At 38.3% G+C, this 64,905-nt stretch overlaps 2 protein-coding genes across 2 annotated transcripts; one reads left to right on the top strand and one right to left on the bottom strand.

The window, feature by feature from the left end:
* Positions 1-34,945: 34,945 nt before the first annotated feature.
* Positions 34,946-40,117, bottom strand: LOC138879452 (uncharacterized). Its single transcript, XM_070159062.1, has 11 exons — positions 40,098-40,117; positions 39,154-39,268; positions 39,003-39,044; positions 38,339-38,955; positions 37,419-38,016; positions 36,959-37,169; positions 36,744-36,892; positions 36,248-36,542; positions 35,883-36,191; positions 35,071-35,738; positions 34,946-35,014 (listed from the first exon to the last, which is right to left on the bottom strand). The coding sequence occupies exons 1-11, from the start codon at positions 40,115-40,117 to the stop codon at positions 34,946-34,948; spliced, it is 3,093 nt and encodes a 1,030-aa protein (XP_070015163.1).
* A 6,503-nt stretch (positions 40,118-46,620) lies between these two features.
* On the top strand, positions 46,621-47,070 carry LOC104248258 (uncharacterized). Its single transcript, XM_009804486.1, has one exon. The coding sequence runs from the start codon at positions 46,621-46,623 to the stop codon at positions 47,068-47,070; it is 450 nt and encodes a 149-aa protein (XP_009802788.1).
* Positions 47,071-64,905: the final 17,835 nt, after the last annotated feature.

Below are 64,905 nucleotides of genomic sequence, written 5' to 3'. Positions count from 1 at the left end.
AAGCCTTCGAAGAAATTAGTAAGGAGTTAATTTACTTCGAAGAAAAACCCAAACCCAACCTGAATGACACAGAAGCCATCAATTTAGGGGACACAGACAATGTCCTAGAAACTAAAATAAGTGTCCACCCCGAGCCAAAAATCCGGGAGGAGTTAATCAAAACACTCATCGAGTACAAAGATTTTTTTGCGTGGTCATATGACGACATGCCGGGTTTAAGCACTGATTTAGTGGTCCACAAATTGCCCACTGATCCAACATTCCCTCCCATCAAACAAAAGTTGAGGAAATTCAAAACTGATATGAGTTTGAAGATTAAAGAAGAAGTTACTAAGCAGTTGGATGCAAAGGTTATTCGGGTCACTCGATATCCTGTTTGGTTGGCTAATGTCGTGCATGTACTGAAGAAGGATGGCAAGATTAGAGTATGCGTCGATTACCACAATCTCAACAAAGCAAGTCCAAAAGATAACTTCCCACTATCCAATATCCACATTTTGATTGATAATTGTGCCAAGCGTGAGATTGGAACTTTTGTGGATTGTTATGCCGGGTATCATCAGATTTTAATGGATGAAGAAGATGCAGAAAAGACGGCATTCATCACACCCTAGGGAACTTATTGCTACCAGGTAATGCCATTTGGTTTGAAGAATGCTGGGGCAACTTATATGAGGGCAATGACTACTATGTTTCACGATATGATACACAAGGTGATTGAGGTATACGTAGATGATGTGATCATAAAATCAAAGCATCAGGCCGACCACGTCGAAGATTTGAGGAAATTCTTCCAGAGTCTTCGCAGGTACAACCTCAAGATTAACCCCGCCAAGTGTGCATTTGGTGTTCCATCCGGAAAACTATTGGGATTCATAGTCAGTCGGCAAGGCATCGAATTGGACCATTGATGATCAAAGCCATACAAGAATTTCCCCCTCCGAGGAACAAGACTGAAGTGATGAGTCTGTTAGGAAGGTTGAACTGTATCAGCAGATTTATTGCTCAGCTCATGACAACTTGTAAGCCTATTTTCAAGTTGCTGAATAAGTACGCTGCGATCAAGTGGACTGATGAGTGTCAACAATCATTCAATGAGATAAAGGGATACTTGTCTAACCCGCCTGTGCTGGTACCTCCAGAACCAGGGAGACCTTTGATTCTTTACTTGACTGTCCTAGAAAATTCATTTGGCTGTGTACTGGGGCAGCATAACGTCACCGGCAGGAAAGAACAGGCCATCTACTATCTTAGCAAGAAGCTCACGACTTATGAGGTTAAGTACACTCACCTGGAAAGGACATGTTGCGCCCTAACTTGGGTGGCATAGAAATTGAAACATTATTTGTCATCCTACACTACTTACCTCATTTCGCGTTTGGATCCATTGAAGTATATCTTTCAGAAGCCTATGCCGACAGGGAGACTTGCGAAATGGCAGATATTGCTCACAGAGTTTGACATCATCTATGTGACTCGGACCGCGATGAAAGCCCAAGCATTAGCTGATCATTTGGCCGAAAACTCGGTCGATGAAGATTACGAGCCATTGAGAACTTATTTTCCCATAGAAGAAGTAATGCATGTCGATGAACTAGAACAGGCCAAAAAACCAGGTTGGAAACTTTTCTTTGATGGGGCTGCTAACATGAAAGGAGTGGGGATAGGAGCCGTGCTTATTTCTGAAGCAGGGCATCACTATCCTGTTACAGCTCAACTTCATTTCTATTGTACCAACAATATGGCTGAGTACGAAGCACGTATTTTGGGTTTAAGTCTAGCTACAGACATGGATGTCTAGGAAGTCTTGGTCTTAGGAGACTCGGATCTTCTAGTACACCAAATTCAAGGAGAATGGGAAACACAAGATTTGAAGCTCATACCGTACCGACAATGTTTACATGATCTTTGTCAATGGTTTTGATCAGTGGAGTTTAGGAATATTTCGAGGGTCCATAATGAGGTCGCCGATGCTTTGGCTACCCTGGCGTCAATGTTGCACCATCCGGACAAAGCTTATGTCGATCCTCTGCTTTATTTAAGTACGAGATCAGCATGCTTACTGCAACATGATTGAAGAAGAACTTGATGGTGAACCGTGGTTTCATGATATCTAGGAGTACATCAGAATGGGGATATATCCAGTGCAAGCCACGGGGGATTAGAAGAGAACAATTCGATGGCTGGCAAGTGGATTCTTCTTAAGTGGAGGAGTTTTATATAAAAGAACACCAAAACTTGGATTGTTAAAATGCATAGATGCTAGACAAGCTATGGCTGTCATGTCCGAAGTACATTCAGGAGTTTGCGGACCACATATGAGCGGGTATGTGCTGGCAAAGAAAATTCTCCGAGCAGGTTATTATCTGCTCACCATGGAGCGAGATTGTATCAGTTTTGTGCGCAAATGTCATCAATGCCAGATACACGGAGATTTGATTCATTCTTCACCATCGAAATTGCACACGATGTCGGCACCATGGCCCTTCGTTGCTTGGGGCATGAATATCATTGGACCAATTGAGCCAGCAGCATCCAACGGGCATAGATTCATTCTGGTAGCCATTGATTATTTCACCAAGTGGGTTGAGGCCAAAACTTTCAAATCAGTGACCAAGAAAGCAATGGTCGATTTTGTCCACTCAAATATCATCTGTCGATTCGGCATCCCAAAGGTGATCATCACGGATAATGGTGTTAATCTTAATAGTAAATTTATGGAAGAGGTATGCCAACAGTTTAAAATTACACATCGCAATTCTACCCCATATCGTCCCAAGGCGAATGGAGCAGTTGAGGCTGCCAACAAAAACATAAAGAAGATACTTCGGAAAATGGTAGAAAGTTCCAGGCAATGGCATGAAAATTACTGTTTGCGTTGTTGGGATATCGCACTACTGTCCGTACTTCAGTAGGTGTGACTCCTTATTTGTTGGTATATGGAACTGAAGCAGTGATACCTGCGGAAGTTGAAATCCCGTCCCTTCGGATTGTCGCTGAGGCTGAAATCGATGATAATGAGTGGGTCAAGACCCGTTTGGAGCAGTTGAATTTGATTGATGAAAAAAGATTAGAAGCAGTGTGTCATGGCCAGTTGTATCAAAAGAGAATGGCAAGAGCATACAACAAAAAGGTACGTCCCAGGAAGTTTGAAGTGGGCCAGCAGGTGCTGAAACGTATTCTTCCACATCAGGTTGAAGCAAAAGGCAAGTTCGCCCCAAATTGGCAAGGGCCATTCATTGTGACCAGAGTATTATCCAATGGCACTCTATGTTTAACAGATATCGAAGGAAAATGCATAGACATGGATATCAATTCTCATGCAGTAAAAAGATATTATGTATGATTTCTTTGTTATAACTGTTGATTGTTTGTATTTGGCATTATTTCAAAGATTGGAATGACGAAGGCAATTTGTTCTACTATCTAAACACTTCACCCTTTGTTCCCCCTTTTTGAGCCTTATTTATTTATTTCATACCCCTCTTTTGGAATCAATAACGACAAAGAGAGAAAAAGAAAGAAAAGAAAAAGAGAAGAGAAAAGAAGTGAAAAGTATAACAACAAGGAAATTCACGTGTGAACTACGTTTGACCTGATTCCTGTTAAGGATACGTAGGCAGCTTCCCGGCTCGGTCATAGTAAAATAAAATATCCAAAGATCCCCAAGCAAGAAACTGGGGCAGAAGTTGTACTTGTAATAAAAAATGTGATTCCAAGAGTTGTAATTTTAAACCCGTGTCGAAATTGCTTTGAGCCTTTGATACCCTTTCTTTCTAACCCCATCCAAAAGCCCACATTACAGTTCAAAGAAAGACCTTTCGATCAGTCTCTGAGAGATGCCAAGTCGAGCAATGTACAGAGAATTCATATCAGGGGCAAAACTCCAGTTTAAGTAAGAAAATCAAAAAATGAGAGAGTCTTATTGGTGAAAACCCTCATGGGCACCATGAGGCGACGAAAGCTAAAGAAAATAAAAATGAGAGAGTCTTATTGGTGAAAACCTTCACGGGCACCATCAGGCGACAAGTAATTGAGGAATCAACAAATGAGAGAGGTTTGTCAGTGAAAACTCTTTAGGGCACTGCAAGTCGAACGAGGTCCGTAAGTTGGCAGAAAGTAAAATTGGGTTGTGGAAATCTTGTAGAACAAAGTAAAACAATTGGAAAGGAGATTGGTTAAATAGACTGGGCTGATTAATCCAAATGCATACCATGATCATTGGTGTCGGTGATTCCGCTCAAATAAGTCCCTTTTCCTATCTCCAACAGTCATCCAAATTTGGATTCTTTTCTTTATTCTCAAAATCCTTGCATTTCATTGCTGTTAACTTTACTTCTCTAAAGTTCTACCAAGTTTAGCCTTGTAAGAAAAAATTTCAAAGCTTACTACCAGTTTCGGAATTGCACAAAGCAAAATGCAGCTAGAACATGCCAAAGATGATATGATGAAAAATGGGACCTATGGCATAAGCAAAAGTTAAAACTGAGGAATGGTTCAGTAATGTCGTGGGAGATGTACGGTTTCAAGAAGAAAGGTCAGGAGGGGAAAATAGCAGTTGGGGATCTTGCAGTTAAGGATCAGTCAGAAGGTCAAAACAATCTTTTCGATCAGTTCAAGGCAGTTGGACGAAGCAAAGAATGGCAAAGAGAAAACCACCTCCAGTAAGAATGCCACGATGAACCACCACGTTTTAAACTGACGAAATTTTCTTTGATTTGAAACAGGGGCAAAAATGGCATTTGTTTTGGGAAATCATCCGTAGGAAGAGTAAGTACCAGGCAGAATTGATCGTGGAAATTCTCAGGACCCTCCTGGAAAATAGGACTTAGTTTAAAATTCAAAATAATCATGAGTAGCGGAATTTGGCATGAGTGCACCCTAGAAGATTATAAGTGGAACTTTGAAGTTTGTATGTTTGAGATACACTTTGGACATTACCCCATGAGAACAAAGATTCCGACTTCTCTTCTTTCCCAGATTAATGATTATGATTTTCTATTTCCTCAACATTTTCCCCAAGCAGAAACACCATCTTTTTCCGCCTTTTCCAAATTTAGTCGGAAATTTTCAGGACCCTCATGTAAAATGGGACCTAGTTTAAAAAAAAATCAAAACAATCATAAGTAGCATGAATATACCCCAGGGAATATAAGTTGGTTTCAAAGTTTGCATGTCTAAGATACGATGTAATTAGGAGTTTTCAGGACCCTCCTGGATAATGGGATAGCTTTAAGACCCTCTTAGATAACAAGATTTAGCGGAAGTCACACCTTTAGAAGATATAACTTAGATTTAAAATTGTCGTTTAGGTAAGAATTGTCAGGACCCCCTGGATAATGGGACCTAGCTTTCGAATTCTTATTAATATTTGGTAATATGATTCAGTTTAACACTCACATATGTGCCCAACCTCCAAACGGGGGCAGAAAGTTTTCTTTGTTTTATCTGTTTCATTGAAGTCAGGAGCCCGCCTGGAGAGAAGGGAATACTTTCAAGCGCAGCAGTCAGGAGCCCACCTGGAGAGCAAGTAATACATTCAAGTTCAGCAGTCAGGAGCCTGCCTGAAGAGCAGGGAATATATTTCAAATTAGGAGTCAGGAGCCCGCCTGGAGAGCAGGGAATACATTCAAGTTCAGCAGTCAGGAGCCCGCATGGAGAACAAGGGAGTACAATTCAAGTTTTAGTTTTCAAGTTCTTATTGATATTTGGTAATGTGATTCGTTTTACACTTACATATGTTTCCAGATACCCAAATCGGGGCAGAAAAATTTCCTTTGTTTTCGTCTATTTTGGTTGAATTAAGGAGCCCGCCTAAAGAGCAGGGAATACATTTCAAGTTAGCAGTCAAGAGCCCACCTGGAGAGCAGGTAATACATTCAAGTTCAGCAGTCAGGAGCCTGCCTGAAGAGCAGGGAGTACATTTCAAGTTAGCAGTCAGGAGCCCGCTGGAGAGCAGGGAATACATTTAAGTTCAGCAGTCAGGAGCCTGCCTGGAGAACAAGGGAGTACAATTCAAGTTTTAGTTTTCAAGTTCTTATTGATATTTGGTAATGTGATTCGTTTTACACTTACATATGTTCCCAGATACCCAAACTGAGGCAGAAAAATTTCCTTTGTTTTCGTCTATTTTGGTTGAATTCAGGAGCCCTCTTGAAGAGCAGGGAATACATTTCAAGTTAGTAGACAGGAGCCAACCTGGAGAGCAGGTAATACATTCAAGTACAGCAGTCAGGAGCCCGCCTGAAGAGCAGGGAATACATTTCAAGTTAGCAGCCAGGAGCCCGTCTGGATAGTAGGGAACACATTCAAGTTCAGCAATCAGGAGCCCGCCTGGAGAACAAGGGAATACAATTCAAGTTTTAGTTTTCAAGTTCTTATTGATATTTGGTAATGTGATTCGTTTTACACTTACATATGTTCCCAGATACCCAAATTGGGGCAGAAAAAATTCCTTTGTTTTCGTCTATTTTGGTTGAATTCAGGAGCCTGCCTGAAGAGCAGGGAATACATTTCAAGTTAGCAGTCACGAGCCCGCCTGGAGAGTAAGGAATACATTTCAAGTCTAGCAATCAGGTACCCGCTTGGAGAACAGGGAGAAGCAGTTCAAGTTTAGCAGTCAGGAGCCCGCTTGGAGAGTAGGGTTACAACAAAAATTGAAGTTGGGAGCCCGCCTATATAACAGAGGAATACATTGAAGTTTGAAGTCAGTAAAGCGGAGGGTTACAACAAAAATTCCCAGCAGAAATCAGAAGAAAGACCACAAGTCGAGCCAGAAGTAAAGAAACAGCGGAGGAACCACAAATTGACAAGGCAACATTAGTCATAAGATCAAGTTTGGAAATAAATCTTTGTAAAGCATAGATTATAGCTTAGTCTAGCTTCTTCATTTTTGTCATGGTATAATAAGGAGGTCAGTAGGCAGTATCAGCAGCAGCAGTAACAGCAAAACCGCAGCTTCATGGTAGTCCCAGCTACCAAAACTTCCCGAACTACATTGACCTGATTCCTTTATAGACAAGGATATGTAGGAAACCTTTGAAGCAGAGGTTCGGTCAAATCTTTCAAAAATGCTTCCCCACGAAGTATTCAAACAGGCAAAAATCGCTCGTATCCGCTCACTTTATCTTTGCACGAAAACTCTTCATGTTTTCGGACAAAGAGGGGCAGCTGTGAGCATGCGATTTTTGCCTCATACGAATTACTCCAAAAGAATTCCCAAAATTAGGTCTTTTCTTTAATTATGTGTTATTTTTAGGAATTATTGTGTGATTTTCCTGATTGTTCGCATATATTTGTGTGCATGTTTAATTTTGTTAATGCATTAAAAATACAAAAATATAGCATTTTCATTTGAGATTTGATTTTTAAATTTTTTGGAATTAATTAATAATTAGATGTTTTACAAAAAAGAAAATTCAAAAAAAATATAACGTATTTTTGTAATTTTAGTCAAATTGTGTGATTTTCTTTTAATTTGGCATTTAATTATTTGTGATAATTATTAGCTAGAATTAATTAGTATTTTTAAGTTAATTTGTTGTTTTATAATTAATTAGGATTTTATTTTTAATTGTTGAAAAGAAAAAGGAAAAAAATTGAAAAGTAAAAGAGAATAAGAAGAGGAAAATCTGGTTGGGCCAATTTAGCCAGGCCCAAAACCAAAACTCAGCCAAAACCATTGAGAATGAGAAGAGGAAAATTTGGTTGAGCCAATTTACTAATTGAGAAGCTTCTAATAGTGGTAGGGTAGTATTTGCATTATCAAATTAATTAAAGCACTAATTGAGTGGACAATTAAGTGTATGATTAAAGAAATAAAAAGTTGAATTGGTAGTGGGAAATGCACTAATTGAATGCCCATTTAAGGGAGCTGAAAATCAGATTAGAGAAGAAAAAAAAGAGGGGGGCGGAGAGAACGGTATACACTCGATATACAATCTGGATACACTAGATATACAGATGCAGAGAGCTAAGAAAACTTGGAAGAGATTCTGAGAGAGGGATAACATTAAAAGAGGGTAGAAGGCTAGGAAATTTGGAGAGGAAAGAAAAAAAGAGGGGGGCGGAGAGAGCGGTATACACTTGATATACACGCTGATACACTGGATATATAGGGGCAGAGATCTAAGAAAACTTGGAAGAGATTCTGAGAGAGGGAGACAAGAAAACATTCTGAAAATACTGGAAAAAACTGGAATTTACTGTTTCATTGATTTCTATTTTCTGGTTTTCAATTTCGAATTGGCTGAAACCATCTTCCATATACTGTTTCATTGAACTACCTGGGGTTAATAGCTGGATTAAAACTGGGACTGTTTTGTTGCTGCTGGTGATTGCTGTTGTTTTTACTTCTGATCTCACCCCCTTTTGACTTTCATTTCCAGGTATTCCTTCATACCCTTTGCTAACAAATGAAGTGCCACAAGTTGGAACCAGATTGAATTTGTATACAGATTTGGATGTTCGAATTGGAATTTGAATAAGAGTCTTGTTTGAATGTTAAATTCTATTAGCTTCTGCTATTTATACTTTTGTTTTCTTGTTATGATTCATGTGTTAAGTTGTCCAACTGTGCTCAAGGTATAGATTGTATACAACAATAGCTTCTGCTGAAATTTTGGCTATGTATGTATAGATTGCCTGGTCTTAACTGTAACCAATTGATGTTTCCATATAGTTTATGCCTTAGTTTAAAAGGGGATTATTGTTGATTGATATATATAAAGTTCTTATTCATGCCCCGACTCGTTTTTCTCCCCTCCTCAACGGTTAACCTCCTCAACGGGTAAAAAGATTATGAGAGATCACTGGTAGGTATGGCTTCAGGGTTTCGATCCTGAAGTCCTTGCTTGCAGCCGGTGTTACCAAAATATTCAGGCCCTTCCGCTAATAAAATGGTTTAATAAAGCCTTGTTGTTTGGAAGGGACTTCTCAAGTACTTTAGTGTTAAATAATTAGGGTCTTAAAAAATAGAAATTTGAGGCAAGCCATAGTTAGACACTTAGTAACAAATGGCTCTTGTGATAATTTCATAATGTTGAGGTAAGATAATAAATATTCCTAGAGAAACATTTAGGGCCGTTTAAAATATTATCATGATTGTGGACATGTTCGCGTGACATAATTACGAATTTTCAAAAATAAATTAAGTTCGCGTCCGCGCGACTTTGACTAAGTTTTTTTTCTTAAATAAATTAAGTGTTGTGAATTGTGTACACGTACGCGTGACATGACTCTTGACACGCCAAACCACACGAGTATACGTATGCGTAACTCGATAATTCTTTAAGTATGAGTAAATCACGTAATTAAAAGCGGTAAAGGTAAAAATTCATGTAGTTTCTAAACACATAATTAAATAATTTAAGCCAAGTATAAATGGTTAAGCGACCGTGCTAGAACCACGAAATTCGGGAGTGTCTAACACCTTCTCCCGGGTTAACAGAATTCCTTACCCGGATTTCTGGTTCGCAGGCTACAATACAGAGTCAATCTTTTCCTCGATTTGGGATTCGAACCGGTGACTTGGGACACCATAAATTATCCCAAGTGGCGACTCTGAATCTTTAAATAAACGAATCCCGTTTCGATTGTCCTTTGATTGGAAAAACTCCCTTATACACTCCTTCGGGTGTAGGTAAAAAGGAGGTGTGACAGTAAGAACAGGTGAAAAATATGAAACAAATCGTGCCCAGGAGCGCGTCCGCGCTACAGGCCGTACTCTTGAATGTGCTAGTAGCCGCTCATATCGATGAGTTTTCTGTCTGGATTAGCGCAGCCACGCTCATACCGCACTACAACCACGTTAGTCCCGCCTAAAATCTAATGCATTTTGGTTGTTATTTTAATTTTTTTTATATTAACTTTTTTTTACCTTTAGTCTAAATTACCCCCCCCCCATCTAATAATCCCCCTTTTTAATCCCAAATCCCCCCCCCCTCCACCGATAGAGACATCTCCAAACGCCTTCCCCAACCCTAACCCCCCTTCTTCTTCAAAGAACTCTCCTCTTCTCCAACATATTCCCAACCTCACTTTCCCAAGTCTCATTCCACATTCCCCTCTACTTTTCTTCTTTTCTCCCCACAAGCTATCACTACTGGTATGAGTTCCTTGTTCCAATTTTCCTTCTTCTTTTATTTTTTTCATAATTTCGTTTTTGTTAGCTTTGTAGTTAGGTAGTTGTTTTTCTTTCTTTAGAATTTGTAACATATACTGTAGTGTTTGTGGGTGGTAAGATTGGTGGTGTATAACTTCACTTAGTATGTAATTTTCGGAGCTATTGTAGTGGTTTTGAGGTTGTAACATGTGTGAAATGGGATGTGGGTGATGAATGCCCACAAGGTGTTTGTATAAAGGCCTTAGTGAACGTAAGTGTGTAATTGCGACCAATTGTGCATGTGAAGTATGAGTAACTGCAGTATGTCACAAAATTTTGTGTTGGGCTATGCTAATCTTCTTCCGTTTTTCAGGTACTATGGCTCCATATCGAAAATGCTGCGCCACAGGTGCCTCTTCTAGTAGTCAAGCTGGATCGTCCAGGGCACGCGAGGCAGCCCCTGCCTGCCCCTTTGATAGTAACAAATTTGTCTCTACCAAGGCTCAGGACCGTTTTTGCGGATAATGCCTCTAAAAAGCCGATTCTGAAAAAGGGAATTGACATAGGATCGGTCCAGCTACACTGTCCTCACATGTACACTGAGATGGTGCGGCAAGGGTTGCAAGCCTTCATTGACAAACCGAGCGAGGGCAATGTAATGGTTGTTAGAGAATTTTACGTCAATGTGAAGGATCATGTCAATGGTGTGGTCACAGTGAGCAGAAAGGCGGTGAATGCCTCTATGGAGGCTATACAGACGACGTACTAGTTGCCCCCTCCTGTGAATCCTTATGATGACTATTATGAGGGGTATGGCCGAGCACACACGCAGTGGGGGAGGTTCTTTGAAACGATTTGTGTACCCGGGAAGGAGGTGGTCTGGATGAAGTATGGTGAGAAGTTTCACTCTTCGGTACTAACCTTTGAAGGGAAGTGCTGGTTGTATATTATCAATAGTTGTCTGCTCCCGTCCTCCAACACTACGGAGGTGAATGACTCCCGAGCGTCTTTGATTTGGTGCTTCATCAATGGTCACGACTTCGACGTGGCCAAAGTGATTCATAAGGAGATGTTCATCCGCTGCCCAGTCAAAAGGTATGGGTTCTTTTTCCCTTCTTTGGTTACTAAACTTTGTAGGAAAGCTCGGGTGCAGAAAAATCTGGCTGTGGATGGGCTAGTGCCTAAAGACCGCAAGTTCCGGACTGATAAGGTGACCTTTGCTAAGGAGCCGGCGGCAGCAGGTGGTGAGTATAGTAGTGACACTGACAACTCTGAGGATTCGGAGGCTAAACAGGAAGACGTGGGGCTGAGCCATAGGCCCATGAACAAATTGCAGCAGCTGCAACACCATCTGGGACTGCAACATCTTCTGGAGTTGCTCGAGTTTCCTGATTCACAACCTTGGAGCAGGAGGTAGCTGGGTTGCATACCTCGGTCGTTGACATGGGTACCCGTATTGATGCGGTGGCTGACCGGCATGTGAAATCGGAAAAGAAAATCTTAGCCTGGTTGAGAGCTCTGGGTCGTGCTTGCAATTTGAACCCAGACACCGTCTCCGATCAGGATTGATCTTTTAGGGAGGTTCCTTTACCTCACTTTTCTTTAATTTTTTACGCTGTGAGGACATGTCTACATTTTAAGTGTGGGGTGGGGGATACTTCAATCATACATGTATATGTAAAAATTTGGTTGTTTGATGTTTCTTCTTCTTGATTATTTTTTTTTGTGGTTTGAGTGATAGTTAATTTAGGTAAGTTTAAAGTAGGTAAGTTGACTTGTCCTGACGATGGATCTCTTTCGACGGAGTTCTTGTGGGACTAAGTCGACGTAAAAAAAGGATATGGAGACTCTTCCTGATGACGGATCCTTTAGACAATTTTCTTGAGGGAAGTAAGTCGAGAGGAACGACCAAAAAGATATTTTTTATTTTTAGGTAGTGTAGTAACTCCCCCTTGGTTTTTCTTAGGGCCACGGTTCTTTTTCAAGGGTTTAGCTTGAACCGGGTGTAGGTAGTTTTCGTTTATTTTGTTTTTTAGTTTTAGTTAGGATTGATGGGCTACGAACTGAAATCGAAAGAGAAACCCTTAGCGTTGATACACCTGAACACAATAGACACTAGAGTGTGATGCTTAATCTCAGTGGTTGATTGTTGCTAAAGTGACTTAAATTATATGTTTGTCACTGACTTGAATACTCAAATGTGAGTGTTTTGATAAGCCAATCTGGAATGAGTCATGTGCCATGTGTGTGTGAGTTGTACAGTATTCTATGTTTTACATTTGATGCCTAGAATTTGCCCCGTGTGTTTGCAAAGCGAAATAGTAGTTTCATTCAGTCTTAGAAATGATATAGGCATTTCATTGTTGATCCAGACATATAAAGTTAACCCACCTAACTGTAATACATCGTAGTCAACCCCGTTGAGACTATAAGCCTGTTTCTTTGGCCACCACATTGCGAACCTTACCCAATTGTTTGAATGGACATCTGTTTAAACCCCTTTACCCCCATAAGCACTTGAATGGTATTAAAATTATACAAAAGCAAAAGTGTGGGGTGGTGGTTTAGTTTTTGAGTGGAGCCGATGAAATAGAGGAAAGGTGTAGTGTTTGGACAAGTAAAATAATAAGCACCACTTGAAAAGAAAGGGAGAAAAAGAAAAAAAATATTTTGAGCAAATGTAGTAATCGATAAGTGGTGGTTTGTTACAATTGCACCTAATAGAGTGGGATGTTGTAAATAAAACTGGGGTGGAATATCTAGTTGACATAAGTATGGTTTTAAAGGTGAATGTAATTGTATTAAAAGTGCTTAGGGAGGTTAGTCACTATATCCAAATATATCCTACCCGTCCCTTAGCCAACATTACAACCAAGTGAAGTCCTAATTGATCTTAGACTGAGTGGGCTCGATTAGTAGAGTTGTACACTATGGGCAAGACTATGGTGCATCTTTGTGGCATGCGAATGTTCTTTTTGAGAGTGAGCGAATTTTGTCTATCTAAGTTCCTAATTGTTCTATATATCATTATATGTGGAACTACTCTCTTGTGTGATGTGAGGACATGTGATTCACGAAGGAAAGGCAAGTCTTGACTTTTGTGTAGAGTAATTTGAGTAAGTATGAATATTGCACAACACGTGAGAGTCGACATTTGAGGCGAAGATTGTTCACTACTAGGCGTAACTTTGGTGATTTGTTCTTGCTGTGATGCGTTAGGGAATAATGCTTAGTAAAGGAACCTCTATAGAGTGTGGTGGATTGCTCGAGGACTAGCAATGATTTAAGTGTGGGGTGTTGATAATAGGCTAGATTTATGTAATTTGGCGACTATTTCTGCCCCAGCTTGATTATGTTTCACTGTTATAATATAATTAAATGATGATAAATTGGCTCTTATTGTGAATTTCACACGTTGCAGGAGTGAGTAGCATGTATGAGGACTAAAAACTATGATTGGAGCTAAATTGAAGCAAGAAAAGGCCCTAGGAGCTGAGCACGTGGGAAGATGAGAGAAAGAAGAGATGAAATGAAGACCTGGACTAGCGCGGTCACTAGTGCGACCGCGCTAGCCCAGAAAGTCTAGGCAGAATGATATGCCATATGCACGGTCATTAGCACGTCCACTAGCACGACCGGGCTAGCCCAATTCCGGAAAATTAAACTTCAGGGGTAAACTTGGAAGTTCGAGGGTAAATTCACTTAACCTATAGAAGGTCCAGCTTGCCCAAGGAATCATTATCAAGGTTTTCATAGCTTAGTTGAAGGCAAGGAGAGGCCAGAGGCAAGGAGGATAATTCAACATCGAGTTCTTCCTTTCTTCCTTTTGTTTTTACGATTTGGGATGAATTTGAATATTGTTATGATGAACAATAGTATGAGTAGCTAAATTTTTAGTCTAAGGTTTTGATGGAAAGTATTGAAGGATGAACTTCTTGTTATGTTAATATAGTTTGCCTAGTTAATCTCTATTTATTCAACTATGTGCTTGTTGTAGTTAATTAATAGGATCCTGAATTAGATAACCCTATTTAGTGTGCATAACTCGGGAGAGAGTGCATATTTAGGTAATTATTGAACAACACCACTCCCGAAGTATATAAGGGATCAATAACTGAGGGTTTAAAGGCGAGATTAGGGATAACGAAGCCTTGGGTGTAATCTAAAGTGAGCTGTAATAAACAAAGCCAGCTACCGTATCTCGGGAGAGTGCGTCTAGTAAATTATCGTGATTACTCGAGAGAGATTTATGGTAATAAGAGTGTTCATGATTGATAGAGATGATTAGGCAATTCTATGTGAAACATAACTAGAAGGGATTCCATCAATAGGGGAAATCATAACCTTAGAACCTTCTCTTAATTGTTTACAACTTAATCACAGTTAGTTTTCTGTTGTTTATTTATATTCATTCTTAGTTTGTAGAAATATCCTCAATTGTTATTCATAACGTTGAGAAGTTGATTCCATGGAATTTAGTAAGTCTAACCAGAGTAATTGATAGGTTAATTCCTTGTGGGTTTGACTCTGGGCTAAATACTCAGATTATATTTTCAACGTCTTCGTGTCCTTTTTATAAGGCATTGTTCGGCGTGATCAAAGGTCGAGGGCCTATGTTGTGAGGAACATCTAATTATTATTATGAAGCCGAGGGCCTGAGATTTGTATGTCATGAGGTTTCTTGTTCATATGAGGCCGAGAGACTAGTGATGATGCCACGAGATGGCTTGATATTGCACTTGGGCTATAAGGGGCCCCTCCAGGAGTCTGGACACCCCCAGTGAGCATGGGTACACAGTGTGCCGTGAGAAATAGCCCGAAGGGCTGGTGTTGTTCTATGATTTTGCCCGGGGGGCGAACCTTTATGTGTTTATCATCCCAATTTGCCTGTCATTTGCTTGCTTAATTATTAAAAAAAGGCATTTTGTGAAGTTTTAAACTGAACTCAGTAATTTTACACATCTTTACTGTTTTCTTATATCCTATAATGTGCCTTGCGTGATTTCTTGCTTTTAGTCTTTATTTATGATTATTACTCACTGAGTTGGAGTACTCACCTTACTCCCTACACCCCATTTGCAGATTAAGGCATTGTTGATCCAGCTAGCGAGGGTTGAGAGCTCCCGACTGATTTTAAAGTTCACGAGGTAGCTGATTGGCGTCTACAGTACCGTGTTTCTCCCCCTTTATCTCGTTTCTTTATCTTTCTCAGTTATTCAGTAATAGCTTAGTAGACATTTCAGACTTGTAGTGGATCGATAGATGCTCATGACTAGTGACACCCCGGTATCGGGCTGTGTTTGGTTTTATTTCCGCAAACTGTAATGTTCACTGCTTACTCTTAGATTATTTACTATATTTTAGACTTAATTCTTATTGTTCGATTGCTTAAAACTGAAATGGGAAAGTGTCGTCTGGCCACGTCTTCATGAGAGGTGCAATCACGACTGAGTTAGGGTTTTGGTTCGTGAGAACTTTCCATTTTTGGTTTTCCTTTGCCATTTGTATTACTTGGAGGAGGAGGTGGTGGATGACCTCTAGATCTGGTGTGATATGCTGATGATGCTAGTATAAGCGAACCAACCTTAGGGCATGGGAATAAAGAATAAGGAAAAACAAAAGGTACACAAGTTAGTAAGGATTTTGAAATGTTTGCAATATTTAAACACATATTGCGGGAATGTAAATTCGCGTCCTAATTTTGAACCTTGTTGTGACCGAGTGTGATAAACGGCCTGTTTTCTCACGAGTTACCGCTCTGTTTCCCCCATTTCTGCTTCTTATTGCTTTGTTTATCAGTTCTATGCGTGATCAGGTTGGTTGGCTCGGCTTCGGAAAGGTCTTGGTAAGGTTTGAGACACTTATTCTCTTTTGAGGAAGCTTAAGTTGGAAAAGTCAACAGGATATTGAATTATGTGTTAAAGGGCTCGGATGTGAGTTCTGATGGTTCAAATAGCTTTCGAAGGTGATTTTGGACATAGGAGCGTGATCGGACTGTGTTTTGGAGGTCCGGAGTAGATTTATGCTTTAGTTGGCAAAATTGGAATTTTGGCATTTTCTGGTTGATAGGTGAGATTTAGATATAGGGGTTGAAATGGAATTCCGAGAGTTGCCGCAGTTCCATTGTATCATTTGGGATGCGTGTGCAAAATTTCACGTCATTCAAACGTGGTTGTAACATCCCATACATTCGGAATAGATGTGGATATGTTAAAGGGGTATTAATTTGATACTTTAGACATATGTAGTCCTAGCGGGATGATTATGGGTGGAAATAGTTGTTTTGGAATCAAGACGGAGTGTGAGGTGCATAAGATTTGACAAAATCAACTAAGTATGCAGAAGGTCTGTCTTCCAGCAGATTTTAGTGAAAATATTGAAGCCATTTGGAAAAACTCAAAGCATGAAAGTTGTAGGCCTTTGAAGTAGCTTTCCAACGATATATTTTGAAGCCCAAATAGAGCTCTGTGCAAAAGGTTATTCCTCTTTTACATAAAGGTGTGCAACCACTGCGGTCCTGTCGCATTTTTACCGCGGCCGCGGTGGCGAGGCAGTGTCTCAGCGATTTACCGCGGTCGAGACCGCGGTCACGCCAACCGGGACGCGGTGGACGACTTGGGAGGTCATTGGTTTAGCCTTATTTCATCCCCTACAGCCCCAAAACATAAAAGCTTGCCCTAGAAAGGAAAACTCTCAAAAACCTAACTCCTTAAAAGGTCCCTCCACCACCCAAGGTAAGTTCTAATGGTGATTCTATGTTTATTTCAATTCCCCAACATCTTATTAACATGGTTAAACCCTCCATATCATTAGATATTCGATTGGGACATCGTTTTTGAGAGAAGAAACCCTAGAACTCGAATTCAAGGAGATTGAACATCAAAAAGGTAATATCTTCACCCTCTAATTGATTCTATCATTGAATTAATGATTATAGACTCTAGTTCATGAGATATGAGTTGATGGGTTTGATAGAAAAGCATGAATGATGATAGGTTTGGGTTGTTGATTGGTTATTATTGGTTATGGGTGTTGATTACGTAAAGAATAATGTTGATTATAACCATTTGAGACTTTAGAATTTATCTAGAAGCAAGAGAATGGGTTATTGGGTGTAGAGATATCACTATAAGGGCTATGAAGCTTTATGCCACCAACTGTTTGATAAAATGCCTAAGTGACCAAAACATGAGTATTATTGCTAATACGGAATACCTTTGACTTGTATTTATATAGATTGAAGTTGAAAGGGTTGGCGAATGTTGTATTACGCTCAAGAATAGGAAGTTAAGGTATGTGAGGCTAAATCTCTATGTTTGGGAATATTAATGATCCTCCCTACACTACGTTTCTTTTACGACGTATCAATTGCCTCAGAAATATAGTTAAGCCTAGTTCCTTGAATAGTTGTAGAACTTCTATTCTCTTGCTTCATAACTCGTTCATGACTTTCATTCTGAACGTTGTGAGCTCAGTGCATATTCAATATAGACTTGGGTTTGATGCCCCTGAGTCTTAGTATAGATTACTCAGTATGGCATAAACAGTTGAAGTTTCAGTGTTCATAATCAGTTCAAGAATACATGTCTCAGTCTAGTTCTATTTAGTATTCCAGTATTATGTAATTCAGTGTGATCCAGTATTCCAGTATTATGTAACTCAATGTGATTCAGTATTTCATTGTCATATATTGCGGTATGATTCTCAGTTCCTGATTTATAACCCTGAATGTTGAACACTTGTATTTGGGCCTGAGGCCGCATTTTATACTTTATGCATCTTTAGGCCTGAGGACGCAGTTTATGCTTTATGCATTTTGGACCTGAGGTCGCAGTTATGTATACATATACTTGGGCCCGAGGCCGCAACTTGTGCACATATATATATTGGTCTTGAGGCCGCAGTTTAATATTCATATAAGCAGATGTTCATCATTCAGAAGAGGAGTATTCATATCCTTACTTCCTTTCAGTTCAATTATTAGTTACCGCTCAGTTATTAGCTATCATATCAGTTACCAGTTATCAATTCAGTTATCAGTTATCAATTCAATTACCAGTTATCAGTTAGTAGTTATTAGTTATCATTTTAGTTTCAGTTTGAATCATTATCATTTCAGTTATCAATTATAAATTCTCAGTTATCAGCTTAGTTTCAGTTTTAGCATTTATAATTCTTTCTTTCAGTTTCTTTACATACCAGTACAATTCAAATGTACTGACGTCCCTTTTGCCTGGGGCCTGCATCTCACAATGCAGTCAATGAATTACAGGTTGATGATTCCAAACGCTAGGATTCACGTACCAGCTATTTGGTGATCCCAGTTCTTTCGGGGAATTATCATTACCTTATAGTCTTCAGTATTTTTTTTAGACAATCAGTGTTTTCAGTAATTTATTAGAGGCTTCATAGACTAGAGTAACAGTTAGACAAAGTCTCAAACTTTTCGTATTAAGCTATGTTGGCTACAAATATGTTTCAGAATTGTATTAGTATTTTCGTACTTTGATTTATATAATTCAGACTTTCAGTATATCAGCATATGTTAGTTTATCTTCTGCATTCAATATGTTATGTATCACATGTTGATTCAGACAGCCAGTTGGTTCGCTCGGTCACATGTAGTCAAGCACCGAGTACTGTGTTACGTCCAGGTCCAAATTCGGGGCATGACAGTGGTTTGGTAGACTTTTTGATCAAAAGTGTAATTCGGAAGATTTTGAAACCTTAGGCTTGAATTCGATGTGTTGTGGGTGATTGGATGTTGTTTGGGGTGTTTTGAAGATTGGTATAAGTTTGGATAGTGGTATAGGACTTGTTGGTGCTTTTGGTTGAGGTCCTGGGGGCATCGGGGTGATTTCGGATGGTTCGCGGAATGTCTAGAATTTGGAAATTGCAGCTGAAGTTTTAAGACTGCTGTCATAACCGCATCTACGGTTGGTAGGCCGCAGGTGCGACCCCCGCAGATGCGGAGGACTAGTCGTAGAAGTGGAAAGAGCCTAGGAAGGTAGGAACCCCAGAAGCGGTTGAGGAACCGCGCCTGCGATGGAGCAGGTGCGGATTAGGCATCGCAGATGCGGAGATTGAGGATTTAAGTGAGTACCGCAGATGCAGTGTCTTGGACTGCAGAAGCGGTATCTGGACCTCAGGTGTGAAAAACCTGGGCCAGAAGGTATAAAAGCATTCCTTCGCGATTTTTGTGTTGTTCTTCACCATTTCAAGTCGGTTATGGAGGTTTTAGGGAGATTTTGAAGAGGGAATCAAGGGATATCGTCTGGAGGTAAGATTTTTGAGTTTAATAATCGATCCTATGGCATTATTTCACTGATTTGGCCTAAGATTAATGGAAATTAAGGGTTAAAAATTGGGAAACTATGGCTTGGTGTTGGAGACCTTGACTTGAGGATTTGAGGGGCCATTTGTGGTTACATTTTGGGACTTTTAATATGTATGAATTCGTGGGGAGATGAGGAATCTATTGATATAAATTTTATCGAATTCCGAGATGCGGTCCCCGGGGTCAGGTTTTGGTTAATTTCGGGATTTATGTTGTAAATTGATTATTTTCGCATGGGCTTCGTTTCCTTAGCATATTTTGACATCGTGATTCTTATTTTGGATAGATTCGACACATGTTGTGGCCGATTCGAGCGGCAAAGGCGTTGCGGGCTAGAGTTTGGACTAGATTGAGGTAAGTAATGATTTTAAATGTTGTCCTGAGGGTATGGAACCCCAGAGTACACATTGTTGTGCTATATTGAGGTAATACACACGCTAGATGAGGAGCGTGGGGTCGTGTACCGTTGGGGATTGTGACTTAGTCCATCCCGAATGACTGTTTTACCGCGTATTTGATTGAAAACTGTTTGTTGTCATCACGTTTTGGGCGGAATGCTATATTTGGGCCTAGTGCCATCTATTTGGACCCTTAGGGGATCTTTACTGATATTTCCTCACTGTTTTGACTTTATACTTGTACTCAGTCATGCTATATTCTACTGTTTTTATAACTCAGCCATGTTTACTCTATTTTAATACATTAAATGATATTTTAAATGATAATTTGGGCTGAGCATCATGGTTTACTGTTGCCCGAGTGGCTTATAAGATTCTGGCTGAGTAAGGTCGAGGTCTTGTGTTGTGAGGATACACTGATATGAGGTCGAGGGTCTGAGTTGTACGCCACGAGGTGGCTTGATATGAAGCTAAGAGCCTATTGATTATGCCACGAGATGGCTTGATATTGCGCTTAGGCCGTAAGGGGCCCCTCCTAGAGTCTTCACATCTCTAGTGAGCGCGGGTACCCATTGTGGTATGAGATATAGCCCGAGGGGCTGGTATTGTTCCATGATATTTCCCGAGAAGTGGATTTTGTTGACATTGTGCTCGAGAGGCGGATTTTTCTGTGTTTATCTGTTCTAGCTGCTTTTCATTTAATTGTTTAATTATTAAAAAGGTGTTTTAAAGAAGCTTATTCTGAACTAAAGTGTCTTTATATGTTTTCATTGTTTCATTGCTTTTACTGGTTTTATACTGCTTCTTTATAGCATGTTGATGTGCTTTTATGTGATTTCTTATTGCTCAGCCTTCAATTATTGTTATTACTTACTGAGTTGGAGTACTCACTTTACTCCCTGCATCCTATGTGCAGATTCAGGTGCTTTAGGTCCCGCTAGTGAGTGTTGATTATTCCAGCTCAGGTGGATTCGGAGATTCACTAGGTAGTTGCTCGGCGTTTGCAGCCTAGTGCTTCTCCCTCTATCTTATTTTCTCTTGTTTTAGTTCTGTAATAGAGTATGTAGACCCTTCCTATCTTTAATCGGTTATTAGATGCTTATGACTGGTGACACCCCGATGTCGGGCTGTAATGGGTTTTCTGCTAATTGTAATATTTCACTGTTTATTTGAGATTAAATTATGTTAAATACTTAATTAGTATTATTTCAATGGCTTAAAAATGAATTGGTTGTTGTGTCGGCTGGCCTTGTCTTCACGAGAGGAGTCATCACGATCGGGTCTAGGTTTAGGGTCGTGACACCAAGGTAGGCCTAGGGACAAATAAATTTGGAGAAATTTAGTGTCAATAATTGCCTCATTTCATTAATGTAAAAGTAAACAAACCAAACGAAACTAAATGAGATAATGTTGCTAATGGCACTTGGCCTTATTACATTTGAAAGAAAAGCAAGTAAATGTACTCTACATGGTCCCAGAGGGACCCTCTCTAGACCGTATGCTGTTGTTGATCAACTCTTCTAACTCACACAGGTTCAGCAGTAGGAATGCCCTTGTCAGATGGCTTCCTTTATTTCCTTCAGCGTTCTGGATTTTGGTGATCCTCTTCCTCATCTTCTCCTCCAATTGCATCGAGTTGTACTCCAGATATTCAAGCCTCTCCCTGGATTTGACAGCTCTTTCTTTCCCCTTGTTAATCATTTCCATATCAGCCTTATGATGCGCCATATGCTGAGTTTCAGACTCTCGAACTCTTTTCCGTAGCTTGTTGTACTTCACCTCTACTTCAGCAACCTCGTCTATGACCCTGTTTCCTGGACCAGCCCTTGGCTCAAAACCCCCGACTATGTTGTCCTCCAACCATGAAGGGTAAAGGTATGAGTGGCCCGCATGATATCGGTCTGGCTCTATAGTATCCTTCTCCACAATAATCTTCAAGGTCCACATATGGTGTGCTTCATTCTTATACGGGATGGCGTCACCTTGGAAATCGGCTCTGAAGTGACACATTTTAACGACCCGTGGTATAGTCCTTCAGCCATTTCAAGTTGTCATTTTTCTTTAGCCCCATCATCTTAAGGAATCCCCTAGCAATGTGATTTTTAGGTGCTAACAGATTAGGGCTATCCCAAGGTAACCCAGAAAATTCTCCTATTTCTTCTAGAAGGGAAGTCATTTCTATGTTCCCAAAACGGAACATAGCCCTTTCCTTATCCCAAAACATAGTTGCAGCCTCGATCAGCATTTTGTTGGGATGAAGATCCAAAAGAGAAGGCAAGTTTCCTAAGACTCGCTTCACATGGTTTTGATCACATGAAGGAATATCCCTCCATCAATCTAGAAATAGTGAGGGTATTCTACCAACCATACCGAATCTGGGGACCTCGTGCCTCATTTTCTGCAAAACAAAATAGAGTTAGGCCCTTTTCCCCTCTAAGTTCGTCTATTTATACAGTAATGATTAGCATATTGGCACTTATTTATCCAAATTAATGCAAATAATCGTGGTTACGTCAGTTGGGATTATGGAAACTCCGATGGACTTTTGGACTAGGCTTATCTTAAAGGGTTATTATGCGGACAACATATTAACCCGTCTAGGTTTGACCATGATGCATGTACACTTAATCAGAGTAAGGCTACTGTAGAGTTCTAGACTAGGACCCTTAACCGGAAAACTTGAGGGGGAAAGGCACGGAATCATTGAACGCACCGCTGATCGACTAGTTTTACTACAAATATGACTTTCCGAATTTAAAGGGTGATATATACAAAGAGCGCAAACACTCATCAAGCATTGCTATAGGATTGATTTCGCATGAGTGGAATATTATATTGAGTATGATTTATGCAGCAATAAATAGCACGTTGTCAAGTATTTGCATGTAAAAAAATAATAAATGCAGTATTTAAATAATTGAACAACAGTTACGGAAAAAAAGACAAAGAGACAAGTCAGTTTTATGAGAATAAGGAAATCATAAATGCTTGGAAATAGCCAGCTAAATTCAAATAAGGGGAAAGGCTACGTGGGTAGAGCATGCTTGGACTAATTCACAAAATAAGTTCGTTATGGTAAGAGCCTAAAAATATCCCCAGCAGAGCTGCCATGCCGTCGCGCCCCCTTTTTTCCTTTTTTGCTGGGAAGTCCGGGTTTCGACATTCATGGGGGAACAACTCGTTTCCTTCTGGGAATTTGGGTATTTTAAGAGTCGCCACCTAACGTATTATGGTGCGTTAGGGCACCTAGAGTAATTAACTCTTGAACTAGTTTGCATCACCAGAGATTAGGGTAAGGGCTCGAAATAACCTTGAGAAGAAGGTGTTAGGCACCCCTCGCGGTCCACAACGGTGGGTCCCGACCAAACTTAAACTATATTAATTAGTCAATTAACAAGCAAGCACGTATTTGCAAAATAATGTAGCTTTCCCCATGCATATATGATCAAGGAAGTTCAGATAGTGAAGGTAAAGAGATTTGGACAGCTTATGTATATGTAAAGGGGGTTGAGAGAATTTAAACACATATGGGAATTGGGAAATGAGGGTCCTAGGTTGGTTAGCCTACAGGATCATACCCATGCAATGCCCGGTAATCACTCCTCAATGAGGGAATACACGTGACATTAGCGCGCATGTCATCATATCCTTACTACCCAATACCCTCCCCTTGGTCATAGCCTAAAGCGTTCTAGCAACCTTAAAAGATATCCTATGTGTGCACTACCCGTCCCTTCCTTTTAGCCTTGGAGGTATTTAGGACCTCTAATTTAGGTAGTTCTAGACTTTCCTAAGGTACTTAAAGGAGAAAAATCTAGGCGACAACCAAAACAATTAGGACTGGGCCAAAGATAGAACAATTAAAGGCTCACGTTTTACCTCCACAAATGGAGCAAGCAAATGCACGTCTCAAACACAGTTTTCAGATATTTAAGAGAATCCCTAGAACAAGATATCTAGGTGAGCGGAGAATATATGCATTATTGAGTTAAGAGCAGAGTGTAAAAACTTAATCAGTTTGCCTACTGATTTTAAAAACATGTTGAATATGGGCAGTGACAAATAACAGAGCATAACTTTACAGTTTTGCAGGATTTTAGTCACCCTACAGGCTTGCCAAGGCGTGTAATATTGATGTCCTATAAACGTGATATCTAACCATTAATCAGGAGTGCAGTAAATTAGTAAACAAGATTAGGCAGGCAGTTTGTATCCTCTAGGCATGCTATCTAGGTGTAATGACTGATTTAGATTTACAGAAATCGGTTTTCAAACACCCTATAGGCGTAATATCTAAATGCAGTAGTTAGCTTAAGACTTTATTGACATACAGAAACTGTTTTAAACCTTGTCAACATGTAAAGATTGCTTTCAAAAAGCTTACATGCATAGTGTCTAAACACACAAGATTGATTTTATAAACCCTATAGGAATGGCTTCTAAACATTGCAATAAACTATATTTTTAAACCCTATAGGCATGGCTTTTAAACATTACAATAAACTATAAGATTAGTTTTCTAAATGAACAAATAATGCAATACCTATAGGCATGGTGTCTAATGTAGGTAAATAACCCTAAGAAACATGGTTTCTAATGCATGCAACAAGTCATAATAACCTAAGACATGATTTCTACCCAAAATTCCCACCAACAATACATATAATAATTCCTCCCAATTTACTAATTTCCCCAATATCTATTTACAAAGTAATTAGTATTACAAGTCAAATGTAAATAAATTACAGGAATGGTAATAGTATACTCTAAGGAGCCTGGATAGGCTCAAAGTAAAATATGAGGAACCCGGCCTTCAAACAGTCTCAAATACCACATCTCATAGTGCTAGGGAGGGTATCTTAATGTGTCAAAGTTTCCAAGGGTCTAAAAGACCCAGGATAGTGATCACACCAAGGCCCCTTTTAAAGATCAATAATTTGTACAGTGTGGAATAACCAGCCCTAGTGTGTCAAAGTTCAGAGGGATCTAATGGAATCCAAAGCAATGATCACACTAGAGGGGCAGGACCCTAGGTATTCTAAGAATTTGAAGTGGGTAGTGATTTACAAAAGCAATTTTAAACTTTCAGGAAACTAGAAACAGATAGAGTCATTCAATTCCTGGAACTTAGGCAAAGGTTCCAGCAAACAAACAATATTAAAAAATAGGATTACTTAAGATAGTTATTACTAAGTGATCAAACACAAGGCAAGGTATGCTGCGGATAAAACAACCACATACAAAAGGGAAGCAGGGATTGGGGGTCATATTGGACATGAGAAATGAGCATGAGTCTAATTCATATGGATACATAGAAGTTTTACTGAAGCAGGAACCAAACAGGTTGAGAGTAAGGTACACATAGATTCAACCAAATAGAAGCAAATAGGTGATAACAGTAGACATGCAAGTTTGATCAGGACAGAAAGAAAAGGCCTATTAATTATAAGGAATCATACAAGTCAAGTCAAATAACAGGAAACATGCAGCATAAACAAAGGTGATACATAGGCTGACTGAGAACAAGAGGCATGAAACATATAGGTTCAGTTATAGATAGGCTAGTATCGAAGATTACTGAGTAAATAACATAAGAAAAGACATGTTAGGAACATGCAGTATACAAACTAAATGCATGCAGAGGATTACATGATAGTAAAATGGGAGCATAGCAGTTGGAAATTTGTAATAAAAGAATGAGGAAAGAGGATCCACGACCTAGGCTTGGCTTCCAGCCAACTAGATAGTGCAGTAAACAAGTGACAGAAGTTTTCAACAAAGAGAGAGCAAGAATTTTTTTAGTGCTTTGTCTTAAGTTTGTGTGTATATTGTGAACTGATGCCTTTTTTGAGCCAGAACAATGGGGGGTTATAGTATGCAATAGAGTAGGACACAAAAGGTAATGAGCCAATCATATGCAGATACGGTATGGAAATCAATTAACCATCAGTCATGGCTCAATTAAGGGGCCAGAATCCCATAGATGGTACTTAATTTAGGGAAGTCTCACATGGAATCCCTTAGAAAATCAGAACCAGGTTAATAAGATAAGAAATAATCAGACAATCTATCAAGTGGAAGTAGTCATGAACGAATTAGCCACAAAATCAGACTAGTATTACTTAATTTAAGGAAAGTTACATATGGAATCAACCAGTAATTAAGGGCTAGGCTAAATAAGGCAATAATGAACTCCGAAATTAATCAGAAGTTAGTTCTAAACAATCAAAGCATAAAATCAGGCTAGTAGTATCAATTAATAGTTACACATAAGGCAAGAAGGTAAAATCTAATAAGGAAAGCCCAATTTCAAGCCTTAATTTAAGTAAGTACACCAATTAACACTTAATTGACAGAATCAAAGGTGAATGGGCAAAAGACAGTAGCATAAATAGTCGTATAACTAAAATCCTAAGAAATACAAAGACATATAGATGGAGCTTGATTAAATCAAGTAAAAATTAGTCGAAAAGTAAAAATTAGACAATCAGAGATGAAAACATTTAAACGCTAAAACCTTTTTTGCAGAAATCTATCAGAAATCAAAACCATATCTTTTTAGGGTAAAATAAAATTGGTTAACAAATAATAGTAAGACGGAAAATCTTAAGGGAGAGATACCAAATAAGCTCAGAATCGCTTCAGATCTAAGGAGATCTAAACGAATTCAACAAGAAAATAGCTAGGTTCGTAAAAATAGACATAAGCAAATCAAATCTGGTTTGAACCAGAGATTTGAAACCATAAGAACACAAATATCAGTACTCAGGATATCATAGTGAACATGGATAGAATAATCGAGAAATGACAGACTTTGAACCAGATTTGGTTCGAGTCTCTTGAGATTCACATCGGGAAACATAGAAATCATATAACCAGTAGAGAGATGGGGACAGATTGGGCATGAAATCGAAGGAAACCCCCTTGAATCAAGAGGGATATTAGTGACGGTGGGTAAGGGTTAGAGGGTGAGGAGAGTAGATGAGATAATACAGAGGCGGCGGGTTTGGGCGAATGAGTTAGGGTTTGGGGGTTTTGATATATTAAAAGGGGGCGGTTGTTTTGGGTCGTTGATCTCAGAAGATCAACGGCAAGGATTGAACGTTAGGTGGGGCGGGTTAAAACTAACCGGGTATTTGGATCTAGGTTTGGGCCGGATGGGTATGGGTATTTGGGCTAGGTTAAGTTTGAAATTTGGTCTTTTCTAGGGCTATATTTTAAATACTCGATTAATTTAGTAAAATAATTTTATAAAATAATTTATAAATGATAAAAATGTGATTGTTTTTATGTGAAAATGTTTTAAAATACTTACTTAATATTTTAAAAATATATGAAAAATTATTATCTGTATGGATAATATAATTTTGCATATATATAGGCTATTTTTGCAAAATACATAATTCTAGCCTAAAATGCAAATGTGATTGTAAAAATACAACTAAAATATTTGCGGGTTTATATGGGCATACAATGATGAATTTAAATAATCAATCTTCATAAAATAATATGAAGAATAGTTATTGAATATTTGTATAAATAAAATACAGAAATAAATTGGTTTTTAAGTCCTTTCAAAATTGTAGAAAAATTATAAAAATATTTGTGCATACTTGTGAGTGTATGTAATATTTTGAAAGTATGTATGCATATTTAAATATATATGATGGAAAATTGGGTATCAACAGGTGTCACAAGTGCATGAGCAATTTCTAGGAAATAAAATGTAATACCACAACTGTTCGGAATACAAATTGGACAGGAAAGAAAATACAATACTCTGAAGGAGACTCTGCTGGCTGCAGATCGTCTCGAGAGATGCATCTCACCTAAGTCTCTGTATCGACCATGCTGCTACGCCCAATAAGGCCACTAGACATATATGTGCATGTGCAATAAAAATGCACAACAATTGTAGTATGAGTACGAAAATAACGCGTACTCAGTAAGTATCCAGTCTAACCTCGAAGAAGTAGTGACAAGAGGTCGACTTCGACACTTATTAGTGGTCCAATAATATCAAATACAATGAAGATGTGAATAAGTATGAAACAGAGCAGATATATGAAATAAACCTATATAAAATACGGGGTAGAATTTCCTTCTTTAAAATTTTAGTCAAGCTCTCAACTAGAAAGTGCTCTATGTAATCGGAGCATATATATAAAGATATAGTGGACACCATAAAGAGATTTTCATAATTTAAATCAGGGGTAAATCCACAGATACACTAGAATATGGCTAAATGTTGCGTACGAATTCCATAAGAATAATATATATAAGCAATGTCGACATGGTCAAATAAATTTAAGAAATTTACCTGCTTGCAAATTATATCTGTGACGCGGTAAAATATAAATTTAAGAAATTACCCCGCTCGTGAATCATTCCTGCGATGCGGTCAAATAAAATTTTAACATTAAAATCATATCTTTTTCTTGATTTTTTTCAAAATATCGGAAATTCAACTTGAAACTTTTTAAGGAAAATTACCCCGCTCGCGAAACATACATGAAATGCGGTTGCACATAGATTTCATAAGTTATTAAAATAATTTCTCAATTCCTTAAAAAAGAGATGTTTAATAGGAACTCTTAAAATCATAAATTCCTCAATTCAAATTCCTTTCAACACAATTATTACACAACCCTAATCTTGTTCCTTCTCAAGAAAAACAATAACATAAATTAACAACAAGATCAACAAAGCATGATGTAAGCCTAAAACTACCCATACATAGGCATAGCTAGTAGTTACGTACGGACTCTCGTCACCTCGTGCATACGTAGTCCCTACAAATATAAGCACATAATAATTTAGTTTACCTATGGGTTAGTTCCCTATTACAAGATTAGAAACGAGACTTACCTCGCTTCGAAGTTCCATAACCAGCTTCCAAGCCCTTCAATCAACTCAAATCAATGCTCAATGCGTCCCAAGACTAGTCAATAAATAAGAAGATCTATAAATGCATGTTCTAATGCTCGCAAAAAATCAATTTAGATAAACTCTCAACTCCGCTCAAAAAGTAGACAAAATCGCTCTCGGGCACACGTGCCCGGGTTTCGAATTTTTTCGGAGATAAAGATTCCCCGTGACATTACAAACTCAAATATATGTTTTATTCCAAATTCCATGTCCAATTTCCTCGTCAAAATCCAAAATACCAATTTCTAGTTCTTCTACCAAAAACCCACAATTTTCACTAATCTCCATGTTCAAATCCATATATAATCATGTATTTAACTTATTACATGAGGGGAATTACTTACCTCATAATAGATGATGAAATTCTCGTCTTCAAAGGCTCCAAAATCGCGCAACCAAAGTGAACATGGGTGAGAAATGGCCAAATTCCGTCTTTAAAATAAACACACTGCCCAACAATTCTTCGCACCTCCGGTCACTTGACCGCTTTTGCGGTTCCCCAAGTGCGGACAAAATACCGCTTCTGCGGTCCAGGGCTTCCAGCTCATTTTCTCTTCTATTCCTTCTCTTCCGTAGGTGCGGTCTCGCTTTTGCATTAAGATGACCGCATATGCGGTCCCAGCACTCCTTAGCCAAAGTCGCTTCTACGACCCAAGCCTCGCAGGTGCAGTTACACCAGAAGATAACTGCTTCACTTCTTCTTCAAGTTTTAAATTTGATCCATTAACTATCCGGAATCCAATTGTGTCCCCCATGACCCCCTCTAATTATACCAACCAGTTCTAAAACATAACGCGGACATGCTCGAGGCCTCAAATCACATCAAACAACGCCGAAACCATGAATCATAACCCAATTCAAGCTTAATGAACTTTAGAACTTCAAACTTCTATATTAGATGCTGAAACCTATCAAATTATGTTCGATTAACCTCAAATTTTGCACACAAGTTATATTTGACATTACGGACCTACTCAAACATTCTAAATCGAAATCTGACTCCGATATCAGAAAGTCCACTTCCGGTCGGACTTTTCAAAAACCTTCAAATTTCTAACTTTAGCCAAATGACTCCAAAATGACCTACGGACCTCCGAATCCACTTTCGAATGCGCTCCCAATACCAGAATCCCCATATGGAGCTATTCCCAGACTTGGAATCCCAAAAGGATAACGATAATACTGAAATGTACTTCCACCCAAGTTATTGTACTTGTTCTTATAGACTTATTTAATCGGAAATTTTGCATTAAAGTTTTATTCTTTCCTATGTTCTTTTTATCTTATTTCATGTGATTTTATTTATTTGCCTTTAAACTTGATAAATAATAATGTAAATTAGTCCTTAAATGCTATATACTTAATCATGTTTCTTTAAAGTTGGGAAGATTTGGACCGTAATAAGTTTGGGCTTCTATTGTTGTGATGTAGGGTATTGGTATATGATGGTTTATTTATTCAAATATCAAAAGTCATACACTTCTTTCATAAGCAATTCCATAATTCATGACCTTACTATAATCTCAAAGTTTAGGAAGAATAATGAACACCGTTAGAGTGCTTTTGGCGCGCTTTTAATTACTTTATCATGATTATGTATACGTTTGCATGGAATAATTGTGATTTCCAAAATTAAAATTGAAGTATGCATTCGCACAACTTTGGGAAAAAACACATAATATAATAAGATACTATTAATTGTGTACACGTACACGTGACATGATTTTTTCATAATAAACAAAATGGATTCACACACGTGATTATTTTCAAAGATAATCCCATATTTTAATAATTAAAAGCGGATAGATAAAATATGAAAACCAAATAAATCACAATTTATTCAAAATTAGTTCAAGCCAAGTTATAATCAATAAAGCGACTGTGCTACAACACGGGACTCGAGAAATGCTTTACATCTTCTTCCTGGTTAACAAAATTCTTTTCCCGGACTTTGTTTTCGTAGACTAATAATAAAAGATTCAAATCTTCCTTTGAATAGGGATTACAAATAAAAGGTGATTTGGAACACCCAAAATTCAAATTTCAAGTAGCGACTCTGTAAATAAAATAATCCCTACTCAAGTTACTCAGTTTAATTGGAATAACTCTTTAACCCACAATCCTTAACATACATATCTTTGGGGGGGGGGGTGAGGGAGGTAAAAGGAGGTGTGACAACTTTGACGACTTTGCTGGGGAACTTCAAGAATTCGAGCTTGTACATTGACTTTATATGGCTTTATTAATTATTGTATGGCACTTATTTGGTAAGAGCTTTGACGACTCTACTGGGGAACTCTGCTAGGTCTAATGTGCTACTTGTCCGTTTTTTACCATTTTGATTTTGTTGAACTATACATATAAACTGTCTTCTCATGCACCCCCTCTGAGTCTTCTGAATATAACCCGGGGAATCGTGGATATTCGCCCCATTCTTTTGAGATAAAGCTATTTGGCCGGGGCTCCTGGTGAAGGATTACTGGTCACCCATATTTAAGAACGGGTAGGGTCCAGTAGTTAAGCCGGAAAAGTATTGCTCCCAGTATGCTACACCTTCCCAACTCGAGTTGTCCGCTCGTTTTATGGCCAGTCTAAATACACCTCATCCCATAGGATTTTTTTAAAACCTAGAAGAAGAAGCCACATTGTCACGACCCTAAATCCGGACCCGGTCGTGATGGTGCCTCTCATGAAGACAAGGCAAGCCGACACTTTCCCATTTTAGTTTTAAGCAGTTAAATTATAAGAATTTAAGTCTAAACATAATAAATAATCCCAAAGTATGCAGTGAACATTGTAGTTGCGGAATAAAACCCAACACAGCCCGATACCGGGGTGTCACTCGTCATGAGCATCTATCGATACACTAGAAGTCTGAAATATCTACCAAGATATTATAGAGTAACTGAGAAAGAGAAAGAAAAGAGATAAATGGGGAGAAGCACGGGACTGCGGACACCAAGCCTCTACCTCGTGAACTCCAAAATCTGTCGGGAGCTCTCAACCCTCACTAGCAGGATCAACAACGCTTGAATTTGCACACAGGGTGTAGGGAATAAAGTGAGTACTCCAACTCAGTGAGTAATAATAATAAATAAAGACTGAAAATAAGAAATCATGCAAGGCACATTATAGGATATACGGAAGCAATAAAAGCAAGTAAAAACAGTAAAGTAGTGATAATGTGTAAAGTCATTTTAGTTTAGTTCAAACTTCATGAAATGTCTTTTTTAACTATTAAGCAAGTGAGTGATAGACAAATAAGACAGATAAGCACATAAAGGATTGCCCCTCAGGCACAATGTCAACAATACCAGCCCCTCGGGCTATATCTCATATCATAATGGGTACCCGAGCTCACTAGGGGTGTGCAGACTCCTAGAGGGACCCCTTTCGGCCTAAGCACAATATCAAACCATCTCGTGGCATCATTCACTAGGCCCTCGGCCTTATATCAACAAGCCACCTCGTTGCGCACAAATTTCAGGCCCCCGACCTCATAATCATAATCAGTGTTTCCTCACAACATAAGCCCTTGACCTTACTCAGTCAGAATCTCACAAGCCACTCGTGCAACAGTAAAACATGATGCTCAGCCCAGAATATTATTTAAAATATCATTTAAGTGTTAAAATAGAGTAAACATGACTGAGTTATGAAAACAATAGAATATAGAATGACTGAGTTCAAGTATAAAGTCAAACAGTGAAGAAATATCAATAAAAAATCCCCTAAGGGTTCAAATAGTTGGCATGAGGCCCAAATATGGCATTCAGCCCAAAACATGATGATAGCAAAAAGTTTTCAGTCAAATACGCGGTAAAACAATCACTCGAGATGGACTAAGTCACAATCCCCAACAGTGCATGACCCCATGCTCGTCATCTAGCGTGTGCGTCATCTCAATATAAAATAACGATGTGCAATCTAGGATTTCATACCCTCAGAACATCATTTACAATCATTACTCACCTCAATCCGGTCAAATATCTAGCCCGCGATGCCTTTGCCACTTGAATCGGCCTCCACTCGCGTCGAATCTATCCAAAATCAGAATCACGACATCAAAATATGCTAAGGGAACGAAACCCAAGCAAAAATAATCAATTTATAGTATAAATCCCAAAATTAACAAAACCCGACCTCTAGGCCCACATCTCATAATTCGATAAAATTCGCATTAATAGGTTCCTTATCTCCTTACGAGTTCATACATATCAATAGTACCAAAATCCGACCACAAATGGTCCCTCAAATCCTCAAATCTAGATCTCCAATACCAAGCCCTAGTTTCCCCAATTTTAACCCTTAAATTCCATTAACTATAGCTCTAATCTGTTAAATAATACCATAATACCAAAATCCTTACGTCAATGAAGTTCCCTTGAAACCCTACTTCAAAATCGCCCCAAAAGCTCCAAAGACGACTTAGAAATGGTGGAATAGCTCAAAAATCGCGAAGGAAACAATTTATAATTTCTGGCCCAGGGATTTCGCACCTACGGCCCAATTCCCACTTCTACGGTACCGCATTTTGCGGTCTTGAACCGTTTCTGCGATTTTCACTTAAATCACCCAAAACTGTTTCTGTGATGCATTGCCCGCACCTGCGCTATCGCAGGTGCGGCTCCTCAACCGCTTCTTTGGCTCCAGCCTTCCTAGGCCCCTTTCTACTTCTGCGTCCTTCTTCCTCGTATCTCCGGCATCGCACCTGCAGTCCTCAATCTGTATGTGGGGAAACACCAGAAGCAGAAAATCTGTAGCTTCGCCAAAAATTCTAAACTCTCCGTCAACTATCCGAAATCACCCCAAGGCCCCCGGGAAATCAACCAAAAGCATAAACATATCCCAAAACCTTATTCAAACTTATACAAATTTTCAAAACACCTTAAACAACATTGAATCAACCAAAACACATCAGATTCAAGCCTAAGTATCCAAAATATTCCGAATTTCGCTTTTGATCAAAAACCCAGCCAAACCACGACCGAATGACCAAATATTTAGCACACAGCTCCCAAATGAGACAACAGAACTACTGCAACTCTCGGGAGTCCATTCCGACCCCTATATCAAAATCTCACCTATCAACCAGAAAATGCCAAAAATCCAGTTTCGCCAATTCAAGCCTAAATCTACTTCGAACCTCCAAAATTCATTTTGATCACACTCCTAAGTCCCGAATCACCTCTCGAAGCTATCCGAACCATCAGAATTCACATTCGAACCCTCTAACACATAAGTCAATATCCAGTTGACTTTTCCAACTTAAGCTTTTTCGAAAGAGACTAAGTGTCTCAAACCTTACCAAATCCTTTCCGAACCCAAGCCAACCAAACCGATCACATATAGAACTATTAGACAAAGCAGTAAGAAGCAGATATAGGGGAAACAGAGCGGTAACTCATGAAACGACTGGCCAGGTCGTCACATCCTCCCCAACTTAAACAAACGTTCATCCTCGAACGAGTCAAAAAACATACCCGAAGACCCAAATAGGTAAGGATATCTGCTCTGCATCTCTCGCTCAGTCTTCCAGGTAGACTCCTCCATGAGCCAACCTTTCTACTGCACTTTCACTGAAGCTATATCCTTTGATCTCAACTTTCAAACCTGACGCTCCAAAATAGTTGTAGGCTCCACATCATAAGTCAAATCACCCTCCAATTAAACTGTGCTGAAATCCAAAGCATGAGACGGATCCCCAATATACTTCCAGAGCATAGAAACATGAAATACCGGATGCACACTGGACAAGCTGGGTGGTAAGGCACACCGAACCGGCATATGATATTCCGCCAAATGAAATCTCTATCTTCTTTTTCTCCTACCTATTTGAATGCTCCTGCCTCCACCCCTTTAGTAACATAGTCAGTGAGTACGATCAAGAACTTTACCTGTCCTTTTGCTTGTGGGCCGGATGTAACAACTCTGCATGTCTATGCATGTTATTACCGTACCTTTGGCATTTATCACATTTAGCCACAAAACTTTCCGCTTCTTCTTCCATTTTAGGCCAGTAATAACCTGCCCTAATCATGGTTCTTACCAGTGATCTTCCTCCGGCGTGATTTCCACAATGCCCCTCGTGTATCTCCCTCATTACATATTCCGTCTATGAAGGCCCGAGGCACCTTGCTAAGGGTCCACCGAACATTTTTCGATAAATATTGCCTTGCTTTAAACAATATCGAGCAGCCTTTTCCGAAGCGTGTGAGCTTTTTTCTTGTCTTTAGGGACAGTTCCATACTGCAAAAAGCAACAATCTTGTTCCTCCAATCCCAGGTTAAGTTATTAAAATTTACCTCATTTTTGTCTGGATCGAGCACTGAATGAAACAAATGAATTATGAAAGCATTTTCATTGCTTGCCACGTCTGTTGCAGATGCGATATTGGCTAGGGCGTTTGCCTCGACATTTCCATCTCTTGATATTTGCATAACTTTCCAAGTTTGGAATTGCCTGATCAGATCTCGTACCTTCTCTAAGTACTGCTGCATTCGTACTTCCCTGGCCGTATAAGTCCCCAGTATTTGATTAACTACGACCTGCGAATTGCTTTTGATCACAATCTGATTAATGCCGAGTTCTCGTGCTTGTTCTAAACCTGCAATCACGGCCGCATACTCTGCCCCATCATTAGTTATAGAATGACATTTAATGGCTTGTCGAATGGTTTCACCCGTAGATGGTATCAAAACAATTCCCAAGCATGCACCCTTCACATTAGAGGAACCATCAGTGAATAAGGTCCAAATTCCCAGATTAGAGCCGTTGAACACTTGCAATTCTTTTTCTGCTTCCAATTGCATTCCTTGGCTAAAATCAGCCACAAAATCTGCTAACACTTGAGATTTTTTCACGGTTCTAGGCTGGTATGTGATGTCATATTCACTTAATTCTATAGCCCATTTGGCTAACCTACCTGACAACTTATGCTTATGTAATATATTGCGTAATGGATAAGCAATTACTACAGCGATAAGATGACATTGAAAATAAGGCCTTAATTTTCTAGATGTCGTGATTAATGCAAGTGCTAGCTTTTCTGACTGAGGATACTATGTCTCCATATCTAATAAAGATTTGCTGACATAATAGATCGAAGATTGTTTACCTTGGTCTTCACGGACTAAAACAACACTTACCGCTACTTCTGAGACAACAAGGTAGATGAGAAGTCTTTCCCCAGCCTTTGGTTTTGCGAGTAATGATGGATTTGACAGGTATGCCTTAAAAATTTTGAGTGCCTGCTGACATTCCTCAGTCCATTCGAACTGATCTTTCTTTTTAAGAGCTGAAAAGAACTTAAAGCATTTTTTTGATGATTTAGAAATGAATCTCCCCAAGGCTGCAACTCTTCCTGTCAACCTCTGCACTTCTTTTCTACTTGTAAGCATGTCAAGAATTTCTTCAATGGCATAATCTGTGTGGGATTCACCTCAATACCACGGTTAGAAACAAGAAAACCTAAAAACTTACCTGATGCAACACTGAATGCACATTTCTCAGGATTTAATTTCATGTTAAATTTTTGCAAAATCTGAAACGTATCAGACAAGTGTGATGTATGATCTCCTGAATGCTGAGTTTTAACGAGCATATCGTCTATATAAACCTCCATGGTTTTTCCCAAATGTTCTTGAAACATTTTGGTCACCAGTCTTTGATATGTTGCACCAGTGTTTTTAAGACCAAAAGGCATTACTTTATAACAGTAAGTCTTCCTGTCTGTTATAAATGAAGTTTTTTCTTCATCCACAGGATCCATTTTGATCTAATTATATCCTTAATACACATATAAAAAGCTTAACAACACATGCCCTGCAGTAGCATCAATTAGTTGATCTATATGTGGTAATAGGAAAGAATCTTTAGGGCAAGCTTTGTTAAGGTCTGTGTAATCTACACAAACTCGCCACTTACCATTATTCTTCGGTACCACAACAATATTGGCTAACCAATTAGGATACTTTACCTCATGGATAGACCTAATCTTTAATAATTTTTGAACCTCATCTTGAATCACCTGATTTTCGAAAGTTCCTTGCTTTCTCTTCTTTTGTTTGACAGGGAAATACGTTGGGTCTTCATTTAATTTGTGAGTCATTACCTCCAGTGGTATTCCTGTCATATCAAAGTGGTACCAAGCAAAACAATCCACATTAGTTTTTAAAAATTCAATCAACTTACCTTTCATGTCTTGGCTTAGATTGGCCCCTACGTAGACTTTCCTTTCAGGCCATTGTGCAAAGAATATTACAACTTCCAGTTCTTCAATCGTTGTTTTGATATTTTCTTTTCCTTCTAGTTCTTGAATGGCACCTGGCCTTGAGTCCACGTTTGTTCGTCCTTGTTCAGTTGAGGTTTGTGTTGTGGTACCCTCAACTGGATTCTGTAATTGCTATTTTTATTTGTTTCCCGTACTTGAATCTGCTACAGAATTGATGCTTCTGGATGTATGTTGATCCCCACGGATTTGACATATTCCCCATGGTGATGGAAATTTAATAACTTGGTGCAAGGATGACAAAACAACATCCATCTTGTGGATCTATGGTCTCCCAAGGATCATATTTTAGGCCATCTCCATATCTACCACCTGAAATTTTGTATCCTTGAAAACTCCTTCTGCGAATGTTGTAAGTATTACCTCTCCTGTCATCACTACACTGGAATTGTCAAATCCAGATAGAGTATGTGCCTTTGGTATTAATTTATCTTTGGCATGCATCTCACGTAGTACTCTCAGCAAAATAATGTTCACGGAACTACCTGGATCAATCACTCGTTTCACATTAGTATCATGTACAAGTAAAGTTATTACCAGTGCATCGTTATGTAGGGATAATACGCCATCCGCATCTGCATCATCGAACGTAATGCTTTCTTCCTCTAAGACATGTCGCACCCACTTTCCTTGGGTAAATGTGACATTAGAAATTTTATTGGCTGTTGTGTACGTCACACCATTGATGTCTTCACCTCTGCTTATGACATTAATGGTCCTTTTGGGAGAAGGAGGCTTTGGGGGCTCCTGCCTATTCTTCATGTATGCTTGCTTGCCTCTCTCACTGAATAATTCAGTGAGATACTCTTGCTTTAATAGATGATCAACTTCCCCTTGTAGTAACCTGCAATCTGCCGTTTTATGCCCGTGATCATTGTGAAACTCACACCAATGATCAGGGTTGCGCCTGCTTGGATTTGATCTCATCTCTTTTGGCCACTGTACCTTGTCACCCATGCTTCTTAAAACAACCACGAGTTTGGAAGTGCTTACATTAAAATTATAACCGCCAAACCTTGCCTTCAAGTTTCTATTATCATACCGTGCCTCTCACATGCCTCGATCATTCCCAAGATGAAGAGTCCAACTCTCTATTCCTCGACCTGTGATCGTACCTTTGATTGTCCTGTTTTGATCGTAAGATTTTTCCTGTTGGTCCCATGTATGGTTCGTACCTGTTTTTACCGGACCATTTTTCGGTTTCCGCCCGTCTCGAACTTACCTTTTCTTCTTTTTGAGACCGTGATATAATATCTTCTTCTATCCTTAGCTTCGTGCTATACCTGTTGTAAACGTCATTCCATGTTGTGGCTGGGAATTCACAAAGACTTTCCTTGAGTCGCCTCGTGGCTTCTGAACTTTTTTCATTCAAATTACTTGTGAAGGCTATAGCTGCCCAATTGTCAGGTACATGCGGTAACGTCATTGTTTCACGTTGGAACTTGTCCACAAACTCTCTAAGCAATTCTGAGTCCCCTTGCATGATTTTGAAAATATCTTCCATTCTTTTCTTCGACTTTTGAGCCCCCGAGTGTTCTTTGATGAAAGAATCTACAAGCTCTGCAAAAGAATTTATGGAATTTTCGGGTAAAAGAGAATACCATGTTAACTCTCCCTTAGTGAGTGTTTTACTGAATGTTTTGACCAATACTGATTCAATTTCCTGTTTGGTCAAGTTGTTGCCTTTTACGCCTGTTGTGAATGCAGTCACGTGGTGTCGTAGATCAGGTGTTCCATTGTATTTTGGGACATCGGGCAATTTGAATTTCTTTGGAATTGGGAGAGGAGCAGCATTTGGCTTCCAAGGTTGTTGTGGATATTTATCCATATCTATCCCTTTGATTATGGGCGATACTCCAGGTATTTGCTCTATGCGGTCACTTTGCTCCTTGAGCTGTTTCTGCCATGTTAGTACTAAAATTTGTAAATCAGAATTGACTAAGTTACCTGGTTCTCCTTCTCATGACTCGCTGGGGATTCCGCCACTACCTGAATTAGCAAGCCCAAAACGAGGGTTCTCCAAAGTGTTATTATTTGGAGTGGGTGTTGGTGGTGCAACGGATAATTGATTGACAAAGGCCTTAAGAGTTTTATTGACCTGTTGAGCTATTAGCTTTTGCAAAGCTTCATTGATAGCTTCATCATTTTCGAATTGAGCATTTCCATTTGCATGAGATCCATCAGGAGTGCCTTCTCGAGATCGTCGAGGGGAGCTTTGCGGAGAAGGGATTAGGATGTGATCATCCTATGGATTCTCCTAGAGTTGTTGGTTTCCTTTATTTCCTTGGGTGTTGTCATTGATGTTCGACATAGTTGATGCAACAAAAAAAGGTTAGGCTAAGAAAGAGTAGATTATCAGATTCCCAGTAACTTAACCAATTTGTTTAACCAAAAAGTGAAAATTCAGTCAAAGCCTTAATTTAGAAGAACACGGGTTACTGATAATCAAAACTGAATAAAAGAAAGTGATTTTGCTAACAATAAGATAGACAGAAGAAAACAAAGTAAACCAATTTATTCATATAGTCTTTCGTGTGTTTACAAATGATTCATTCTCTTCCTTTTATAGCTATCTCCAAGGTATACGTTATGCCGTTGTCATAATAAGGCCATTATAGAAAATTAAAGGCATTAAATGCTACGTTACATAATCATTGTGATTCAATACAGATTCCCTAACAGTTTTAGTATTTAATGCTTATTAAATAATGTATCTGTACTCTCTTGTGCTGTCAGATTCATTCTCCTTGATTTTTGGATTAAATAGGTACGAGCATTGAGTCTTCTGAATAACCGCTCGTGCCTCTTCATGTGCCTCTACTCGTATCTATTGCAACTCATTCCTCTTTGCTAATCATCATCCTTTGACCAGCCTACATATCATGACACATCATCTTTCAATCACTTCAATATGTAAACTCAATTTTTCCCAATACAGTGCTATTCTAGGAGATGACGTAAGCCTTTCTTGATTGATCATACATGTGCTTGTCACTTATAAATAAAAAAAATTCCGTTGCTAGCCCCTTTGAGCCTACAGACCTTTTCCGTGGCACCCACATTACAAGTCGTATCCAGATTTTGATCGTAACTTGATCTTGTTGAACTTTTACCTCCGAAGACACTTAGTTGCTAAAAGAAGTAAGGTGAGATATTTGAGAAGTAGCTTTCGAGTGGAACCATAGAAGGACCCATAAGGTGCACTAAAGTTATGAAAAATACTACTAGCCGGTGAACCTTAATGTATGAAATGTGTGTAGAAAAAAAACAAGAGAAAGAGAAAAGAAAATTGCAAAGAAAAAAATTTATAAATAATGTGATAGTCAGGAAGAGAAAAAAACACACTTCTTAATCTTAATAATTCGTGCTAGTGGGAATATAGAACTGCTTAATTGAAGAAATGGCTATGATGTGTATGGTTTGTCGCGAGTGAATTGATTGAGAAGAATGCACACTCGATTCTTGAGTGTAGAGTATTAAAGTACTTAGGAGGGTTAGTCACTATTCTTAAATGTATCATATCCATCTTTTAGCCTACATTATAACTCATAAAGTCCTAATTGATTCTATATTTGGTTAGCATAGATTAGTAGAGATGTACACTACGGACAGGCTTATAGTACGACCACGGAATGCACACGAATTTCTTTGTGAGAATGAGCGAATTTTATTCAATTGTTTGATGTCCTTAATTTATGTTCAAGTTTATATTTCAACGTGTGGACTATTTTTATAGTCACTCTCTTGTTTGTTGGTGAAGCCACTTAATCTGATGACGGATTGGTGAAGTTATTAATTTCTCTTATTGGGTGAGTGCGCGAGTTGAGGGTGCTTAGTGGTAACGAGTCGACTCTTCAGGTAGGGTGGTTATGGATAGGTTATTTGAATTGAATGTTTATACTAGGGAATGTTTAAAATAGGAAGAATGTGAATTTCGTATGTTCATTCTTGATTGTGGGTATCGACCATAGTCAAAGGTAGAGTGTATGATTAAAAAAGTTGAATTGCTCCTCCATAGTTGATGTTTATGTTGTTGGGGGTGTAGTTGAGAGTTCCATTGCTCGAGGGAGAGCAATAGTTTAAGTGTAGGGTGTTGATAGTTGGCTAAAAGCATGTATATTTATATGCATATTGCCTCGCATTTTAATCATGTTTCGTAGATTTCGGACGTGTAATGTAATAATTCATGCTAATTTGTGGTATTTATATATATATAGGCATCATTCGAAGACAATATGAAATGAAAGTGCACGATTAGAAGCAAAAAGAGAACAAAAGGAGAAAAATGGACAGTGTAGCACCCAGGCTAGCGTGGGGCGCTACTTGTGGCAATTTCCAGAAGTAATAAATTTCCAGCGCTAGGGCTAGCGCCCCCACGCTACCCTGGGCGCTGGGTGACAGGAAATTGTTCTACTTCGCCCGAGACAAGGTTATTTCGACCCAAGACGTCCCCAACTCAAATTAAAGCAAGTCTAAACCTATTTTGGAGGGTGAGACGCCACTTTGAGAGAAAAAACACAAGTACAGAACATTTGAGAGCACAAAATTCATCGGTTCTTCCATCCTTTATCTAGTATTCATAATTTTGATGTTTAAAAATAATAATTTTATTATTGTCATGAATATGAGTGGCTAAGAACCTCATTATTCTAGGGTTATAGATCGTGTTTGACTATTGTAATTTAACAGTTAATGGTGTTGCATGGTTCTATCATATTAATTTATTTATTCAATCTTGCACTTAATTATTCTATTGCGTAGCTAACAATAGAGTTTTATCTAAGAATTTATAGTTAAACTCAAAAGTGGGAACTATAGATTGCATAAGATTGAGTAGGGTAAGTTCATAAATCCGGGCGTCAGAGAACAGATTCGCGATTGGGATAGACATATTCTAGTTGTCTTACTTGGTTAATTTTGCGGGCATTATACATGCGTTCTTGTCAAGTTTGATTCTATAGACATATAGTCTTAGGTTGGATTGAATAGGAGAGCGAAGCATTGAAAGAACTTCGTGAGCATAATAAATCCTACTTATCAATAGATTAGATAAGTCCAGTGATTACATCAACTGGAAAATCTCAATAGAAAGAGATGTTAATCCCATAGCCCTAGAATATCCTCATCTCATTGAATTCTTTCTAAGTGTTTGTCTGCTTTACTTGCGATCATATTTTCTTGTTTGCTTATTAGTTTCGTAGTAATTTAGTTACAAAGTCACAATCATTTTCTTCACACTCACTTGAGCAATAAATTTATAAATAGTTAATTGGTGTATTGGACAATAGTTGATCATAAATCCTCGTGGGAACAATACTTTCTCATCAGTTTATTACTTGTCCACCGCGTATACTTGTGTGTGCGTATGGACCCAACACCATGATGGCCCAGTTACGCCATGAAAAAGAATAGAAGCATCTGACTACTTCATGGATGCTCCACTTGACTCTGAAGGATACAACTCAGTTGATAGAGCTTTGCTCTTGCAATTTGATTGTCGCAATTACGGATTGGATGTCTAATTATCCAGGTGGTAAATGTGATAGTATTTTGTACCTGAATCGGTGGTAGTATTTTGTACCTGAATAGGTGGCTTACTTTTTCTAAATAATGGGGAAGAGGACCGAAGATTTGGACCAAGTAAATTAAAAATTCAAGGCACGTGAAAAACAATTTCTAGAACAATAGTGAAAAACTCGAAAGAATAATAGTTTAATTTTGTTTCTAAGAAGCTGCCAAATGGCTGCGCTTATCCACAATTATACAATATTACCATGAATTTGTCATATCAATTATTAGTTTCTACGTAATCTAATTTTGAAATGTCTTTTTTATCCTTTGGGTGCGTTATAATCAATACTAATATGATTTTATATTCTACTTTATGTTCTACTCACGTTCTCATATTCTACGAAATTGTCCAATCTGTCCACTCCAATTGATTATGATGCTCGAGCCCGGGCAAGTGACATAAAAAAGTAGTTAAAATTATAGTTAGCTATTACCAAAAAAAAAAAAAAAAAGATACAAATGAACTACAATTAGAGAAAAACTGTTTAATCTTTAAATAGCACTCCTTGTGTCCTATTTTTTGTACACACTTTCCTTTTTTATTTTCCAAAAAGAATATCACATTTTTAGAAATAATTTTATTTTGAAATTCTTATTTAATTATTAATGACATGATTTTATAATCATAAAAATGTCACGATATGTTAGATCACAAATTCAAAAAAAATCTCCTTTTTAAATATTTTTTTTACGTGCCTAGTAACACAACGTCATATAACTTGAGAATAAGGGAATAAATTTTTTTTTTTTTTTGGCTGGCTAAATATGTTTTAGTAAGTCAGGAGTCTTCCACTAACCAAGTCCATTGGCGTGAGCCTATGACCGTTCTCTACTTAAATTCATTGTTTATCATGTTGTGGCGGAGCTACATTTTTGCTTACGAATTTAAAAAAAATTCAGTAATTACATATATATATATATATATATAATTGACATAAATATAAGGTCTAGTCCAAAATTACTGAATTTTTTTAAATTTGTAAGCAAAAATTACTTTTTCTAAAATTTAGAACTCATACACTTAAAATTTTAATTCGGCCTCTAAATGCTCATATTTTCATGTGGCCCTAGTTTCGGGCCACCAGTTGAATTTGTATCAACTTTTTTTTAAAAATTAATTGATAATGCAAGTTTTGGATAAATGCAGATGCATACACTTTTCTCCTCTTGTTTACTATTGTTTCATTCTTCTTTGTGCTTAGAGTTTCATCTTCTTCTTATTTGCAAAATTAATTTGTTAAATTTGTTGTTGTTATGAAAATTTGATGATTGAGATTTGCTCTTTATAATATTTGAAAGTTATATTTCAAATTTTAGCTCATTTGGAGTAGATTTGGGCATTGAATAGTATATTTGATTGGTGAAATTCGAATAACAAGTTTATATTTCAAAACTTAAGATTCGAAGTCTGAAGTTACATTCAATAGATTGAACTATTTAATATTCGAACTTCTGAAGTTGTATTTGAAAGATAGAAGATCTTTAGATTTAATTCCTGAAATTGCATTAAAGAGATTGAAATAATTCAGATTCGAATTTTTGAGTTCCATTTGAAATATAGAAAAACTTTTGATTTGATTTCTAAAGTTGCATTGAAAAGATTCATCTACTTCCAATCCGGGTGGATATACTTTTCATAATTTTATATAATATGTGTATAAATTTAATGGCGGTATATATATATATATATATATATATATATATATATATATATATATATATATATATATATGAAAATGCCCCAATCGTGTAACAACTAACAAACATCACGTAGCTGCAGTTTGAATCATCTATATGTGGTTTAAAGACACGACAACAGACTTCCAATCATATTCTTGCTAAATTATAAATAACTGGAGAATGATAAATTACCAAAAGAGAAAACAAACTAAATATTTCGACTTATAATTGTAGTTAATAAGTTGTTAGGACCGAAATAATCAGGTATCATGCGAAAGCTAGTAAAGCAAACGTTGAACGACGATAAATCAGAAAACAAAAGAGAAATATTTCAAAAGAGACACAAACATATAACGTGGCTCGGTCAATTGACCTACATCCACGACGGATATGGACAATCCACTATATAAAAGAGAGTAGAAAATATTGAGAGAACAACCTTACGAAAAGGCAAACATAAGTGATACGCTAACACTTATCTCGTAAAGTTCTCCTCCTAAATACGACTCTCAAACCCCGTATAGCTACATTGTTGATGCCAGTGAATGAGAAAGAAAGATCATCAATTTTAAGAAGTCCAAATCTTTTCCTCCAAGAAAAAAGACTAGCCAAATATGAAAGAATTGTATTTTCCTTTTCGTAAAAGAAAAAAACAAATATGGTAAATATATTGTCCTTCCTTTAAGAGATAGAAAAACCAAACATGGTAAGAAAATCTGGACAAAACACCTAATAATTCTTTCCCTTGGTCTTAATTTTCTGACAAAATAAACTTGACTCACCTTCTTCACAAATTCTTCAACATGGGCATATGGCGCATCTCCAAATCTCCACCGCAAAGTTTGTCTTAACGTGAGTAGCACTCCGGTCAAATTTCTCAAACAAAAATCATAATTACCATCAAATAGGTTGTGGCTAGAACTAAACCCGCCAAGATGAACCTGTCTTAAACCTCGTCTGATACCATATGTTGGGACCGAAATAATCAGGTGTCATGCAGAAACTAGTAACGTAAATCTTGAACGACGATAAATCAGACAAAAAAAAGATAAATATACCAAAAGAAACACAAATATTTAACGTGGTTCGGTTAATTAACGTAACCTACGTCCGGCGGAGATGAGAAATCCACTATATAAAAGAGAGTATAAAATATCGAGAGAACAACCTCACGAAGAGGCAAACACACAAGTGACACACTAACACTTGTCCCGAAAAATTTCCCCCCAAACCAGACTCTCAAACCCTTTATGGCTACATTGTTGATGCCACTAAATGATAAAGAAGGATCCTCAATTCATAGAAGTCCAAACCTTTTCCTACAAGAAAAGGAACTAGCCAAATATGAGAGATTTATAATTTTCTTATACAAGAAGGAACACCCAATTATAGTAAATATATTATCTTTTCTTTCGAAGATAAGAAAATCAAATATGGTAAGAAAATAGGGACAAACACCTGACATGGGTGAGAACTTTCAATTGTGTGATACATTAATTGGGCACGCTTTGAAACACCTATAGAGAATTCAATATTATCTGAAACGAAATATGTTACTTATTTATCAAGCATTTATTTAAGCTCCTAACAATTAGAAAACAGTTGACAGTTGAACCAATTTGAAATCAAACTGATGTGGAATGCTGAATCAGCACAAGACTTGACTCAAAACAATTCAATGCTATACATCACAGTCAAAATATGGTGAGATGACGATTAAGTCCTCAATCCTTAACCGAAAATCCTTAACGAGAAGTTTGAGTTCGAACTTTAATAATGAAGAATATTTTAATGGAAAGGCTTTACAGCCTTACGAAGTTTATCAGATACAAATTCAGATTAATCAAGTTACTTCGAATTTCGGAAGGCTAAACTAAAAGAAAGAAAAAAACATTGTTAATTAAAGATCTCTGTTGTCAGCATTTCTTTTCTTGCTTTCCTTAATTCTTCAATTTTGGCCTATATACACAATAATTGCCTTCTTATCCTTTTCAATAATACATCCACATTCCTCTCTCTATATTTATTCTTATCTTGCGTGTCATATTGGAAAAAGTACACCAACGCCACCGTCCTTGTATTTATTCACACTTTTTCACTATTAAAACCCTTCATATCACAGCAAACAAATAATCTCATACTCATACTTTACCGCATTACTATTCGAACATTCCTCTTTAGAACCATCTATTCTAATCCAAACCATTGAAAAATCTTGAATTTTACACAACCTTCTTCTTATTCTTCCATATTTATCTAAGTTCCTAGCTAGCTAGTGCTAATTCAATTCTCAAAGAAAAACACAAGTTGAAAAATGAAGAGTAAAGTGAGTAACCAAAACAGATTCATTGGAATCCTTGCATTGCCATGGAAGGCTCTAACAAAAGCAAGAGACTCTTACGTGAACTGTATGACAAATTACTCAGTGGTGAATCCTCGTAAATTGCCAAAGAGTTATAGTACCGTTAGCTCATCTAATTATGATAATGATGATTTTCGAGAGCTAATTAGAGCAGCATCTGCTAGAAGCATAGGGGATAATTTTGACTTAAATTTTCTCATGCAACAACGGATAAGGCAACAAATGTCTTCGAGGAAAGTAGCGAGGAGTTGTAGTGTGGGAATGACAAGAATTGATGAAGACAAGCCTTGTGATTTAGGAGAGGATCAAGAAAATGTTATGATGATGAATATGAAGAAAGATTTGAAGTATCCAAGAAGTAGAAGTTATGCGATTACAAAGAAAAATAATGCTGTCTTTTGAATTTAATTAATGGCTCTTGGGGTTAAGCTAAATTTGGAGCAGGTGATGGATCTAGAAGCGGATTCAAGTTTAAATTTGATGGTTCAATTTTCAAGGTTTTTAGGCGCTCAACGCGTTCTATTTTGAAAATTATGAGTTCAAAATTAATATTTATTCAATTATTAATTACGGATGTCCCGACGAATCGGTCGAAAATCCATCCAAATATTACCATCGAGCCATATTCTGTCAGATTGATCACGTCTGTCGGAATTTACCTTTTTTTACTAGTGTTTAGTTATGTTTCCATATATATGTTTGATGTCAAAAATAATGGATCAGTCGAATGCAAAGAGGGAAAAGCCATTGAATCTGATTATATATATACTTTCTTCTAGCTAGTAACAGTATTGTTGCCTCTACGATTTACGAAGATGATCAATTTTCTTGTATTTCTTCTCCAAACTAGGCAAGGCAAGTGTATCTAGTGACTCAATCCAGTAACATGAAGACAATAAGGCTTTTATTTTAAATGATAATTTTTACCCCAGAAATTTAAAACGTAAGAGTAGTTGAAATAAGACGAAACCAATACTAGTAAACTATTAGGAGAAGCTGAAACATTCAAAAGAAAAGTTTCCAAATCAACCTCTAAACTATTGATATTTGCTTAAAGTTGTCCAAATTATACCATTAAATCAGGCAATTGCATGTAGGTTGTATTTGGTACGAGGAAAAATATTCTCGTGAAAAATATTTTACTGAAAAATGAGGAGTTTTATCACTTATTTTTTCATGTTCGATTGGTGAGGTAGGAAATAAAGTGGGAAATGTTGAAAAATTTTGGAAAATGATTTTCCTCCTCTTAGTAGGAAAAATATTTTCTTCTAATTGAAAAAAAATGAGTTCATGAAAAAATATTTTTTCCAAAACATTTAAATCAACCAAATATAAAATAAAAAATTAAAAAATATTATCCAAAAAGTATTTTTCTTTATACCAAACACACCCTTAATTCTAATATAGTAGGTCAAAATACATTGTGAAGAGAGAATAATTTCCTATGATGATGACGACTTGAGCTTCTTATTGGAGTACTTGAAAAAGAAGAAGAAAACAAGACGAAAGCACTAACCACACACTGGCATTCTGCGGTTTGTCTCTGTTTGATAAACTTCGAGTCCATCACACAGATGATCATTGAATTACTCGATATTATGAAGTAATTAAAGTCATTTTTCTTTCATTTGTAACAAGATCATTCAATTATTCATACTATAAACCGATGATCACTCAATCGATTTTTTTAATATATTTGGTGAAAAAACCCGACTTGACAGTCCACATGAATATTTTATATTTTTGGACCACATAAAATAATTAATACCCAAGCAAAATATGGAAATTCACCCATAAATCTAACCCGACCTGCTAAAGGTAAACCCACCCTAAATAATTTTTTACACCTAGACGCATCTCTTTTCCACATACTCCTAGACCCATTATTTTCTTTATATAACTCTTTTCTTTTTTGCTTGAGCTGTCACGACCCAAATTCCATATTTGATTATGATGGCGTTCAACATCGCCGCTAGACAAACCAACACTAATCAACTAGTGAATTCTCGTTTATATAATTAGAAAGTGATAGCTTCTCCTTATTTGATAAAAATTTAGGAGTTTAAAATTTAAACATGAATAAATGGAAGCAATAAATATGAATTGTAATCATGTAAGTAAACCAAAATCATAAGTCTATTAGTATGTGTGCCAAGACCTCGTGTCACAAGTATGTGGGCTATCTAGTAGAATATACAAAATCATACTATCTAAAAAAAAATAGACAGGAAAATAAAGACATAAGAGAGACTCCAGCTGCTGCAGAACGGCTCGAAAGGGCACCTCACAGGGAAGTCTGAAGCTGGGGAATCAAGTCTATGCGCCGGACTGATGGCCAGATGCACATGCCTCAGATCCTATACAATCAAGTATAGAAGTGTAGCATGAGTACATAAAATATGTACCCAGTAAGTATCTCGTCTAACCTCGAAGAAGTAGTGATGAGGGGTCGATTCCGACACTTACTAGGGCAAATAATATAGTAATATGAAGTTCAAATTATAAATAATAATATATGTAGATAACAACAAGCTCAAAACAAGAATAATAACTGGAAAATACTTCGTTCGTATTTAAGAAATCAAAGCACTTCCCTCATTTAAAACAAATGACCTTTCAAGCAACAAACCATACAAACTATAAAGAGTTCCAGTTCTATTATCACACATAAATACCATCGAAGATGTTCGGCCTGATCCGACATAAAAGTAAATTGTGCACTACCGAGGGTCGAACGACGCGAATCATAGATGCATCTATTAACCTACCGAGGCGAATGTCCCGCTACCATGAGAGTAGTGCAAATAGTTACCCCGCTTGAGGAATATACTTGCGACGCGTTTAAATATAAATGCAATGTAATTTCCTCAATTGTTTTCAAAATAATAATTTATTTGAAACCTTTGAAATCATGAAATCCTCAACTTAGTTCCATTCAATGCAAATCAACATATATATTTAGATAAAGATACTTACAAAGCATGGTATAAGCCTAGAACTACGCGGACATAACAAGAATAATAGCTACGTACGGACTCTCCTCACGTCGTGGATACGAAGACCCCACAATTAATCATATATTAATTAAGTTCATCTATAGGGAAATTTCCCTCTTACAAGGTTAGAAAAGAGACTTACTTTCTTCAAAGCCTACTTCCAAACTCAAAATGCGCTAAAACTCTCAAATCGGAGCTGAAGAATCCAAAACTCCAAAAGCTAGATAAAAATCCCTCTCAAGAAGATCCAAAAATCGCCCAACAATGGAGTGAAAAATGAGTCAAAATGCCTAAGTCCCGTATTAAATGAAGTGCACTAGCTCCAGCTTTTCCCCACCTGCGGCCACTGGGCCGCATCTGCGCCCCGTTTTTGCGGACAAGGGTGCGCTTCTGCGGAAATGGGCTAGATATGTTGGGGATGCACCTGCGAACGGGTTCTCACTTCTGCGGAAAAAGATCTGCATCTGCGGAACCTGGGGTCCTCTCCTTGGGCCGTATCTGCGAGGCGATGTCTGCTTCTACGGTCTCGCACCTGTGGCTGGTCCGGGCCTCATCCGATTGACACTCGGGGCCCCCGGGGCCCTGCTGGAACATACCAACAAGTTTGGAATCATAAAATGGACTCGCTTGAACCCTTGGAACGCCCAAAGAACATTAAAACTAAGAATCACACCCTAAAACCAATTGAATCAAACTTATGAACTTCAAGTTTTTCAATTTACTTCCAATGTGCCGAAACGTACTTATACTACTCAGAATGACACCAAATTTTGCGTGCAAGTCTTAAATGATATTACAGAGCTATTCCCTATCTTGGAATCTCGTTTGGACCTCGATATCATCAAAACCCGCTCTATTAGTTTGTATGGGTCCACCTAATCATAGAGTACCTGGTCCTCTACAAGGTTCTATGAGAGCACTTAATAAAACCATATGTAAATGAAGCAGAGGATTTTTACGTGGAAAAAAATCACACAAGGGGATCAAAAAGCCACGACCTACACCTGTATGCTTTTAACTTCACTAACTTGTAATCTACCTATTACAAGCCACTTTACAATAATTCCTATTGCAAAAGATTTACTCAACTAACTTGTGGTACCTTTACCACAAGAAACTTTGTGACTATCCTAGTTACAAAGGCTTTTTCTAACTTGTGATGCTATCACCATAAGCCACTTTGTAACTCTATGATTACAAAGACTTTTCCTTATGACTAAAACTAGTCACAACATAAACTCAAGGAGTTCACGGATTTACATGAGGATTTCTAATCAAAATACTTCTAGGTAAGCAGTTTAGAAGATACAGTATATATAATAACAAGGTTACAACTCAACTAGGACAACAATAGTCTATCTTTTAGGAATTGGTCCGTAGTAGTGTTCAACCCTATTCTTTAAGTTTGTGAGGATTGGTTTCTTATTTTTGCAAGAGGCTTGAATGAGAAACAGAACCCTTCCAGTGATGTTTTTGTATAAAGCTCATTTGGTACATCTTGATCACATCACTTGAAATGATGTGAGTGCTTCGTTTGGTTAGAGAATGAGTGGGTGGATAGTGTAGTGCAGTGCGGCAGAAACAGTGCTTTCAGTCACTTTATTTCCAGCTATGTCCAATTGACTTTGTACTGCTATGAGGAAACGACAAGAGCATCAGGTACTTGTGTAGGTTCCTAGCTCCTGAAGCTGTAGCAATTCACCTTTAGCTGGAATCCGTTAAAGCTTGCATCACTCCAAGTAGGTCAGGTTCCCTATCTGGTTCTTGACAGGAAGTTTGTTAGATCATCAAAACATAGGGCAAGATTATTTAAAGTTTATCAATTTTCCCCTTTTTGATAATGACAAACTTAACATTTATAAATAGGAATTTGGGCAGTAAAAAGTTTCAAAGTCCCGGGGAACACAGAGTTCCCCCTAAGACTATGCGTTATCTTACATGGTCAGAGTAATAGAGCGTTCCCCATAAGAACCAGTTCTCCCATGTGTTCCCCCTGAGTCCTTAGTTTCCCCCTTTTGGCATCATTAAAAAGAACAGCAGCACAAAGAAGTCCAGCTAAGCTAACTCATATCACATATGTGCACACAACTATGATAGAGAATAGAACACATAAAGAGAGTACTGACATAGTAAAAAGAGAATTATTATTAATAAAGATTTAATACGCCTCTTCCTTTTTGAAAAGGGAAGAGGCAACATTGGACTTGTTAACATGAGTAGTAGTATTTCATCCCAACCATCAAAAAAAGAAAACAAAAAAAACATCCGCCAAACCATCAATAAAGAAACAAAACATAAGAAACATATCCAGAAAACTGGTCACTGAAGGGTACTTAGGGGACACTAGGAGGAAAAGTCTTGGTAGTTGCAGCAAGTGTATGGAGAATGAGGTATATTCGGAAGTTTCCCGACTTTTGCTCATTGAGCAGTTTAGCCTTCAGGTTCTCAACTTGCACCCTGAGATCAGCATTTTCCTGTTTCAAACGAACCACTTCTTCATTCGACAAGGAACCCCTTGGGCTTGCTGACCTTCCAGGGTAGCATTCTTGGCCTTCAACCGATGAATTTCCTCAGCAGCACTATTCTGGCCATTGATAAGCTGAGAAACAGTTGATGTACTTCCTACCCCCCATACTTTTCCATACATTTGCACTCTTCTAAGGTTATCTATGAGAATGTCTGCTTTTGAGTCTCCACTTTACCTATTCCCAGTGGAACCTTAAAGAATTTAAACACTAGAGTAAGCAAGAATCCATAGGAAGACCATGATTACCATCCTTGAAAGTGGCAACCTTCTGCATGTCTTCAATCATTATGGCAGACAGACTCACAGGATTGAAACCGTCTAGTTGCTCCATTAGGAATAGGTCAGACTTGGAAGTCACAGACCTCCCTTCTGCTCGAGGAAACAAGATTTTGTTAAACAACTCAAACAGCAGCTGGTAGACAGGGAGTAGCGCTTTCTTATGGATTTGGTCCCCTTTCTAATTAGCATTGTCTTTCGCCACTGCATTTCTGAAGTTATACTGACAAACATCTTGTACACTCGACACCTCAACTGTAGGAACTTTCAAAATCTCTCCAAGTAATGTCATATCAAATAAGATGTCTACCCCATTGACCAAAGCACAGACATGGTCAGTATCAACTAGAAAGAGACTAGCGAAGAAACTTTGTACCTCCTCCTCACACACTTTAGGTGCATCAATGTGAAATAGATGCACCTTTTATTGAAACTCGACCATTTCCAGAATTTGGCACATTCTGGCCATCTCAGAGATTGCTGGGTCAAATGTACGACCCAACAGGACTTTTTGATGCCTCAGACGCTTAGAGCCAAGGCTGACTTCACTTCTCATTTTCTTCACAGAACTAGGTTCTTCAACAGATTCAGACTTGCGTTTCCCAAACTTCTCTCCACTGACTTTGCCTTTTCCCTTCGACTTGACTAGTACATCCTCATCAAACATGGAAAACTCACTCACTACCTCCTTCATCTTAGACTTAGATATTGACCCTTTCTCTATTGAAACAGGCTTTGCCTTTTTCAAGGACCGCCGAACAAGGGAACCAGGTTCCTCAGAAATTCCCTCTTCCACATCAACTACAGGGATAGCCTCATCACCTATAGGTACACCAACTTTCTCCTTTTCTTATTACTACTCTTCTTGCTCTTTTGGAGAGCAGAGTTGTAGGCTACTTTGACTTGAAGCCTGGTAGTAGGTCATTTGATTTCAGACTTAGTGGTCGAGACAACCCTTTTCTTACTTATGAATGCATCAAGGGACACGTTGTCAAGGTCTTCTTTATCACTAGATCGCATTTCAGGTGCTTGAATTTCTAGGGGCACAACATCGAATGTAGGAACAACGCTGTCCTGGGGATGAGAACCCTAATCTGGGTCCTCTAGAGAAGGATCAGGTTCCTCATGTGATGCCCCAGTAGTATCTGCTACTGCATCCCCTTCAACAGCCATAATGGCACCTTCTTCCTTCACACCGTGTGACTCATTTTTTTGGGAAGTAATTTCATGCAATATCCCATCAGCGGATACTAGAAACACAGTTACAACACTCTTCTCTTCCTCAACTGGTGCTTTAACAACCATGGAATCGGTGGCAGCGATGGTATAACCCTTTGTGAACTCAGTATTTTGACCTTTTTCTCCACTTAGGATTTTACAGGTAGGAACAACAGATGATGGGGAGAACGGAGCAGTAGTTTCAAGGGTTTCTGAGTTGGGAATAGATTAGGAAACTTGGAAAGGTGTGACTGCAGCAGCAAGAGTGATAGAGGGTGATGAAGGCTCAGTGAAAACGAGAGGTTCCATAGATGGGTGAGTGGTAGTTACGGTTGAGGCAGAGAGATCGAAAGTTTTCTCAGCCATTGAAAGGAGTGGTGTGACAATCCTTCCTTTGTTGGGTGATTCTAGAGTAGGACTTATGGTTAAGAAGAGCAGAAGAGAGGGTTTTTTAAAAGGAAAGGATAATTATGAAGGGAGAGTTGAATAGGCACTGGTTCTGAAACGGCGGTTGGGCATGGAGAATTGCAATGTTTCAGAGGGAGATGGAACGTTTTGAATTGAAGGGACATGACAGCAGGATCTGAAAAGTTGATGACATGGTAGTTATATTTTGTACCCTTTTTAAGACGTGTATTAAAAGGATGCACAAAACTACTAACCTTTAGTACAAGAACCCGGTTCTTGAGTTTTCTTTTGTTTTCTCCCTTTTTTTTGTTTTGAAAAGAATCAATCCTCTTTTATCATTCATGCACTGCATCTATCGCCTCTATGCTCATCATGCATGTTTACCCGCAATGGTATTGAAGTGAGTTAGGCATGACCAGAAAATACTTTGAGCTAGTTAGGGGTAAGAGCCAACCAAAGAGGAATTAGGTTCTTAATTTGGCTTCAACATTCCCAGCTTTACTCTGTTTCTTTCAAACTATTCCCTACTTAGTGCCTTGGTGAAAATGTCTGCAATTTGATCTTCTGTGTTGCAGAACTTCATACATATCAACCTTTTCTCCACATTGTCTATCAGAAAATGATGCCTCACATCAATATGTTTTGTCCTTTTATGTTAAATTGGATGCATGACCATGTTGAGTGCACTGATGTTGTCAAATAGAAGGGGCACACTCTTAGTGAGTACCCCAAAGCCCTCCAGTTGCTGCTGTTGATATCCAATTTTTCCCTATATATTTTTTAATATGCAAATACCTTCAAAATAGCATATCTACGTATATATAAGTATGTCCAAATGTTTTATTATTTTTTCCTTAATTTTAAAGTTTTTTAAATCAATTTATTTCCCTATTTTATCCATAAAAACCCAATAATTATTTCCAAAATTTTATTTTTGGTAATTAATTTATTGGACTTTCACATTTACATTAAAATATAGCCAATATAATTTTTGCATATTTTTATAAATGTATTTAGTATTTTTAAAGGCTAAATTGCATAATTGCAATATTAGCCTCTTTTAGGATTTAATTGCGTTTATATTCATGAAAATGAAGTACCGTATTTTTAAATTGATAATTATATTTCATAAATAATTTTAGTACCTTTAATTTATTTCCAGAAAATAATTTACTATTCTTTTTATTTTAAATACGAAAAAATAACTATTTAAATGATAGCCCAATTTCATTTCAATTATAGCCTGAAATTGAGCCCAAATCAAGACCCAATTCCCCAACAAAATTGCAACTCAAACCCGACTCCCTAATCCAATTCACACGACCCAACCCGGATCCCCACCTAACCCCTTTTATCCCAGACGTTGATCATTTAGATCAACGGCCACCGGCTGCCTTTTCCTGATTAAACCCAAAAGACCCCCAAACCTAATTCATTTCTTACCTACCGCCGCCCTTGAATCCTTCTTCTCTCTCAACTCTCTCTGAAACTCCTACAAACCCTAGCCGCCGCCATCAAACCAAACCCTACCTAATCCATGGCCTTCCGTGGTCATTTGAGACCTGTACCAGCCTTACATGGCTCATATGTGTTTGGTTCTATGGTTTCACGACCAGACTCCAAAGGAGTTTGGTCCAGTCCTTGCTCGACTGGTGTTCATGGCCTTTCTCCGACCATCCACGACCTTTCCTGGCCATTCATGGCCTTTCAAGGTGGGTCCTTGGCATTTTTTGGTTAGGTCATTAACTTTCGAGATCTTTCTTGTTTTCTTTTGGATTTTCTGAAACCTTAATCTCTAAGATCTTTCGATTTCTTTCAGATCTACCTTAGAACTGTGCTTACCATGAACTTTTAAGCATTTTTCTCGAAGGTTCTTCAACGTTGTTTTCAAAACGACTCTTCATTGTTCTGATTAGGGTTTTCCTTTAAGTTATTTCAAAAATCTTTGCTCTGATTCTCGATGTTGTTTTATGACTTTACTATGTTCGAATTGTTTGTTATGCTTTCCGTCTACTTGAGTCAGTATGTTGAAAACCCTAATTTCTTTTGGGTCTCATTCGAATCCTGAAGCTGTTTTTTTAAATGTATACTTGTTTAATTAAGTTCCTCGTTCTTGTTTGATTTATTTGTGTCACCATTTTAAAACTCGATTGTTGTTGAAAAGCCCTAGGACTTTGGGGATGAAATTATTTGTTTGAGTACTTGACTCGGCTGAAAGTTTTTGTTTTAGACTTTCTTTTCTTTATGTGATTCATCTGCTTCTGAGTTTTACTATCTTTCTAACTCAACTTTTGTCAAAAACCCTAACTTTTCAAAAGGTTTCCTCACCTACTATTGTGAGACATTTGCATGTTTCTAATACTCTGTTTTCTTCACTGTTGAATTCAATGTGACTTGACGTACTTGATTACAATGCTTTGAATATTTGCTTTACTACTGAACCCTACCTTATTTCTGCCACTACTGCATGCTTGTGATTATCTCTTTTGCCAACGTGCTTGGCCTCGCATGTTTGATGACCCTGTTCACTTTACTTATATACTGAAGTACAGAAGCATGTTTCTTCTTTGATTGATCTCAATCGTGTGACTAATTTCAAAAACTTTTCTTTTGTGAACTCTAATTTCACTCGCATGTTAATGTTAACTGATTCCTTTCCTTATTTGCCTTACTGAATCTTTTCCCAAAATAAGCATATTTCTATGCTTAGACTTGATTACTTACTCAATGCTTTTACTATTCCTTTTATGGCAATAATCAGTTTGTCTCTAAATTGATCTTTTTTCCTTATTTTGAATCTGTCCTTACCTGTTAAATAGTGACTCCTTAATTAAAGGGAGTCCCTTGTGTAATTGATTCTAACTGTTGATTGTTTCTATATTTGTATTAAAACTTTACTTGTTACCTTACTTCTCACTCGTTTTCAGAAGCTATAAATACCCTGCACTTTCTCTTAAACACACTTCACTCAAAGCTCTCTCTCTTTTCTCTGTTACTACTTGTGTTGCTGCCTTGTCTAGCCGGCCAAAAGCCAAGGCTAGGCTGTGGAAATTTGCTTACTTTTCTTTCTACATTTGCCTCTTTACTGGTATGTTCTAATTAATCTTCCAGCATCAATAATAACATGTTTCTTTACTATTTCCTTCATTCTTGTCTGTTTCCTGCTTGCGTTTAATCCAGTTACATTACCAAGCATGATGTAATCTGCCCCTTCCTCTTCTAAATTAATGTATTTTTCCTATGTATGAACTCTGTCAGTCACTTATTATGACTTATGAATCCCAAACCCCCATATCCCTTATGTGTTTGTGTACTTAGTTGGTTTGAGGGCATGTCAGCATTAGACATTGATGTGCATGACCCAAACCTGACCCTCCCTAGGGTCATATGCTTTATATCCCCTCTATGTGTTGTGTTCTCCGGCTGGTTTATGGGCATGCTAGCACTAGCTATTGTTGTGCATGTCCAAACCTGACCCCTCTTAGGGTCATATGCTCCCTACAATGTATTCCCAAACACTTGACCCCTTTGTTTAAAAAAATGCCGATTCTGTGTAGAGTTAGCTTTACTATTACCGTTTTCAAATTAACCTTTGCCTTACTATTCTCAACCTAGTTTTCAAACAAAATCTTTGCTCCTGCACTTCCACTATACTCTTAGACTTAGGTTCTGCCCCTCTTGTGTGAGCCTTGCCTTGGGACCCCTAAGCTCCCTCTGAACTTGGACACATAAGAGCTGGCCCTTCCACACTGCACTCATCTCTATCTAGTTATGCAAACTTGGGTGTAAACACTGCCCAGGGTCACTTGATACCCTTAGGGAACTTTGACACACTCAAGTTTGAGAAAGGCTTTGGAACAAATGGCATTTGTGATGGTTTATTCCACAACTCGGAGAGGAAGTCAAGAATCAGGCTTCCTCTAGTTAGAACTTCTTCTTTTACACTTTTCTGGTGCAATTCATTATTCAGTTTGTAATAATTTGTAATAAACATTGGGGTTGGCTAGTGAAAAGGGCTGGGTAATTATGCATGCTTAAGGGTAGATATCATACTTATAAGATCTATTATTTTAAATTCTGCATGTTTAACTCTACATTTAGATGTCATGCCTATAAGGTATGTTGTTCTGCATGTTTAACTCTGCATTTAGATATCATGCTTATAAGATCTATTTTCTTTAAAATTCTACATGTCTAACTCTACATTTAGATAACATGCCTGTAGGGTTTGTCTTCAATTTTGCATGTTTATTACCACACTTAGACACCATGCTCTTAGGATCTAAGTGGTTACAATCTGACATCATTAAAATCAGTACCTTTATAGAAATCATGCCTATAGGATTCAAGTAATTACTGCCTGCTTCATTTCACGTTCGACTAGATATCATATCTATAAGAATTAAAATTAGCAATAATAGATATCAACATCTATAAAATCTGAAACCAGTCTAGTTTAAAATCAGCCTAACTCGTACTGTTCTGAATTAGTTTTAAACAGCCTTACTCCTTTATTCAATGCAGTTTAGAAAGCATGTCTATAGGATCTCAAATTGTTTGTTGTAGAACTGTTACTGCCTTACTACATTCTGAATCAGCGATAGATATCATGTTTATAGGATCTCACCCAAACACTTAGGCGAGCCTTAGGTGATAAAGACAATAAAAACTGAATCCGCCTTTGTTAATCAGTAACTGCTACAACCAACAGGCAGGCCTGATTCGGACTTCTTATCTGAGTTATATAATAAACTGGCCTGCCTCAACAATTAAAATTCTCCTTTCCTTAGCACTTTAAATTCAGACCCTAACTACATTTAAGTCATGCTATTTATGTGCTATGTTTGAGGAGGTATACATGAGCCTTTTAATTGTTTACATATTTCCCCTAATATGCAGTCCTATGTGTTTTTTTTGTATGTTGCCTTAGCTTTTTCACCTTTTGAAACCTAAAAGTTAGCCTAATATCCCTCCCCTTTAGTAATAGTAGTCATGAGTTCCTCTGAGACTAATAGGAATGAGACGGGTAATTGCATGCAATAGTGGTCGAGACCAATCCACGCTTTAATACCTCGACGTGGTGGGAAGGGTAGATATGGATATGATTATTGGTGCGCTAATACCACATGTATCCCCTCTTCTGATGAGTGTCATACCGGGTATCGCATTGACGTGATCCATATTATAAATAAACCTAGGACCACCCTCCTTTTATATTCTCAAGTATTTGTAGAATTGTAACTTCTTTTTCAAAATCCACCTTTTAATAATTATTTTTTCTTTTCAAACTCTTATGTGCTAAATTGCACAAATTCACAAAAAATTGTCTGGTCGGGAACCACACTAGTGGATCCCGACAGGTGCCTAACACCTTCCCCTTGGGATAATTTCAAGCCCTTACCCTATCTCTGGTTATCAAACAAACTTAGAAGTGAACCTTATAGGTGTCCTAATGCACCTTAAATCATTAGGTGGCGACTCTTAAAATGCAAAACCCAGTTTTCAAAAGGAATGAGTTGTCTTATACCCATAATGTCATAAACCCGATCTTCTGATGCGAAGAGGAAAAAAGGGGGCGCGACAGCATGACGACTCTGTTGGGGATCTTTAGGCTTTTACCATTTCATATTGTTCTTGTGAATTCGTACCTCCCTGTGTGCAATTATTTGTTTAATTTCTTTAACCATTTAATTTCTTCTTCAAAAGCAAATCTGACTTATCTTCTCCGTTTCTTTCCTTTATTGCTGCATTAAATTATAAAACTACTATATTTATTGCTTTCTTAATGTGCAAATACGTGCCAACATACTTTTAATTATTGCATAATCATGCTCAACATCATACTCCACTTGTGCCAAATAAATACCATAGCAACGCTTATAATGAGTGGTTGCGCTCTTCCTGTATCATTAACCCCCTAAATTTGAAAAGACATATTTACGGTAAAATCAGTTGATCAGCGGTACAATCGACGGTTCCGTGGCTTCTACCTTGAGTTGTCCGCTCAAGGGTACCGGTCTAAAACCCCATGGAAACCTTACTCTGTTCGAATTATGCATGCATCATGGTCAAACCTAGCCGGGTCAGTTATGTTGTCCACATAATGATCCTTTAATATAGCCTTGTCCAAAGTCCACTGGGTTTCCCTAAAATCCAAACAGACACCATCACGTTCTATGCATTTATTTGGAAAACTAAATGCTTTATGCTAATTGTTGGTATTAAATAGTCGAGTCTGGTGGGGGTAAGGGCCTAACCTTATTTGTCTTGCAGAAATATGAGGCACGAAGTCCCTAGATTCGGCATGGTCACCAATAACCACCCAAGACTGCTAAGCTGGTAGAAAGATCTTCACTCTAGTGGTCAAACTCTTGTCCGAAAATATTTGGGAAATCTACCTTCCCTCCTGAAATCCAACACAATAACAAGATCATAGAAGCTGCCACACTGTTTTGGGATTGTGAAAGGGCTATGTTCCACTTTGGGGACATTGAAATGACACCATTGGTAGAGGAAATAAGAGGATTGGCCGGTCTAGTATGGGAAACTCCGGGTCTGCTGATGCCTGAGAACCGTAAAGGTATGGGTTTCCTCAAAATGATGGGTTTAAAGAAGAATCCGGAATTGGCATGTCTAAAGGAATCTTACATCCCTTTTAACTATTTGTATGAAAGTTACGGTCATAGCAAATCCTACCATACCTAGCCTGACGCATTTGCCATCACATCATTAGGGCACATCCATCGAAGGGTCTTCACATTCATGTTTTATTTCTTGGGGCTGATCGTGTTTACGATGAAGAAAGCAAGAATCAACACCAGGTTGGCTATGGTAACTAAAACCCTAGTGGAAGGTATCAGTGGGCAGCCATTCGGCATTGTGCCCATGATCATTGCCGACATATATCGAGCCTTGGAGAAATGTCAACGAGGAGAAAAACACTTCGAAGGCTACAATTTATTACTTCAACTCTGAACATCTCCAAAGGGGTGAATACCGACAAGAGATTCAGCGAAGGGACTAGGATAATCATATCGCTTTCCATCATCCAAAGCGAATGAATTACGTACCCAATATGTTCGCTCAACCTGAGGATTCCAAGGGATGGTTGGAGCTATTTGATAATATGACTGAAGAACAAGTTCAATGGATGTTCGAGTGGTTTCCAACCGAGGAGTTCATCGCCGGAACCATAGATGCACCTTTCCTGATATTGATTGGTCTGAGAGGAACCTATCCTTACGTCCCTCTCCGAGTTATGAGACAAGCTGGTAGGAAGCAGGTTATACCCAGGGTCGACAAGATAAGTCATTTTTGGGCTGACTTCCAGAATGATAACAACCCTTACAAGTGCCAAGCTCAGCATATATGGCACTGCAAGATCATAATGGGGAGAGATACCATCGAGCCAGACAGGTATCATGCTGGTTACGCTCCTTTCTACTCAGGTTGGTTGGAAGACAATCATGATGGTCTGGGACAACTAGGGTTTGCTCGAGGTCACAGGATCATAGATGAAAGGGCCGAGGCACAGGTCAAATACAACCAACTGTGCAAAAGAATACGGGAATATGAAAGCGAACATCGCGAGATACAAGAGTCCAACTAGAAGTTAATTGAGGAAGGGAATGACATGGCTGTCAGTGCCAACAAGCGACTGGGATACTTGGAGCGAGTCATAGTGGAGTTGGAGAGAAAGTTTCTGAAGAGGGTCGAAATGCTGAAGGAATCAAAGGCGAACATCTAGCCAGGGTTTACCTATTGCTAGGACTTCGCGATTTGGGAAATCTGTTTGACGGAGCCAAGGATGTCGAATCTGGGGAAGGTCCTTCTTGGACCAAATAGATAGGAGTTTTTCTTTTGCTCTATAAAATGTAATAAGGCCAATGGCCATTAATGATTTTCATTTCCTGTTAATTTAGTGTCAATTTGGGATTCTTCTATCTTTATCAATAAAATGAGGCATTTAGCATCCTAAGTTCTCCAAATCAATTTGTCACTAGGCCTACCTCGGGCACAAAGAGGTCCCCCAAATTAGGACACGATTTACATTCTCGCACTATGTGTTTAAATATTGCAATACTTCCTATAATCCTCACTAACTTAGTTACCTTTTGTTTTTATTTTTGTTTTGTTTTTATTATTCCCCTCCCCAAAGGTTAGTTCGTGCACTCTCGCATCATCATTTTACTTTACAAGGCCCCTCCATACAGGCTGTAAGAGGAGGGCCACGCCTCAATAACTGGACCATCAGGACAACCAGAGCCCGATGAGCCTCGGGATAGCAAGGCTAAAACAAGCATCATGCACTGTTTTTTTACTAAATGATTTTCTTTTCGCATTTTTATTCCTGCAATAAGAACTCCAATGTTCAAAACAGTTATGCAATTTATCAAAACATTTTGACTTTTCTTATGAATCAACACTCATTATTATTTTCTCATTACTCTACTTATACAGCATTACCATTACTTATCTTGATGAACTAATGACTATGACATGCAATAAAATAATGCAACAAACGGATATTGATTCAGAGGAGGATGACATACCAGATGATATCATCTAAGAGGTTGAGAAATTTGAGAACAGACCTAAGTCCAACCTAAATGAGATAGAAATTGTTAATATGGGAGATGCAGAAAACGTCAAGGAAACACGAATCGGTGTTTACTTATCGCCATCAAAAAAGAAAGAATACATAGAATTTCTAAGGGAGTATGAGGACATATTCACCTAGTCATATGATGACATGACTGGTAATGCAACCGATCCAACATGTCCGCCGGTAAAGCAAAAGATCAAAAATTTCAAGCCTGATATGAGTTTGAAAATCAAGGAAGAAGTTACTAAGCAGGTCAAAGCTAAGGTTCTTAGGGTAGTAGAATACCCAACATGGTTAGCCAACATATTACCGGTACCAAAGAAAGACAGGAAGGTCCGAGTCTGTGTCGACTATCAGAATCTCAACCGGGCCAGTCCGAAAGATGACTTCCCTTTGCCGAACATACACATCCTGATTGACAACTGCGCCAAGCATGAACTGCAGTCATTTGTAGATTGTTTCGCTGGTTCTCATCAGATCTAGATGGATGAAGAAGATGTTGAGAATGACTTTCATTATGCAGTGGGGAATGTACTGTTACAAGATGATGTCGTTCAGCCTGAAGAATGTAGAGGCCACCTACATGAGGGCCATGACTACCATTTTTCATGATACGATACACAAGGAGATTGAGGTATATGTAGATGATGTCATCATCAAGTCCAAGAAGGCCACTGATCACATGGAAGATTTGAAGAAGTTCTTCAATAGATTGTGAAGGTACAACCTAAAACTGAATCCCGCAAAGTGCGCATTTGGGGTTCCCGCTAGAAATTTGCTGGGATTTATTGTGAGTTGCTGAGGAATAGAACTGGATCCATCAAAAGTCAAAGCCATTCAAGAAATACCACCACCAAATAACAAGAAGGAGGTGATGAGTTTCTTGGGAAGACTTAACTACATCAGCCGGTTCATAACACAGTCTACGGTTATCTGTGAGCCAATCTTTAAGATGTTGAAGAAGGACACCGCCACCAAATGGACCGATGACTACCAAAAAGCATTCGATAGAATCAAGGAGTACTTGTCAACACTACCAGTCTTGGTCCCGCTCGAGCTAGATAGACCCTTATTACTCTACCTTGCAGTATTTGATGGGGCTTTTGGGTGCGTTCTGGGGTAGCATGATGAAACGGGAAGGAAAGAGTAAGCCATCTATTACCTCAGTAAGAAGTTCACCTCGTACGAGGCCCGGTATTCTCTGTTAGAGCACACCTATTGTGCTTTGACTTGGGTAGCTTAGAAGCTGAGGCATTATTTCTGTGCCTATACTACGTATCTCATATCAAGGATGGATCCTTTAAAGTACATCTTCCAAAAGCCCATGCCTACTGGAAAGCTAGCCAAGTGGCAGATCCTGTTGAGCGAGTTTGACATTGTGTACGTAACTCAGAAAGCGGTTAAGGGACAAGCACTGGCAGACCACCTTGTGGAGAATCCCGTGGATGGAGAATACGAACCCCTGAAAATGTATTTTCCCGACAAAGAGGTATCATTCATAGGAGAAGACATTGCAGAATCCTATGATGGTTGGAGAATATTTTTCGATGGAGCGAAAAACTTCAAAGGAGTTGGCATAAGAGTAGTCCTAGTATCCAAAACCAGTCAGCATTATCCGGTGTTCGCCAAACTCAGGTTCCCATGCACCAATAATATGGCCGAGTATGAGGCATACATCCTAGGGCTCAAAATGGCCATTGACATGACCATTCAAGATATGCTAGTAATTGGAGATTCAGACCAGCTTATACATTAAGTGCGAGAAGAATGGGCAACCAAGAACTCCAAGATACTCCCGTATTTGCATCATGTATAGGAATTAATAAAGAGGTTCACGAGGATAAAGTTCCAGCATGTTTGCAGAGTCCAGAATGAGTTCGCCGATGCATTGGCTACCCTGTCGTCTATGATACAACATCCAGACAAGAATTTCATTGACCCCATTCCAGTAAATATCCATGATCAGCCACCTTATTGTGCCCACATTGAAGAAGAAGCGGACAAAAAACGTTAGTTTCATGATATCAAGGAATATTTGGCAAAAGGAGAGTACCTAGAACTTGCAAACCCTACTCAGAAATGCACACTTCGGAGATTGTCCAACAACTTCTTTCACAACGGAGGAATCTTGTATAGGAGAACTCCTGATTTGGGGTTATTAAGGTGTGTCGACATATAGGAAGCATCCGAGCTACTAGAAGAAATTC

Source organism: Nicotiana sylvestris, chromosome 10, assembly GCF_000393655.2.
Source record: "Nicotiana sylvestris chromosome 10, ASM39365v2, whole genome shotgun sequence".
In the NCBI taxonomy this organism is placed as follows: Eukaryota; Viridiplantae; Streptophyta; class Magnoliopsida; order Solanales; family Solanaceae; genus Nicotiana; species Nicotiana sylvestris.
The sequence above is the reverse complement of the archived record's forward strand: the minus strand, read 5'-3'. Positions and strand labels throughout refer to the sequence as shown.

Excerpts from the sequence above, each read along its gene's own strand:
- LOC138879452 (XM_070159062.1), bottom strand. The coding sequence starts at position 40,117 with ATGTGGGTGCCACGGAAAAG. Across the intron at positions 36,893-36,958 it reads TCTAAGCCAAGACATGAAAG|GAATACCACTGGAGGTAATG; the intron begins GTAAGTTGATTG and ends TTGATATGACAG. Across the intron at positions 36,543-36,743 it reads AGATTAGGTCTATCCATGAG|ATCAAAATGGATCCTGTGGA; the intron begins GTAAAGTATCCT and ends GGATATAATTAG.
- LOC104248258 (XM_009804486.1), top strand. The coding sequence starts at position 46,621 with ATGAAGAGTAAAGTGAGTAACCAAAACAGATTCATTGGAATCCTTGCA.